This window comes from Thermobia domestica, chromosome 18 (assembly GCF_964235325.1).
Source record: "Thermobia domestica chromosome 18, izTheDome1.hap1.1, whole genome shotgun sequence".
Taxonomy (NCBI): domain Eukaryota; kingdom Metazoa; phylum Arthropoda; class Insecta; order Zygentoma; family Lepismatidae; genus Thermobia; species Thermobia domestica.
In genome coordinates, this window is record NC_137471.1 from 121,714,594 (window position 1) to 121,786,682 (window position 72,089).

Sequence of the window (72,089 nt, forward strand, 5' to 3'; positions counted from 1 at the left end):
GCGGATCCAGGGGGAGCGATCGGGGCGATTGCTTCCCTCCCAAAAGAGGAAACTTTCTTATTTTATATATAAATAAAACCCATTTCAGAGTTTGGAGTACTTAAAAGTAGCTCTAAGCAGTAGTATTACAACCTATCTCCCCCCAGAAATCCGTCCTGGATCCGCCCCTGACTAGCACAGGTTGGTTTTTGTTTTTTGCACTGTAGTTTTTATGTCCCTGACCTAATGTAAAGCAATCGAACGTAACTTAATCTAATCCAACCAAATATAACCGATCGGAGTACGTTTTGATACATTTCGATTTTCAAATTGGTTCTGCGATACAACAGTAGATCCCTAAATTTAGGTTAGGTTAGTTTGGATAATTTTTAGATTAAGTGCTCTGACTTACTGCTAGAGAAGATAGCTTGATTTTGTCTTTTTGTGAATAGTTCTTGCATAATAGAGTGAGAAAGTGCCCCGCAACCTTTTCTTATGGCAAAAATACTTAATAAAGCGAGGTGGTATACAGGCCGCACTCCTATAATGTAATCAAAGGAACGCTATTTCCAAGCAGAAATCGTACTCCAGGGGAAAAACGGCAGCGCGGTGAGTAGTACACTGAGAAAAATAATCGGTAACCAACTGGAGGTTAAAGGATAACTTGGCTGCTAGAACCAGTTAATAATTTTATCTATGCCAGGTGTGATATTTTCATGTCGCCCAGTGGAAATATTTTAGAAGCAATAAGAAGGAAATTGGTGAAATAATTAAAATTTTTTATCAATTATTCCGGGTGGTGCGCCGAAAATAAACCTGAACGAATGCAAGTTCGGATTTGTACATAAGTTTTAAGCCTAAATAACAAAAAGGAAGATAATTATCTTAGAGAAACGTGGACAATTTCTCATAATGCTTAGTGCCATGACAAGATTTGTGTTTCTTTAGTATTCTCTAGTGTTTAGTGTCTCTTTAGTAAAATAATAAGATCCACTAGATTTTATACTGTAGGACTTGTTTCACATGTGAGCGAAAACTTCCAATTAAAAAAAAAAATACAGGAGAAATGAGGTAGTGTGTACAGGTTTACTTGTGACGCAATACTAGAAAAAAATTTTGAAAAATTATAATTCTTTCACCAATTTCCTTTTTATTGTCCCCTAGAGGGTTTCCACTTGGCGGAATATATTTTACTTGGCATAAATAAAATTCAAGGGGACCTCTAGAAGTAATTGTTGAAAAATTATAATTCTTTTACGATTTGCGTATAAATAAGGCTTCCAGATGTCTAGCATAACAACAGCGCAAAAATGCACAAAACAAACTGTGCTGGGTGGCCACTAAATAGCACAAATGCTATCGAACCGAGTCAGATAGGGCGAAGTTGGTGGGCCCTCGCGGGAATGCATCCGAAGGGAGCAGGCACGTCAGCGATAGTGTGTATGCGCAGAAGTAAGGGTAGTGGAAGGAAGTGCGTTTTGAGAATGATACAAGTTTCAACAACACTTTTTGTTTCATACTAGTAACTCTCCACTTGTAAACAAAATACAGGTTCTGCACACTGTGCAGAAATATGATGCCGGTGTACACGGTGCAGAAATAAGCCGCCCGTGGAAAACAACATCTAATAGAGCCATTTTTCATATGCACTCATTTGTTTTATTCGTCATAAAGCACTTGTAACGATTTTACACTAGTATACCTAAGATACAGTTGTATTACATTGTATGTAATTAAGTTACCTGTACAAATTTGTTCCTTATAAAGATGTCTTTTCATGGAAAGTGTTGAATTTTACCTGTAAATCTTCCAAAATGTAGTGCACGAAAACTACACCTGCACCAGACTGTTATATTTTGATTTTTTGCGGGCAGCAGTGGCTCAGTGGTAGAGCGTTCACCTCTGCTGCATGGGTTTCCGGGTTAAACCCTGCTCCTGCCAAGTGAACTTGTGGTGGACAAACAACATGTGCGTGCGTTTCCTCGGGGCTCTTCCGTTTCCCCCCACTTTCTTCATTCCACCATTTCATTCATCTCTCATTTTCGCCGTCTCCTTTAGCCTAGCCAGCATAAACGTGTGAGGTGAAAGTCATAGATTTTTTTTAAATTTTGATTTTATGTAATATCTAAGAAAAAAAGTCACACCAAAATACTCCTCAAAGAGAATAAAGCAAATGTCTTCAAACAGAATGACACGAATTCCTAATTCGCCTGCCACTTCCTCATTAAAACGTAGTGATGTTCTGGCGGTATAAGTCAAAGCCTTATCCATATGGATCATCACCTGGTTCGCGTCTGTTAGATACAATAGTGGGATATCTCTCCAGTAGGTGAATATCAGAATGGATTCTTGGAAGTATTTGGCATCCACCTTCAGGTTTTCTTCGACCTTGCGTATCATCAACGTACCCTCATACCCGAATCCCATAACAACGATAAATCCATGAAGGAAACTCCCTGCACTGACGAACAAAGTTGCTGCGCCGCTTGCCGTCAATGTCATGGTCAAGAATGTTATAAAATTAAAGATCTGCCCATACAACAAAATCATGAAGCCATACGTTACAGTTTCGCCACACCTACTCTGACCGCTCCGCGCCACTAAGATAACAATGTTTCGAGTCAACAATCATGGCGGAAACGAGAGTGAAGAGTTGACTTTCATAACGATTTACGAGTAATCTAAAATACTACTAGAACTGTACTTTGTTCAAATATGCTTCAATTTATTCGGCTTAGCTTCAATAAACTTATTACAAGTATCTATTTAACTGGAAACTTAAGACTATTTCAATTCGAACAAAGACTAAAACATAAAAATAAAAATAACAAATAAAACTTCGTTTAAACTCAAGCATATGTAATAATAAAATAATTTGCTGTATATAAATTGTTTGCTGTATATTATGTTCTTTTAATAACGTAACACGGTTTATGTATTATGACTTATTCTTTAAATGTTGGAGTCTCTGCTGCCGAGTTATAGTTTTGTGATCTCGAGAGTATTTTTTAAAGGGTTTCTCAAAGTTATTTGTTCATTCGATTGAATTCTTATTACAGATGGTTTCTGTTTTAGATATGTTACTCAAATTGACTCCTAGGGAAAAATAAAACTTATTTGTTTTAAAACTTTTATCATTTTTGCCCACCTGATCGATTTTACCTGTAGTTTATTTAAGTATATGTGCATTTTATTTGTTCCACTAACAAAGTTTTCTTTTAAGGTGAAATATTTTGTATTCAGCCGAATATAAAATTCTCAATTGCCAATACAATAGTGTCGCAAAACCCTGACGCGTATCGAAGTTCTATTTCAAAGTAATATAATGCGATCTTCCCTAAATATAATATTCTATTTTAATACATCTTTTTGTCTGGTGAGAGACTTAGTGATTTATTGTTTAACTTGCAGCTTCAAAGTAATGTTTCGAAGATTCCCCAAGAAACTACGATTCCTACCATTGGATACATGGCAGGATTTCTTTTCTTTTCTGATTCTCCTTTGGGGTGGCGACCGTGCTGTTGTAATAAAGATTAAGTAAAAGTTAACTGTTTCGACTGTTAATTGAATTCTTCATCAGTGACTACAGTTTTGATTGCTCTTACAGGTTTTCTTGTACATTTTTAAATGTTGATTTGTATCAAAGTAACTTATCAGTCTATTCGGTTCTCCGTGTTCTTCGCGTTTCACTGTCATAGTAAAGCTGCTTTGTAAACATTTTTGTACTATCCATTAAAATTAGCTACTTTCAATAGCCAATATTTTTATTAGAGCATAACACTGGGAATTTAGAAGCGAATGACTGGTTCCATTTTAAGAATGAAATGAAAAATCTAGTTTAACGTCTCACGATTACGCATTGAGGCTAATGTAGGCAGTGATGATGAGAAATGAATGAAATGGTGGAATGAAGAAAGGGGGAAGGAAAGAGAAGAACTCCCAGAAAACCCTATGCGCACGGTGTTTGTTCACCACAAAACTCACTTGGTCTGGGATCAAACAGGGGTCACACGTATCACAGGTGAAGGCTCAACCACTGATATACCTCGGCCCTTTCATTTTAAGAATGAGTTCCCCATCTAATACAATTATATTTTTCGGAGTCAGTATATACAGGTACACTAATCTCAAAACAATCCGTGAGCTTCTTCGTGGCTAAACGGTTAACGTACGCGCTTTTGGCGTAGGAGACCTGGGTTAAATTCCTGGTTGGAGCTCATGTGGTTCGGATTCCACGTTAATCAATAGGTACAGTCTCATATAGCCTCGCTACTGCAAGGGACGTTAAACTGAAAATCAACTCAAAAAGGGTTACTTTAACTAATTGAATATCTTATATTAACCAAAATACTCGGTTACTGCAGTTGATGCACCCTGTTTCATTAACCGAGCAGTCGGTTATTCTAACATACTAACTAGGTTACCGGCTGCAGGCTATGATAGATAGTGGTGACTACGTGATCGGTTAGCGTACCCCTGTGAGTTATTACACTGTAACCTAGCAATATTAACCTGTAACGCAAGGTTGCTGTCACCCTCTCGTTAGCCTTGTTGACTTGGCTGCTTGGACACACGTCTCTGTTGTCCATATATTGACAAACTAACTTGGTTACTGTCCACCTTCTTCTTGTTTACTAATAACCTTTCTTTTTTATTGCGTGTAGGCCCGGTTTGAATCTCTCCGGCACCACATACCTTTTATTACAGTATTTTTATTTATAATTTTTACTTCATTAATTTTTATTTAAATCTCATTTTCCATTGGGAGTGTGACCCCTGTATTTAGAAAAAATTAGAAAATCATTTACGTTTAAAATCCTTTTTCAAATAGTTGATGGGAAAACGACAACCTGAAAAGACCGTATTCTAACGGATTGCTTTTTTTTTTTTTTTTTTTTTTTGAAGAAAGCGTTTGCAACTAGCAAATTTTGAATGCATAGAACAGTGTTGCTCCTAGTGGTCGTGATAGTGAAAAATATGCTTTCAGGGGAAAAATGTACTGACTGTTGTAACTTTTTCACATTAGGCTCGCAGACGTGTTAATTGAATTATTTTTAACGATCATTATTAGCTGCTCAGTTGTTACTTTTAGGTCGCTTTCAAGCATTTCTAAGTCATTCCCAGATACTTTCCCTCTATATAGCACTTAAATCGTACTGAGAATTGTGCAAATGTACTGCGTATGTACCGAGTGCAACATTACTGGTGGAAATCCGCCATGATTTTCATTGAATTGTTACGCACCTTTTCTGCTGTCTGCCGACTGCTCGGAAAGGCTACTTTCTACCGGTGGCGCCGGCGCATTTTATGCGCCTTTCCGGCTGATTGCCGACTGCTCGAAAGGACCTCTTTTCGATCTCAGCTTCTCAATTCTCCCACAGGCGGCATCCGACCTCTTGCCGCAGTCGAAAAGTGGCCCTTTGCCGACTGGATATCAACCCTTCAGGAAGGCAAAATTTTCACCACCTTTTACAGTAGTTTTGCCTACGTCTGTCTCCGTGTTATGATTTCTCATGAAGAGCACAATTGCTAATTCTGAAAGTATATAATACTTGCATGTCCCATTCAATTTCTTCTTTTTTGACTGAGAGTGCTGCAAGAAAGCAAAAAGGAACAAGTTTTATACTGGGACACACAAAAAAACCAAGTTTTATACTTCAAGAACTTGCAAGGGTGCTCCTTGTCGAGAAATCATAGCATGAAGGACGACTTAGGCAAGACTAATGTAAAAGATGATGAAAATTTTGCCTTCCTGAAGCGTTGGTTTCCAGTCGGCAAAGGGCCATTTTTCAACGGCGGCAAGAGGTCGGATGCCGCCTGTGGGAGAATCGGGAAGCCGACGTCGAAAAGAGGTCCTCTCCAGCAGTCGGCAAGCTGCCGGAAAGGTGCATAAAATGCGCCGGCGCCGCCGTCGAATAGTTGCCTTGCCGAGCAGTCGGCAAACAGCCGTAAAGACGCAGTAAATGCGCCGGCGCCGCCGTCGAAAAGAGGCCGGCATAAGGGGTCGGCAGATGGTCGGAAAGAGGTCTTTCCGACTGTTTTGCCGACTTTGACGGTCGGCAAAGGGCATTTTTTAAAACGATTTTCGACCGCTTGCCGCCTCGGCAAAAGGTCGGCAATTTTGAACAAGTAGATCGTCGTGCCGCCGCGGACGGGTGCCGGCTGCCTACCGGCGGCCTGCCACCGTCGACGGCGGCAATCCCTCTTGCCGACCGCGGCATCCTGATGGGGAATATAAAACACCGAACGATTTCTGTGTATGAACTCTGTCAAACTCGTAACCCAGCTGAAGTTGCCATAACGTTGGTACATTCCTTCCTTCACTCAGAAATACTCATGCGTCTACAACTTCAATTTTCATCCTAAGATAGTTTTATTTATTTGTAGTATCATTATTGTATGTTTGGATCATAGCTTCAATTGTATATCTACACTACAACTTATTCAGCGTTCCAAATTTGATTACAGCTACTAAGATATTTAGTATATAACTTCCAAAAGTATAGAAAACAATGTTTTAGTGTTTTGGATAGCCTGAGGTACGATTAAAAAAATACGCATATAACGCTTCGTTTGACTTAACCTTGATTCTGAGATGTTTTTCGTTTTTAAATTTTGCCACACATACTGCAAATTATAATTCTAAAACAATTGCTTTATTTTAGGAGTGCACTGTGGTGGCTATTAACCGAGATGATTTCAAGGTACACCGCACATAGATACTACATAGGCGGTACTAAATTTGACCGTAAGTGTGGATGAATCCCAGGAAAAAGAACAGTGTTCTGTCTCACCTAGTGTTTCGAACTGTCTTCCTATAAGTGATGAACTATCATCAGCCTGCATGCTATCATCATCTTTCGATCATTAGTTTGCGGTTTGCACACAGCTTTGACCAAAAACGTTTGGCATAGAGACATTTAGTGTGGGGAGCTCAAAATTCATAGCATCAACATAGCAGCAATTTTAAAATCTAAACTGAAGATCTAATTCTTATTGACTGTTATTTTTGTATTGGTATAGTTCGTTTAGTGTAATGCATATGGTACCCATTTAAGCTAATTTGCATGCATATTGTGCTCAGTTTTAATTTATGGCAGTTAAATCACACTTCAAATGCTAAAATAATGTTAATATACCTACTTGGTATCGTTAAATATATTCCTAGAAGAAGGTAGCAGAGAACTTTCCAAGAAATAGATTAACTTATATTGTGGGTGTGTGTTGAAGGAACGGGGAACGTAAGTAAACGCATGATTCTGCTGCTTGGTTTTCGGTGATTGGTACTGCCATCTTCTGAACTACAATGCTAGGATGTGGGGACAAGACTGAAAATGTATGTAAGCTGCAACTCCATTCGAACTGTTCTTACAAAGTAAGTGCTTTTTTAAAATGTTATATAAAACTAGTTAATATTACACTGATGATGTAATATACATTTCAAACTATTTTAGTATATGGTATGCAATTACTAGACTTAAATTATTATAGACTTTTTTTGTTTATGCATTCACATTAAATATATTGTGTACAACAAATTCATACTTGATGTAAAATTAAGAAATTATTCTCAATAAATGTACAGGATGTTATTTTATGTTTTGTCTTTCAAACCTTCGTTCCTTTATTTGGCTTTCGATTTGTTACGCAATCTAAGTAATGTAGGATGGTGGAATTTAGATAATTTTAAGGATAAACGGTTTAATTTCTCTTATTATATACGATAACTCAAGGAAATAATCGATTATATATCACATTAAATATTTACATTATATAAAATCAGTTATTTTCTCCATTTATCATATATAAATCTAGCCACCGGTGAACCCACCACAAGGCCGACATTAACCACTTACAAGTTAAGACCCAGGGTGTCTTTCTTGTGCTCTGTCATTTATTTTACGCACTACAATATCTATTTTAGTGTTGTGTAAAACACAACGAAGAGGGCAATGAAGACACCCTACCTGTGAACATCTGAGTGCTCCACGTCGTCCTTATGTTGAGAGTCATGGTGCAATAAAATGGTTTCATGGTAGTATGATTACGTTTTATAATGACTCTTTAAAAGAAAAACTCATTATATACACGTGTGTGTAAGTTTCGTATATTTTAATATTTCTGTAAGAAAATGTACTAATGTATTTTTTAGGAGTTCCGTTATAAATACTTTTCTCAAAATGCATGTGATTTGTTCCGATTGTTATTGTTCCTCCATATTTTTCAATGAATATTGTCATAGATATAGAATGTGTTGTGTCCAAGATGATTTAGTTTTTCTCCATTTAAACTGTACAGTGTTCTCTGTCTTGTCGCCTTGTAATATTAAGGGATCCCGGGTACATGACAGAATATTCGGATAATATAAGGTAGACACATCAAAAATATTTTCGAATTAGTTTTCTTGGTGTTTTGTAGCAGTAGAAACTTTTAAGAAAATATTAAACTAGTTTCAGATATGAATTTGTGCTAAGAAAGAAAATATTCACGATTCATTTCTCAAATAGCAATTTATATGTTTTTGATTTATTATTGTATGTAGTTTCAGAACGTACTTAAAATATTTTTTCTAACATTTCCTGGTTTTCGCAGAGGAATATTTTAAATTCTGAATATTGTTCGTCATTACCACGATAACACCTACACATTGAAATACATTTCTTTCTTCAACCTGTAAGTTAAAATACTAGAATTTATTTCCACAAATTTATGTGATGCTGGAAGTTTTCGTGTATCCTAAACCGGTTCCACCATACACAAACTTCTACCACCCCATGAATTTGTAATAAATGAAATCCAGATATTTTAACTCACAAGAATTGGAAAACTGTTTACTATGCATTTCCTTCAGTTTTGAAGAAAGAAATGTATTTGAAACTATAGGTGTTATTGTGGTAATGACGAAAAATATTCAGAAAGAATTTAAATTATTTCTCTGTGAGAACTAGAAAATGCTAGAAAAATATTTTAAATACGTTCTAAAACTACATACAACAATAAATCAAAAACATATCAATTGCTATTTGAAAAATGATTCGTAAATATTTTCTTTGTTATCATAAATTCATATCTGAAACTAGTTTATTATTTTCTAAACATTTTCTACTGTTACGGAACACCAAGGAAACTAATTTGAAAATGTTTTTGATATGTGTACCCTATATTCTCTGAATATTTTCTGTCATGTACAGAAAATATTCTCTAAATTTTTTGTCATATACAGAAAATATTCTCTAAATATTTTCTGTGATATACAGGAAATATTCACTAAATATTTTTTTCATGTATAGAAAATATTTTTTGTTATGTATGGGAAACATTTTAAAATTATTATTTTACAGATGATTAATCTTTGTTAAAAACGAATTAGAGATCTTCAGAAAATATCTCAACTAATGTACCCAATACATTTAAAAAATATTTAGAAAACAATTTTCTTCATTCTTGACAAATTATTTTCTCTTATTATTAAACAATTTTAAAATATTCCATGCGAAACATTTTAAAACCCATTCCGTTAACATTGTATAAAATGTTTCAAATACATTTTCAGTAGTTTGGAAATCGTACGGAAAACATTTTTTGGAAAACTTTTCTAACAGCGCATAAAATATTTCCACAACGTTTTTGAGTGTAATGCGAGAATATTTTCAGTATTAGTTGGAAAATGTTTTCAACAAAGTATGGAATATATTTCCTTAAGGGAAGTAGGATACATTGTCTCAAGGAAAATGATGGCACGTTTTAAAAACGTTTTGAAAATATTTCATTGCTGTGTGGGGTTATTGGCACCCCATGCATTCACTCGAAGGACAAACAAATTAGTTGAAAATGTACCATTGGAAAGATTAGTAGACCCAAATGATTAGTTTTAGTAGTAGCAAAAAATACTAAAACATTTTAAACAACAGGAAAGTAATTACATTTCTCTTAAGCTGATAGATATCCTTAACAAAAAGTCTAAGAAATACCTGGAAAATTGAAAAATCCAAATAGCTTCCACTGTCGACTAGAGCTTGCCTCCAACTGGTAGGTTCCCGGCAAAACAAACAAAGGGAACGCGGGCAGAGAGGATCAGAGTTGCCAGCTGTAGGAAGCTTTCACCAACACGTATACAGTTTTCCTTAGTGAAGAGAAAAAACTAAGTGCCAATAATTGTCAGAGTGCCAACGACTATATGGTTTCCCCTATATATATATATATATATATATATATATATATATATATATATATATATAATTGAAGAGTTCGGGGGAAAACAATGATAACACTCATGTGCGCTGAATTGTCGAAAGAGTTCAAGTTCAAAACAAGAGCATATTCAGTATGCTATTTTTTTTTTTATCTTGAATTGTTTCCGCAATTCAGCTCACATCAGTGCTACTGTTGTTTTTCTGTAACCAACTTACGCGGTTTTAAAATGAGAATAATCATTGTTTTCCTCTGAACTCTTCAATTAATTCTGTAAATCAGGTTTTCAGTTTAAATCAAGTGAAAAAATATTTCACTTGCTTATCCTTGGAATACCAATATCGTGTCCAAATGATCTAGACCCTCAGAAATATTGTAATATTTATTTATTTATTTTGTATATTACTGTTACGAGCATGCCTGAAATTCCATGATTGGTTCTTTCATCTTCCCAAGTTTTTCTTTCAAAGTTATAAGTTTTATTTTTTAAAGTTACATTCCTTATTTTGGAAAGAAAAATATTGATGATAATGCTTTTAGTTTTGCGTTCCCTCTGTTGTCTCTCTTTTTTACCGCGCAAGAATCAAAAATAGCCGAAAAATGAAAATAGAAGAAGTGCACCCTTTTTGACAAGACTTGTTATAAAATACAAGTAAAAAGATGTGTAGGCAGATAAGGTTGTCTCATTCCTGACAGCATCCAGTCTTGCCTTGCACAACTCTTTCTTCTTCCGAACTATATGATCAGATTGTCAACTAACATAACTTCGAAGATAGTGCATTCTCCACATTATTAGATGAAGGATCTTATCTCATTTCGTAACTTGTTTCCCTCCCCTACCTACTTTTTGAAGATCAGTGAGAAAGAATGGTGTGAATGGGACAGGAGTGATTGTATCTGCAATTCCACTCAGGACGGAAACCCTGCTGATTCTTCAATACCTGAAGAATCATATATTTTATGTATATTTTTATGTTTATTTTGTGTATATTTTAGATTATTTCCAGTTTTGTCACAATTCTTTGTAAAAAGTAATATTAATGAACTATAAAAGCTAGTTTAAAAAAAGTTAACATGTAGTATTTGGATAGGTTAACATCTGGAGAAATTTCGAACTGCATAAGACAAACAGTTTTCATAATACTTTGGAAAGAAGTTCACCATGTTATTATATAGGGATTAATGATCTCAACATGAAAATGTTAGCAATTTGTTTAGCATGAAAATGTGTGAAAATCACGTGAATATATTTGTAATCATATATCCTTCATGGCCACATGCCATGAGCTCTGTTTCGGCGCGCGTGATTGCACGTTCAAAACTTGCTGGGAGCTTAAGCCTCGGTTAAAAACCCGAGTAGTGGTTCGAAGCCCACTTTAAACGGTAGGTCCCGTCCAATTCGAGCCACGTTGCTAACAAAGTACGTTAAAATTTAATCAAGCAATCAAAATGCATTTCCATTGAAACGTCTTTATTTTCATCATTGCCCAGTTCACACTCTTTCAGCTTTCTACGTCTCACAAAATTATTACAACAGAATTTTTTCATAGTGCAAATTGTACTTTTAAAATGTTGTTCCTTGTACTGTATTTTGTACTTCATGTGATAATTTGGACATCACGCATACACAATCCAAGATTGCATATTTCATTAATTTTCAGTGGGTGTGCAAGGTATACTCTCCAGGATATAGTTCTCAAATATACCCTAAATAGAGTCTTCAGATGTACTCTGATTTCAAGGAGGGTCCAACGCAAGCAGGAGATAAGCCTTGACAACAATCGACATGCAGTGCTTCGGAGGGAAGTCGGAATTCCAGGAACTGGCAGCTCCATATTTTCTTGTGTTCCGAATAACATGTGATGCGATGTATTTCGTCACGGTATATTTCACGTTTTCTTCACTTATAAGCATGAAAAAAAAAACACCGCAGCGTGTTTTTTTTTTTCGAGTACGAGAGACCATGCTTCTGACGATCCTTAACACGTCCGTCGTATTGCCAAAGGATTCCGTATTCACTGCTGTCAAGGCTCATCGTTTGCCTAATTTGGAACAATCAAAGTCAGAGCACATCTCAAAATTCGGTTAATGGCATGTTTGGGAATTTCACCCTGTAGGAAATACAGCGTGAACACAGAAACAGTACCTGATTTTAAAGTGCCATATAATTAACATTTAGTTTAATATTTACATGAAATTATGTACAGAGCTCAGTAAACTCAAAGTATTTTCCCATCTATCTTTTCAGAATCCTATTTCTGACCAGGGTAGCTACAGGGCAGTAACATTGAAAATGGCGTTCACCCCACAGCAACAAATCTGGTGCGTTTTACAATTTTCAAAAGCAAGCAATTTTGTGAGAGTGTAGGGTGATTTCAAACGACAATTTAATGCTGATCCACCCACACACAAATCCATTGTGAAGTGGCATAGAATGTTTATTGAGACAGGGTGCATTTGTGATCAAAGAAAAGACCATTCAGGGCGACGTCCAGTCTCCGTGGAAACTGTGGAGCGCGTAAGAGCAGCCTTCTACACAGCCCACAGAAGTCTACACGTATAGCTAGCAGAGAGTTTCAGGTGCCACAAACAACAGTAAGCGAGATCCTACGCAAGCGTTTGCGGTGTTACCTGTACCGACTGCAGTTGGTTCAGTAGTTATACCCACAAGACAAGGTAAAGCGCCGTGAGTTCTGGGAGACTATGCAAAATTTCATGGAGGGCAATGGAAACTTTCTGACGAAGATCATTTTCAGCGATGAGGCGACATTTCACTTAAGTGGAAAGGTGAATAGACACAATGTAAGGATATGGGGAACCCAGAATCCTCATGCAACTGTAAATGTGGAACATGACTCACAGAAAATCAATGTTTCTTGTGCAGTATCAGAGCGTCGGGTGCACGGTCCGTTCTTCTTTCAGGAACAAACAATTACTGGTGAAAGTTACTTAGCATTGCTACGTAACTGGTTGATTCCGCAACTTAGTAATGCAGAGATAGACAACTTCGTTCTACAACAAGATGGAGCGCCGCCACACTGGCATCGTGCTGTAAGCAGGTTTCTAAACGAGAACCTCCCAAACCGATGGATAGGGCGCTCTGGAGTCAATGATTAAGTTCTTTGCAAGTGGCCTCCAAGATCACCTGACCTCACTGTTTGTGACTTCTTTCTGTGGGGATTTGTGAAGGACAAAGTGAATGCACCTCCACTACCCGCAACTCTGAACGATCTCCAAGAACGCATCAGTGATGCTGTCAACTCCATCACACCGGATATGCTTCACAACGTGTGGTTAGAGCTAGATTATCGCCTCGATATTTCCCGCGTTACAGGTGGCACGCACATCGAGTGTTTGTGATTTCAATTATTGCTACAAAAACGTTTTTAGTTAATGTATCACTGTTCAAAATTTCAGCAAAATATTCCTTCGCATATTATTTACCCTAGTTTGAAACCTTGGACTGTTTATTTGCTCACCCTGTACTTTACACATCCACTGAACATTAATGGAATATGCAATTTTGGATTGTGTATGCATGATTTCCTTTACGCTGATAAGGACCACCAGTCCATCATTTCTCAATTCGAAATAGGGCCTCTTGAAATTTGGCTTTTACATGATTTTTGGATAGTCCTAGCTCTGAAACTAGCAGTCCTAGACAGACCGAGCACTTTTTCCCACAGGTCCATAGGAACTGGTTCACTAGTTTATTAATACCCTGTATATATATCAGGTGTTCTAAAAATGGCGCCCACGGACCACAGAGAATTATCAACAAGTTAAAATAAAGCAAAAATATACATATTTGTATACCTTTCGAGTCATCGTCTGGACACAAAATTGCACTATGTGGCAACGTCGCAAATAAAGAAGCATAGATTATATGTACCAATCTATCAAATAGTTCTATCGACTCTTTCCATATGGCAACTAAAGTCGATATTGATTGATACTAGCATCACTTATTATTGTAGCAATCGATTCAACTGCTTGTTTTATTGGTAAAGTAATACTAATGGTTCCAAATTAATCTGCGACGTTCCCACATCGTGAAATTTTGGTTCCCCATAGCGGCTGAAGGAGGCCCCGGAGGCATATCATCATATAACATTTTCGCTTTATTTTGACCTGTAGAAGAGTGCCCTGTGGTCCGTGGGCGCCATCTTTAGAACACCCGATATATATATATCGTAATGATTTTGGTAGAGTCAATAATGGTCCGAGATTTATCTCCTTCACCAATTTATTATAAAATTTGTTAAATACAAATGTCTTTGATTACAAAGAGTAAAATAGTGTCTATGTTGTTATTGACCAGATGAGAGGAAATAGGACTTTGGCACGGTGCCTCTTCTCTCAAGGCAGTCTCCAAGGCACCTGCTGGTCCTGGTGAGTCTTGAAGGATAGCACCCTCAACGCAAGGCAGCTTCGCGGGGCTTGGTTGTAGTAAGGATCCCTAGTTCAGTGCGACCTTATTGCAGATGTAGGTTATTTGATCAGTTGTTCGACTGATGTTCGATCCCTCGGTGGTTGGGCTTTTATTTGTCCTCTTTGGGTCCTTCCGTGAGGTCCGTCCTCTTTCGGCGTTCCTCGGTTTCTTTCATGTCGGCTTCTCGTCTGCTATTCTGTTTACAATCAATAGCACGTGTTATGTTGACATGTGCTTTTGTCGTGATGTGGGAGTTGAGTTGATTTTAGTTTAGCGTCCCGTTCAGCAGCGAGGCTATATGAGACGTGGACCTACTGATTAACGTGGAATCCGAACCACATGAGCTCCCGCCGGGAATCGAACCCGGGTCTCCCACGCCAAAGTCGTGATGTGGGAATCCTTACAATATATATATATATATGTCTGTGTGTGTGTGTTAACTTACGAAGCTCAAAGTTGATGTCATATAGCCCTTCTGCTATTTCTAACTCGTTTCTAATATCACAAAGCAGGCTTTCTATAGTGATAAACACAGGAAGTAGAATTTATGCGCATGTAATAAAGTCATGACTATAACATCACATCTATTTGGTTCATACTCCTAGGCGGTTTCTATTTGAACAATAACCGCTCCGTATTTCAATTCTTCTGAAAGCATTAAAATCAAATATGGCATCTTCCTTCGGCACCTTCATAAGGCTAAATATGTTGTGTTGCATGTTATTATTATTATTATTATTATTATTATTATTATTATTATTATTATTATTATTATTATTATTATTATTATTATTATTATTATTATTATTATTAAGTATTCTGCCTTTCGACAGGTTCTGGGAATAATGAGGATATTTTATCTTTATTTATTTTTTACAGTTTTCAGATTTGGGCCTGGAAATGTTTTTTCTACTTTTCTCGGTCTTCAGCTTCCTCTTTTAACACCCAATATTTTCTCATATCTTTCAAATCATTGATCAGCGAGTTCTTCTTCCTTTTCCTTCCGTCCCTTCTATCTTTCCTTCTATGGCGATGTGAAGAAGACAATTTCTTCACAAGATGTGTCCAATCCAATTGGCCTTTCTACGAAGGATGGTGGCTAGAAGTGTCCTCTTCTCTCGTATCCGTTTTAAAACATCTTCATTTGTTGCTCTCATTCTGATAATAAGTATAGTATAATTCATTGTTGTAATATTGTCATCGGGCAACCCTCAGCTTATGAGTCGATTTTTTATAAATCTTCTCGATTGTGATATAAGATAAGCAAGAGAGAACAATACCGTGGCATACAACACCAAAATCGAGTCGTGCCAACTACACTTAATCATAAATGGATGTGAGACGTGAAATTATCTACCCTAAATTTAAGTATATTACTAGAAGAATTATTTACACACAGGTGGAAGGCCCATATATAGAGTGAAGCCAATATACACATGCAAGGAAAAGGCAATATAGACACGCAAAAAGCTAATATAATATGAGAAAAGCCAATATATACATGAGAAAAGACAATATCACTTGAGAAAAGTCAATATACATAATTATCTACACACAGGTGGAAGGCCCACACATAAAGTGAACGCATGCATACAACTGAAAAGCTAATATATACACAGGAGGAATCACAAAGTAAATCTATGAAGAAGAATTTCCTGAGCCAACAGAAGAAGAGGAAGTTACAGGTTATCAAGTTAATGATCCGTATTTAGAGAAAAATGTTTTCAAATATAAAGATAACCAAGGAAGTTCTGTCGCTTTTTCACCCAGCACATTCGAACATCGAAATGAACATTCGAACCTAAGACGAAAACAAACCAAAAATAGACCATCTGACCCGAAGTCAAATCATGTGGTACCCATCGACCCAATTTGTAGTGCTTCCTAAGTTGATGGAGATGCTGCCGAATGATTACTCCACCCACACCTAATTGTAATCCAAGTTCCTCAAATGTCTGGCCACTGTTCGCCTCAATTGTTCCTTAAACATCTTCATTTTGTAAAGTTGTTGTTTTTCTTGGCACGTGTTGTGTCTTCGGGTGTTTCTTCACCGTCCTTAAACTTGTTAAACCACTGCTGCACTGTCCGCGTAATCATGACACCCTCACCAAACGACTGGCATATCTTCCGCCCCGCTGCAGCGGCGTTTGACCCCAGTTTGAACTCGTATTTCATACACGCCCTTATGACTCTCGTTGTAGGTCGCATGTTCTCTTTGTCATTACTCAAGATCACGGTGTAACTGAACTACCAACAACCAGGTAGTATGTTGGATATGTCCACACCAACGACTGACCTTTACATTTTCTCCAATCACATTCAACTTACGGAACACATAATTCCATAAAAAGCGACATAACTTTCTTGGTTACGTTTATAGCTTGTTTTATTTGTCATGTATTTCTTTTCATTCTCTATTAGAACACTAATATTACTTTGCGTTAAAAACTGAAAGACATTTCACAATAGGTACCAATTCATGTATATAACAAAGTTGTATCATCTACAGCTATGTATTTCTTACGAGGAAAATCTTAATTTTTTTTTCAGTATAACAGAGTATTTTGTTTTTGAAATAAATGAGCTTCAACAAAAAGAATCGGTTTCAGAATTTAAGTGTTAAAATTATCATAAATATTTAATATAAAAAACGTTAACATTGTATAATGTATCGGTTTTTGTTTCGATTAAACAATAAAATGACTTTTAATACTTCTCACTTTGTAACTTTTGGATACGCTTTGCGATTGGTTTTAGGCTCATATAAGTACACAAATTTCAGTAAAAGTTATAAAAAGGAGAAAGAGGACAAATAATTTAAACTTTTTAAAATATATACTTTAACCTAAGATTTGTTCCAATTCCTAACATATAGTATTTAGACTTGGGAAGAAGGGGGTGTCAAAAACTTCTTTGATCTGGACACAATATTTTGTAGATCCGGCACTGTTCCTGGATATGAGAATAAGGAGGAAACAAGGAATGATATATAGAGAATTATATCAGAAAAGTTGCGCGTCCGGAAATTATTGTCACGCCAGAAGTGATGTAGATTACTCGCCCAAGAGAAATTTCATCATTAACCAGGAGAATACAATTATGCAAATAAGCAGTGAAAGAGACAAGGCAGAACAGAGTATACAGGAAATCCATAAACAGCTAGACAATAATGGATAGGATAGAAATAAGTTAAAGTACAGAAGGAGATGGGAGATCTAAAACGAAGAAAGAGAAGAAAGAAGCCGAAAAGGAGAGCAAAGTTCAGGAGGGATAGGAGAAAGAAAAATGTGGTGGAGGATAGAAAGTTTGGGGAAGAGACAAAGATTTTTAAAAGAATGCTTAAGAAGATAGAAGGTTTCTCAGCATATAGAAAAGAGAGCAAGAGGCTACTGAAAGTAATAAGGGAAAATGAAGGAAGAAGAGCAAGGGATTTTGCTCGAGAAAAAAGGAGTGACCTGTAGAATTCAGTGCAGCGAATGTTTCATGTGCTATATTGGGGAAACTGGAAAAAGATTAGGAGGATGTGAAAACGTTAGATTAGAGATGGAGAAAAATGAGATCTACAAACAAGTAGGAGCACGGGACAAGCACTTGATTGGAATGAAGTAAAAATTCTAGGTCAAGAACATTGAAGCATAGTCAAGAAAGGGAAGCAGACACGGTTTATAGAAATGTATGGCAACAAAGCAATGAACTCAAACTCAGGACTTAACATAGATCAACAGTAGAATGAGTTGTTACAAAAGCTTAAAGTATAAGATTTGAATATACATATTATTATAGTAGTTATATATTCTCCTGTATTTTATAGTGTCTGATGAAGCCAAGATGTTTAACAAACTGTCACAAGTATGCAGTCTTTTTTAATGTTAATATATTTTTGTTCAGCAAATAGTTTCCTTATGTTCAAAATTTAATGTGTATAATGAACTAGTATGGCCAGTTTTTATATACAACAATAGAACGGCAGGGGTCTTACTAAACTGGTATTCTGTATATTTTCTTGGCTCTGGGCTAGGTGTGGTTGGACAGGCCCTGAAAGGGCCTGAGGAGAAGGAAGAATTTATTACCCGATTCTTAGGAGGATTCTCGGAAGGTAGAATGACCTCCTTTTGCTGTTTGAAACATGATTCTACACGCTTCTTTAATCGAAATTTTAAAAATTATTTCTCTCTTAATAAATTACTCGAGCACTTTGTATGAGCGTACTAAAATTATGATATAAAGAATTAAAATGTGTCTCGCAAGGAAACATCTTATATTGATAGTAGCATTGCCCGTTTAAATAATGTGCAATTGATACAGGAGTGAAGAAAAGTGAGAAATCCAAAGTTTTACGGGCCGACAACCAGACACACACGACATTCAGAGGAAACAAGAATCAAGAATCATGTGAATATATCAATGCAAAAGTTTCGCTGACACAAAGAACTTCAAAATGATAAAAGTAATCAAAATTGCATTTACAAAGCAGTATAGTAAGTGAGCACTGTACACAGAGACATGCTCAATAACATCGTATGTAACGCAGTGCTGTCAACTGACAAGTAGACCTCACCACTTCGCCGTTGCGTTAGCAAAAGGAAACAACTACTATCCTAGAGTAGGGTTGAATATAAGATATTGACAAAAATTTTAGCTGCTAATGAGCACTAGAAATATGGGAAATCGAAATAGAAACATGAAATTTGGTAAAACCAAATACAATATAATTTGAGAGTTGCCTTGCAAGACCGATATTTTTTCGAAATAGATGGAGGAACAATAGTTATGACTTCAACTGTGTAAATCGAGTTAGGAGGGATGTTTTTATTGCATTCCAGATCATGGACGCCATCTTGAAATCCGCCATATTGGATCCACGTCAACTTTTTCAAATGGAAAGAGGGCCATGTGAGGTATCAAACAACAATGATTTTTTCCACCCAATCTCATACACTAATTAGTTTATCCATATCTAGAGCGGTTTACAACTTACAGTTCTTTGAATGTTGAAAAATTCGTTGTTTGTAGCATATAACAGATAATTGCAGTGACAATGGGCATAGCTCCAGAGATAGCATTTTTACTGGACAAAATTAATAGCTCCAGAGATAGCATTCTTACTGGACAAAATTACGGCAATGCAAGAAATGCAAGTCCTCAGCATTCATAAAATGGTCAAAACAGAATTATGCAGACCACCATGAGCACCTAATAGAAAAATGAAGCGTCACAAATATCGCAAAAGTTAATGCCGGGAATATTGAAAGCGTGCTTCTTCGACACTTCGAACCATTCGATCGGCTCACCAATATATACTGATTTACAAAATGCTTATTGAATCATTCCCGAGGAGACTGAAATTGATTGTACACAAGGGAATGCAGAGTGACAATAGTATCTCTTTCAATCTCCTGGCTTCGCGGGAATGATTCAATAAGCATTTTGTAAATCAGTATATATTGGTGAGCCGATCGAATGGTTCGAAATGTCGAAGAAGCACGCTTTCAATATTCCCGGCATTAACTTTTGCGATATTTGTGACGCTTCATTTTTTATTAGGTGCTCATGGTGCTCTGCATAATTCTGTTTTGACCATTTTATGAATGCTGAGGACTTGCATTTCTTGCATTGCCATAATTTTGTCCAGTAAGAATGCTATCTCTGGGGCCATGCCCATTGTCACTGCAATTATCTGTTATCTGCTACAAACAACGAATTTTTCAACATTCAAAGAACTGTAAGTTGTGAACCGCTCTAGATATGGATAAACTAATTAGTGTATGAGATTGGGTGGAGAAAATCATTGTCGTTTGATACCTCACGTGGCCCTCTTTCCATTTGAAAAAGTTGACGTGGATCCAATATGGCGGATTTCAAGATGGCGGCTATGATCTGGAATGCCACAAAAACATCCCTCCTAACTCGATTTACATAGTTGAAGTCATAACTATTGTTACTCCATCTATTTCGAAAAAATATCGGTCTTGCAACTATCAAATTATATTGTACTTGGCTTTCCCACATTCATGTTTCTATTTCGTTTTTCCCATATTTCTAGTGCTCATTAGCAGCTAAAATTGTTGTCAGTGTCTTATATTCAACCCTATATTAGGGCAGTAGTTGTTTCCTTTGGCTAACGCAACGGCGAAGTGGTGAGGTCTACTTGTGAGCACAAAGTGAATTTTTGTTCAGTGGCATGGAACACAAATTATAATAACTACAAAATCTAACTAGGAGTAGAACCATAAATGTGAAGTCGTGATGTACAGTGTTGCCAACGTTTGAAGATAGGCCTATATGAATCTCGAATTAGAAGAGTACATACAGTACATGATTCGAACTAGTAGAAATCAAAATATAAGACCACAAACAAGAATATAATCACTGAAGTACAAAACTAACGGACGAAGCAGTGTCGAAGCATTGTTGCCAAAGAAAAATGTCAGAATATACCAAAACACAGCACAAGCTAAAATGATCCATGCCCTTGGATGACCAAGTTGTCGGCAGGCTGCCTGCTGGTGCACATGTCCGATTTCCGATTGGAACGTTCTGCAACATAGTAGTACTTTGAATCCTACATTAAGGTAGATGCAGGGCTCGATCTGGGGGCTCATTTCCTGGCATTTGTCCAAGGTGAAGTTAGTTGAGAGTATGTAGGGGGAGACATTTAGATGCAAAATTAGGAGGGAAAGCGAAAGCAATTTTCAAAGGTTGCCAACACTGTACATCAAGACCATAGGTATGGTTCTACTTCTAATTAGATTTTCTGTTATAATTTGTGTTCAGTGCCATCTAACAAAATTTCAGTTGGCAACGCTGCATTTCATGTATGATGTTATTCAGCATGTCTGTGGTACAATGTTTGCTTACTACACTGTTGTGTTAATGTCATTTGATTACTTTAGTCATTTTGTTCTTTCTATGTGAGTGTATCTTTTGCATTTCTATCCTCACATGAATCTAGATCCTTCTTTCCTCTATATATCCTGTTTCTGGATGTCGACCCGTAAAACTACAGATTTCTCACTTATCTTCACTCCTCTATCGGCGGCACTTTGTTTGATTGTGTAATTTTACTGTCAATCTAAAATGTCCCCTTGTCAGACCACCAGAACCGTCTCCTTAATTTAAACGATAATCATTTTTTAATTGTGATTCTACTAAAAAAGCTCGAAATAAATTCCACAGGAAACTCAGCTTATGTTGTAGTTTGTATGCCAGAACATGCTCGTTGTAAAAAAAAATATGATTAAATTAAAAATAATTAATATGATTACACCATCCAAGGATCTTTCTGAAACATTGCCTTTCAAATTCCCGCATTATCCATTGATCTCCTATGTTTACCAAAGATTTTAATGAAATCTTTCTATAGTAACTTATTTAATATTTTTCGTTTCCTTTAGAAACTCATAAGAAGAGATATGCTGTGATCCTATAAATAAATCGTTTGTTACACAAACTCGATGTTAAAATGTTGTGAACTTATAAAAACATCCTTTGAAAGTCGAATAGCGAACATTAAAAAATGTGTGAACAAGAATAAGATGTTCAGGAAAGGAAGGAAGGAAGGAATATTTATTTTTCATCTTTTCTCTGCGAGCCGTGAAAGAAGTTCGTTTTGCAGAAACATAGATACAGCCATCTTTCCACTACGTGCGCTCTCTTGAACTGAGACCCAAGAGCAAATGATCACTCGCACACAGTAAACTTGCTAGTCACACCTCCATCAGGCGGTATACAGAACGATTCATCTATGCACTTGTCAATCACTTCCTTTAGTTGTGGGTGAACGGAAGATTACATTTTCCCCTTCCTCTTTTCTTACTTGGTGACCACAATTACCGTGTTGCGAATGGATGATTGCATTATCTCTCTTTTCCAGTGATTGAGCACCTTTCTGTCTTCGAACAACTCTTTCTCCGAGTTGAGTTCTTCCGCCATTATTTCGGCCATGAACAGGGCTGAATGCGTTTCCTCCTGCTTTTCTTTCCTTGTAAGCGTTCTGACCATAAGTCTTTTTCTTCTTATTCTGCCCGGGTAATGTTATCATTGTCTTAGCTGATGTTTTTGTGTTGCACTCCTCTTTTTGTTCTTTGCCAATTGCTAGTTATTAAACAATATGTGGGACAGATTAATCTTTTGCTGAATGGGTTTACATGGCCATGGGTTATTGCTCCCTTCTCTTTTGGCAGAAATACAAGATGTTTTGATTCCCCACAATAAATTTAAATCAGTGTAAAAACTAACAACGGCTTTCATATTCCTTCTCTCAAATGTATGGTTTATTAAAATTTATAAGCAATAAAATGCTTTGACGAATATCGGAACATCGGAAACAATGGTTTTCGTTTCTGGGTTTCAGTGAAAATTGGAACTAGCTCCCCGCCTTTACGTTGTTCTTATTTGACAGAACAAGCTGTAAATGAATTTCCCTAGTCCTTTGTAGATTTCACATTGAATGTGTCGCGGAGCGGCATGTGTGATTAGCAGCGACAAATTGTGTTTGGATAACGTAGCGCCTCACGATTTTTATTATTATTATTATTATTATTATTATTATTATTATTATTATTATTATTATTATTATTATTATTATTATTATAAAATTTTAAACTTGTCCTGAAATTTGGCAAAACTTACTTAAAAGTAGAGATTTCGGGGAAAGGGTTCCGTACCTTCAAGACACACCGCTGCAACTACCAACTTTTTAAATTAGAGCGTTCCATTGAAATTTCATGTAGGAAGTATTCTACTGTATGTTTTAAGAAAAATAACTGTAATCAATATAACTGAATATCAGGAAACAGTAAGGCATATAATAAACTAATTTTTAGGATATGCAAAGGTAAATATAAAAGCTTTGCTACAAAATACCTACACAGAGCATAATTCAATGAGTTTTTATATATAATGTAACGAAATAGCCTATGAGATTCAGTCTACAGAGCAATTGTTACTTAAAGAATGGACATACACTATTTCGAGAGTCGAGACAAGACGAAAAATGTTTGCGATACTTTTCGTCTCGTCTCGATTCTCATCTCCAAGAAGAGACGAAAATTTTGAGTTAGCCTTGACCTGTCTTGAATGTAAAATGTTAATTCTCATGTTATTTTATTTGTTTTAGAAACGAGATGTGAAACTCCTCTTCTCGTGAGCAACGTTAAACCAAACCGAAATATTCTTTCCAAATGTCACGTTTCTGCTTGTAATGGTATGACCTGAGCGATAATTAGCTCCTAGCTTTTAATCTTATACGAGATAATAATAAAAAATATTAGTTTATTATTATTCCTGAAGATTTGATAGTTCAAGTATTGAAACATCCGAGTATTCAAATATCTGAACATAATAAAACGTATGTTATTGCTGATCAATCGCCATCAAAAATCCTAAAGTAAAAAAAAAATGCAACGTGCATTCTCAAAAGCACCTTGACCACTGAACCGCGATCGTTACGCGGTAAACGATTCGTTTTTAGTCTGGTTACGTTAGGTTTCTTTGTCTCCACTTGCAAACTTATATGTTATATTTCTTCGATTCAAAATGTCTTTCGTATTTCTTTTAAGATGTCGGCAAAGTTTACATTAATAACTTGAGTTTTTCTTAAACCGTTGGGTCACAAGTTTGTTTTTCTCCACACGAAACTACAAATATGACACATTGAATTCTCATATTGTCTATTTCTTTGAAAGCAATCGCCATTGCCTGGTCAAAGACTTATTTCCGCCACGTTTTATATTAACGAAAATAAATTCATTTTTCGGAAGCGGAACTTTCACTTTCTGGATTTCGGAAAATTATGGAATTCAGTTAAACTCCCTAATTCAGAAGAATTCCGGAACTCGGGAAGAATCCATAATTTACAAAATTACGGAATTGAGAACAACTCCGGATTTCGAAAAAAAATCCGGATTTTTGCGAATTCCGGAATGTTAAGGAAATCAGTAACTTCTAAATTCCGGATTTTTCCGAATTTCGGAATTATTCCAAAATCGGAATTTTCTGAATTCCGGAAATTTGTGCGGTTTTACTTTCGGGAGTCCGAAAAGTAATAATTCCGGAGTTGGTTATCCCTAGTTTATACACAACCTTTCAGAACCTAAGGTAGTAGCTGTCTACAAACAAACAAGTAATGCGAAGCATTTTGTATCCTGCAATACGTCATGTATTAAAATCCGACAGCAGTTTCAGTATCTAACCAGAAATTGCATGTATCTAGCTACTGGAAGCTGAAGTATGAAGAATTGTATTGTGTCTTATCATTTTGTGTCTTTTACAACCCTGCAAACCACTGTATATCTAAACGGTTTTCGTTAAATCCAAGTTGTATTACTCACAGTTACATCCATTTGTTTCTATATGATCGTATAAGTAAAGTTTACTATATAATAGAGTTAGTAAGTCTTTCTCTGCTCTCCCGTAATTTGTGAAACGAACTACTACAGAATTAAGAACCAATTATGAATTTAACCAAGTTGTTGTATTACTACACATCTGCTTCCACCTCTGTCAACTCTGGTCGATCACGCTGACGCGACATATTTGCTTTTTTATACCCCTTTCTTCGTTTACTGAACTAAACATAAACTATTCTGAAATATACTACTGCTCATGCCTCGTAGATAAATATTTTTGATGCCAATAGTTTCCGTTTTGTCCAAGGAATGTTCTTTTTCTTATTCCCAGCATAACCCTTTTATTACATTATATGAAGAGCATGTAGGTCTAAATACCTCATGTATTACATAGAATTTAGGTTTGACTCTTCGAGCAAAGAAGAAACATGTGATCATAGTATACAACCCACAGAAGTGATAGCTGGCAATACAGTGGTCGTATACCCTAATGACACAGAGAGTGAGCGGTGCCCTCCCCGCTGGTCTAGTGGCTAGCACCTGCGTCTTTGGTGTATGGTGTCCCGGGTTCGATTCCCATCGAGACAGCATCTATGATTTTTAACTGTTCTCGATGTTTCTGTGTTCGTGTCCCTGTCGTTATAAGTTAATAGAAAAAGCAAGTTACACGAGTGAAGCAAGTAAAATTAGCAATAAGTAAGTTACTGAAACACGTTCGGTGAGTCAGTTAAAAAACAAATTGTACAATGAACTGGCTTTTCGCGCAATCCATGCGAGTTCGAATCTATCTCGGCTTGATTTTTTATCCATGTGAGAGAAAGTATTATTTCTTTTCGCTACAGGTAGTCACTGTTTTCGTATTTTTCGCCGTCGTTCACAGTTAAAGTAACTGGCTATTCATATTCTTTCTACGAATGATGGATCTTGTCTTTGGTTTCATGTCAAACATGCTCACGTAATGAAAAGACGCTGTCGATAATAATAATAATAATAATAATTATTATTATTATTATTATTATCATTATTATTATTATTATTATTATTATTATTATTAGCTAACTCATTTGTGTATTTCGACAATATAATTTTATCTTATGTGGAAATAAGTAAGGCTGGCTGGCGTTCCCCCCCCCCGCTAATTTTTTCGATGCGCCTTATGAGTCCACATTGTTCAACGTTGGTCCCATCCCACTATCATCTCCTGTTCTCTCGATATAAGTTATCGACATTTTGCCTAAAGAGGGCTCAGCCGTGGCACCATGACTAACCATGACAAAGACTCTTCGTTCATTTTGCATTGAAATCGCTTATTTTTCTGAGTATTATGAGTGCATACTGTCCTGCGTTGCTCCCATCACTCAACAGTTTCCCATTCTCTCGATATAAATTGCTAATATTTTGTTTGCAAGGGAGATATGGCGTTACAGTCATTACGTTTGAGGAAGAATTGAGAAAGATATTGCCTTGCCACAAACAACAATAATAATAATAATAATAATTATTATTATTATTATTATTATTATTATTATTATTATTATTGTTTTAGTTACCACTAATGTTGCCTACCATTATTTGCAATGCAATGTGTTGCTAAAAAGCAAATCAAATAACAGTCCTCGCCATTCACGCTCCCGAACTAGAAATACATGATTTACAGTTCTATGTGTTAGAGGAAAGAATATTTATTATATTATTCTTTCAAATAACACGTTTCACAAGTTACTTGACTTTCAATGTGTAATTCCATATCATCACTAATAATCATCTTGTTCCGATAGGAAAATATCCCCTCTCCTACAAAAGAAAAAAGCCTGACCGTAGCGAAAGGGCGTGAACCTTCTTTAGGCGATTAATCGGGTCCAATTTTTCAATAAGTCCCTTCATACAAATATTTCAGTAAAAGAGGAAAAGTTATTCAAACTTTCTGAATACCTATTTATGGGCGAAATTTGGTTCCCTTGGATATTTTTAAGAGTTTGAAGGGCCGCCAATTTGAACATTTTCATCTGATTATTCTGGTAAACGAACTCATCAAATTATTTCAATAATTAATGTTTGTGCCAAGTTTCGTCTCAATCCGCTGAAAATTAGGGTGGTTATGGCATTCACAAATAGCGTTATATATGTACAGATAGATAGATAAATAGACACATAGAGGGAGAGAGAAAGTGTTTTGCTCCCTTCTCGCACCTGTGGTGCGTCAGAGCTAAACCGGGTTCCTTTGGGAAACGTATTGACCAGCCTAACCTAAACACAAGCCTCTTACTTGCTAACGTAGAAACGTGGTCGGGAGGTGTAAGGCATGTAGAAATTGCATCTTTAATAACCATGAGTATGGTCCACTCCCATGTATTTCTTTTACTTTTTGAAGCTACATCGGAACGTTTAATTTGTATTCTTCGCTAATTGCAAATGGCGTTTACATTCAAAATATGAGGAATTTTGGTGGCATTTGTTCGGATATTCGTCTCTTTCGAAATGAAGCCAAGAATAAAAGCAATACGCAAAGACAAAAAGTATTATCACTACTAAACATTACCAATGATAATTGCTACGAAAAACTCTTTTACCATCTGTCATGAGATATATCTGTTATTAACAAAAATTTTTAAAAGTGTCCTTGCCGAGGATTCGAACTGGCGACCTTTGCATTTGTAAGCCAGTACCTTAACCACTATACCAAGATCATGGCGTGGTGAACGTTTGGCTGTCGGTGTATTTGATGTATATATGTTTTATGTTCCCACTTCGACCATTTTTACTCTTTTTTCTAAGTTTAACAGCTGTTTCTGGCTTTCTCTTTGGGTGTCGTCCTTTATTTACACTATGCACTATCCGTATTCACACCTTGTGGCCCTCTGCAATGTTTTATTCAGATTAAATTTTTCTTTTTGCCCCTCAGTAAACATTTGATTGATTTAATTCTCATACCCTCCACGGATGGAGCGCAGGAATGCCAGACTCGAAAAATAGGTGTACATTTACTTTCCTGACAGATAATACCTGAAATGTATAGGAGTAAACGTATATAAAATATGCGAATGTTCTTCGGACAATAAGGTAAAACGGATAAAGATGTACAAAAGTTTATTCAAGAACGCTATACAAATCTTTCTGATTTTCTTCTTCCCAAGAATTGTTACAACGTTCGCCGCACGCAGGTCTTTCGTTCCTACGTCAATTCTGCGAGTGATGAGCGAATCACGTATGCCGATGTAAGAAGTTTGTACCCATACTAGAAGGCACGTAAACCTATGCAGGTTAGATCACCTAAGATACATACTGGGCCAGAGTTTCCAGATATGGTAAGTATTTATAGTGAGTGAAATGTACCATATTGCCTCCGAAAGACCTCTATTTCCTGATCTTGCCATACGCTGCGGGAGGTCGATTACTCTTCGGTCTTTGCAGCACGTCCGTGGAAGAAGAAAACACTAACGATTGTATTCATAATGATGCTAAGTGCGCTCTCACAGGAACATTTTGTACTACAGAGTTACACCTTGTTCTTCGAAAAGGTTACAAAAATACATGATATACATGAAATATAGGAATTTGAACTCTTCGATCATGAAGAGAGGAATTCAGATGGTCTGTTCGCGACTTATGTAAATTTAATCATTCAGATGAAGCAGGAAGCGGTTTTCCCGGTTATTGTGAAACGGAAGGAGACAAACAAATATATCGAAGAATATTATGCTCATAAAGGTATAAGATTAAATTATGATAACATTAGGATGAACCCGGGATTGAAGCAATCTACGAAATTTTACCTCAAATCATTTTATGCTAAATGGCGGCAACGCACAGACATGTCAGAAAGTGTAATCTTTAGTAATGAGGTAACACTTATTAGGTATTTAACCACGGTAAGTATGAAATTCAAAGTATGGTCCCAATTAATCATGACCATCTCATTGTCACTTACAGAGACATTGAAATTGAAAACGTACCGTTAGAGATTTCTAATGTTATACTAGCCGGATTTATTACTTCGTAGGCTAGACTTAGACTGTACGAATTATTGACTCCTGTACGACCAGACCGAGCAATCTACTGTGACACTGACTGCATCATGTACCTACATAAAAAGATGAGAAAGATGAGGAACTTTTGTTACCGCTCGGAAACTCTTTGGGTGATCTGACAAATGAACTAACAGAAGTTTGTGAGTTTAGAAATTTTATCGGTTTAGTCGCCAAAAATTATTCTATGAGGCTAACATATGCTCAAGGTGATGTTCGGCATATATTCAAAATTAGGGAGATAACACTAAATGATAGGACCTCTCAGAAAATTAACTTTGAGAGTTTCTATAAATTGGTGTACGGACACCGTAATAGAAAATCAAACTAGCACCGTGCGTAGACCAGGGTTCCATATCTTTGGCTTTACAGAGATAAAGACACACCGTAAGGTCAACAAGAAACGTAAACGTATTGACGAGCATGTCGTGACTGACGACCAACCTATACGAAAACGTGCGAGTGTACCTAACGAACGAGTGAATGTGACTTGTGTGGATGTCTCTTTTTTCCTTTTGACGAATCGCTTCCCATAAAAACTCGAAAGAACAAGCGTAGATTGTGAACATCCTAAATTTTATTATTCTTCATTTATTCCCAATTTATTCTTCTTAATTTCTTTTTTTATTACTCGCATCTTGTAGGACCTTATAAATACACTGTATGACTGTATGATTATTTTAACTCGAAAGCTTTAATATTCTTATAACCGAGTGACTTTTTAACCTTTTCGTTTACTGTGTAAACTCCGAACAATCGTAGATTGTGAAAATATTAAAATTCCTATGGAAGCTCGTTGTTAAATGTGTGAATCTGTGTATATAATCCAAGTGCTCTGTTAGTCTGGCAGCTAGTGCGTAAGATTTGAAGAGTACCTTGCATTTTGGGGTGACCAAGGTCTTTTGATGTTTTCTGATAGATTTTGATGTGATGAATCCAAAACTGTCGGGTGCAACGCTTGCACTCTTGAGCATTTCCCACAAAACTCACTAACGATTTCCCATCCCCCTTTTTATTAAAAAATCGTCCACTTTGGGGAATTATCTGTAAATTCTACAGTAGTTAACGTAGAATAACATTTCAAACCTTGTTCCGCTTCTAGTGAAACAGTCTTTCCAACTATGTTAATCATTTGAGCTGCGACGAAGTAAAAGGGAAATTCTGGAAAATTCCCTCCCAAAGCATTTTTAAGCTCTTACTATCCAAGAGCCGTACCTTGAATCTCCATCCAGAAAGATGTTTTTATATTTTCATGAACTTTCGATACTAGAAAACAATATTAGAAAGGGTACCGCCCTGGCACCCTTGAACATTTCCCATAAAACTCACAATTTCCCATGATTTGTATTTTACCAAAAAATATTGACTTGTGGGAAATTATCTGTAGCTTCTACAGTAATTAACGTAGAGCAACGGTTCAGACGTTGTTATGCTTCTATTGGGATAGTCTTACCAACAATGTTAATCACTTGGGGTTGCAATAAACAGGAAACTAAAATAAAATGGGAAATTCTGGAAAATTCCCTCCCAAATCATCTTTCAGCTCTTAAAGTACAAAAGGAGTGAGATGTATCTCCTTCCGAAAAATATTTTTTATATTGTCATGAAATTTCAACATTTGAAAATAAATCGCAACCGTGCGACACACACTTGAATAATTACAATTTAAAAGAAATTTATATTTATAGAATTGATAAGTAGCACAATAGATGGTTGAATTATCTTCCTCATATAATTTGGGCAGTAGAATATATTTAATACTCGTATTCGCTTTTGTTTTTAACAATTTAAGTTCAGTGTACGATTCCTTGCTAAAAGTTTATTGATTTTAATGTTTAAGTTTCCTTGATCTTTTTATGGTTACTAATTGCAACGTTCCTCCCTGTATTAATTCAACCTTTTTATATATCTACAGGTAGAAGCCATCACATACACATAAAAATTTTTAGTTAACATATGGATGACATTACAATTTATTTACAATTAACTAGTGCCAAGTGAATAAACTGTTACTGTTTTAAGTGTGTTAACACGTTTCAAAGTAGTGTTTCATAGTGTACTTTTAAAAAACATGGCGGAAGAAAAGAAGTGCATTTTCACCTGTCAGAAAACAACAGCTTATAACTGGAGGACCAGCTCCAGTTCGATCAATTATGTTGGCAATCAGTCTTAGACGTTACGGACGGTGTATTTCTCTTGAGGAAAATGTGCCAGTATACTTTCATAAGGACTGTGTTGCAACATATACTTCGTAGTGGCATATCAAGAGAGGCAAAGTGCAGTCAACTTCAACCTTCTCTGAACCACAGGTGAAACGGATTAGAAGATCAGACGCAAAACCTTTCAATTTTCGTACTTACTGTCTATTCTGTGGAGAGATCTGTTCCGATTCTGATCCAAAAATCCGAGTCGATGGCGCAGATATCACCTTCTTAGAACGGTCGATCGTCCAGAGCAACCGGCTATTCAAGAAGCTATCCTCAAAATGTGTGATGTAAGAAATTATTATCCGAAACTGTTCGAGTGCGTTTAAATGGAGCTGTTGGAGACCTACATGCGGCAGACGCTCGTTAGCCCAAGGACTGCTACAATCAATTCTTGCACAGTAAAGCAGCTAAAATTTGTTCACTGAAACGCAGCATAAATAAGGGAAGTGACGAAGATGCAATCAACGCAGTCACCACAGCTTTAAAAGAGGAAACCTCTCGTATTTGGAACTCCATCGAAGTTTATCATCTTTATCAACAGAACGGTGGATCTAGAACTGATCATCGTGCAATTATAAGAGATGTTCAGGAAAGAATAGGTAAAGACCTTATAGTATTGTCCTTTCGTTGTGTATCTAGCATTCTTGCCTTAGAAATCAAGCTCATCTTGCCATGAATATTACCGAAGATGATGACGATGATGGAGAAACAATAAAAGAACTAAGTACAAAGATAATGAATGAAATGAAGAAGTCTGATGATTGATTGATAAGTTACGAAACAACCCTCTCTGAAAATAATATTTAAAATAATGTTAGTGAAACTTTACTTTTCCTATCAGAAATGCTTAGAATTACTGAGCTATCTGCAATACTCATTGGATATATGGTAACTGCAGCATTGACACAGCATTCAACTACTCTCAAGATTGCTCTTGCTATGCTTCTGAACAGCAAACGTCTCATTGACGAATTCTATAAGTTTGGAATCACTTGTAGTTACAGTGAGACCCTAAGATTTAAAGCGACAGCTGCAACAGAAGCCAGCAAAGCACCAGCTCTGCAAGGACTTAATTCCTCAACAGACGGATTTGTGCAAGCTGTTGGTGATAACTTCAACACGACTATTTCATCTCAAGATAGCTAAGTGAAACTCACTGTATGGCTTAGCTGATAACTCAAGTGGAGAAGTCAGAGAGTTGCAACAGTAACAAAATTTGTTGCATTACAAAGGAATGTGTGACTAGTGAAGTTCCTGTACACCGGAACACAGCTCCAAAGAAAGCCACCAATGCCCCAACCTTTCTCAGTAAAACAATTGCCAACTCTACCATTACTTGCATCTCAGGTTTATTCAGTCTACACAGCACAGATAATAGATTTTGAGCTTCTAAAGTCGATCATTAGGAGTCTTGTAGTCACTCCTGAATATGGGGCTATAATACAAGAAAGGAAAGATTAAGCTACCCTCCATCACGACCGAAGACAAAACCTATTTACACACCTCTTATTGACATGACTCCATGTGATCCTGATACAGTCCTGACATCAATGTATGAGGTGCAGAAAAAAACACAATCCACTGGACAGAAATACACGTTCTATACAACAGGTCAGTAGCTATGCAAAATTGTGGTTGGAGTGCAATGGGCTTATCCATCCGAATTTCAGTCATTCGTACCTCGTCTGGGAGGGATGGATATGCTAATGTCTTTTATTGGAAGTTTGGCATTTTAATGGCGGAATCCGGACTTTCAGAAGTAATGCAGACTGTATTTCGGGGTGTTAATCGTATGCTTCAAGGAAAGAAATTTCCCCAAAACATGCGAGCTCTCAGATTAGTAGCAGAGGAAATTTTGCGTGAGATATTAGAAGATGATGCAGTTGCTTCTCACGATGAGCTAATGTCCCTGTTAGAGGAAAGATCTGAGCACACTAGAAAAGTTCGTCTGTGGGTAGACTGCCTTCTTAAACCTGTTTTTATAATGATGATTTTTGTATACTCAGAAAGGGAAGGAGACTGGCCGTTACACCTATGGCCAGCTGAAGCTATGCTTAAATACTTCTACTGTGCTGGTCACTGGAATTATCCTCAGTAGTCTTGTCTAGAAAAGTGGTCGTGACATCATCATTCTAAACTTATTTTCAAGGTCATAAAACGGAAGTGAATGGAAATGACATTATTATTTTGTTTGAGGGTCACTCCGTTGCCCCGATAGGTTACTAGGTCAAGTAAGAGTTATTATTGACCGTTAGATGGTTAGACTAGTTTTCGGAAAGGGTAGATTGTTAGGAGGGATGCCCTAGTTTGTAGAAAAAAGGTTGAATGACATATATATTTTTAGTTTTATAATTTATTTGATGTACAATTAAAGATTGTGATTATTTTATTTGTTCGTGTTATTTATAATAACACTCGAGTTAAAATTAGAAGCTCATAAAGAGAGACTACGTTTTTTTAGTTGGTACGCTTCTTGTAGAAGCTATTGAAGTAGTAAGACTCAAACCCGAAATATTTTAATTAATTATTCGAACACTACGTGTAAGCCTATTAAAATAATTATTAATTATTCGAACACTACGTGTGAACCTACTAAAATAATTTATTTGTTTTTTCGTATTTTTTTCATTTTCGCTTCATTAGAAGCTCCTTGTTAAAATAACGTGCTTGAATACTATGTGCAATTTTAGTTGGTTCGTATTTTGTTTTATTCTTTGGCTTCATCAGAAGCTCATATTTTACGGATCGTTTGTTAATTATTTGTTTGTTCCTGTTATTTATAATAACACCCGTTGTTAAAATTGGATTGTATGCGTAGCATACTCGTTGGTAAATTTGATTGTGATCATTTTAAATGGCGGAGGGAATAATCTTTATTCATGCAGGACTTTTAATTTTTTGCTTTATTAGATGGTAATAATTTGAAAGGCGTTGTATACGGAGTACATATACTGTTGAATATACAGAGTATGGTTGTTGGACGTCTTTTCCTGTTGAACGAACTGAAGTTTTGGAAACAGATTGGGTAGAAGTGAAAGTTGGTGTTGCAAACACATATTGAAAATAAAATAAACACATAAGAAAAGAAAAGTGATACCGTGTAGGGTAGACATTACAGAATACGGACAGAGTAATAAAAATAAGTTTGGCGTCGTTATGATTAAAAATAAGACATTGTTTGCGAAAAGTACAAACAAAATTGAGGACGCACTAAGTAAACAGGTTGAAACTTTCTCCTATGCTAATTGACAATAGGAAAGAGAAAGTATAGCGCCGCTGTGATTAAATATAAGACATTGTCAGCGAAAAATAAAAATAAAATTGAGGACGCGTTAATTGACAATAGGAAAAGAAATAGGGCGTTGCGAATGTTGAACACGTGATTACTTTACATGTATGAAAATACTTTAAATACGAAGTAACGCCGGGAAATATATATATATAGAAAACATATGCAGTCGTATGAGAAGAAGGATCACTGCGATAGCAATATTGAAGCATCGTCCTCTGACGATGAATTAGAAACATATGTATCATCGGCAGATGAAGAATATGATTTTGATTCGATAGAATCACCAGAACTATCGGTTTCACCAACACCACCATCATCTCCAGTTGTATTATCAAGAACAATACGATTTTGGGGTTTAGATTGTTGTTGTAATAATCAAAAGGTTGATCGTGAGTGTATAAAGCAAGCTATTGAAAAATGGGATTTTAATGATACATTAATATGCGACGGATGTAGAGAAGGATCTCTTCATGATTTTGAGCATGATTGTAGGAATGTGCACCCAAAGTCATTGAAAACCCGAGCTTGGAGTATTATAGGAAGTCCTAGTGTTGAAGAAGATGTGTTTACTTGTATGGAAACAAGCATATTATTGGAATATTAACAAGGGAAAAATTTCATAATGCGTATGTGGATTTATTAGGTGATACAGACTATCTTTCGGAACTATTGGACATTTTTATAAGAAAAGATAGACGGAAATCGGATATTTCCGAGTAAAAAAATGTATTCAAATAGATTTAGTGTTTTATGTGTGTTATGTAGTAATGAAAACATTAATGTGAATTGTGTATTAAAAATATAAAAGTATACTTACGTAACAATAATCCAGTTGAATGTATGGAATGCAAAGTAAATCTTCATGATTGTACACATCTTCATAATATTGGAACATTTGCAGCGAAGTACTTATCTTTTGATGAAACTCATAGTGAACTTTTTGAAGTTTTTGAACAGCAACAAAGTGAAATCTCCTTTATATGTTTTATGCAGAAAATTTGTCATCTTTTAAATAATACAGAATTTGTTGGGCAGATTATTCCGTTTTTCATTTATCACACAAATGAAATTTCACCATGTGTAAATCATATATTATTGATATTCAAGATTTTAAAATGTATGATAACGAATTTATTATTCGTGAGTTTTGTTTAACTGGATGTGATGATACAGCAAAGTTTAATTGCTTGGTAAAATCACCAATAGATTATAACTTATTATCACTAGGTTGTCTAAAACAAATTGATTGGTTACCATTAAATTTACACGGTTTGAAATGGAATAGCAAGACTTTATATACCGTATCATACATAGGAAACCTTGTATATCTATTATGTTTATAAATTCAACCTTTTATTGTAAAGGTTTAGAGAAATCTCTTTGGATTAAAAGAATATTTGCATTAGATAATGTTATTGATTTAGAAACAAAAATTGTCCGTCATTAAATGAATTATGTGGAAACACATTTAATGAATACTGTAATTCTCACACAAATGTAAATAAATCAGGATGTGTATCGTAATGCACAACAGTTGAATTATTGGTGGAAATATGAAAGATCCACAGCATTAACTAATGCATTATCAAGATTGTAATAATAAATTGTAAATAAAATGCATGAATGTAACTTTAAAAAGTTATTGAAAAATAAAATATATATATATAAGAAAAAAATAAAAATTAAAAACATTATTTGTGTTTTTTTTAATTGTTTACATGTTTATAAACGATATCAATATTATTTTTTTAAATTTTTCTTATTAAACATTTTAAAACACTTTTGAAATGAATGAGTGCGAATAATATGATGCAAGAAAAATAATATAAAATATCCGCACAACACAGATTCATCATGTTGATATTGATCATTTTTCGTAAAGTACATTTTAGTGTTTTTGATAAAAGGTCTTTTTATTTCCTTGGGAATGTTCATAGCAATACTGTCAAAGTAATTGCCATGTTTGTCTTATCGATGTACACTGCAACCCTATGGGAACCAGCAGAAGCAGATGTATCAAGATTAATCACAAGCGCAGCAGGAGGTTCTACCGTTATAGGAAGTCTGTCAATAGGATAAATCCCAGTAACACTTGCACCAGTTACTTTATCAATTAGTAGCACTTTTAACAATTCATCATTATACATGATTATTATTAATATTTTTGATCGTAGTAGGTATGTAATTATCATTGTTATTCACATGTAACACATAGTCATACACCTTTACATATTCACCATACAGTAATGCTTCATGAACACTGCACCTATATTGTCCAAATCGATGCTTATTATGTACACACCAATGAACGTGAAAACTTAATGCAGTATATTTTGGACAGTTTATTTCTTCTAAATTTGTAACTTCTCTTTGAAGAATTTCTTGAAGAAAACACTTTCTAGTTATTCCATATGTGTATATGGTTGTAGTATTTGAACAATATGTTTGAAGTATTTCCTTAAGATGTGAATATTCTACATCGCCTTCGAGCCAGGTAATGCCATACACATTCTCATTTAGATATTTGTTTGTACTTATGATTGGCTCAGCTAACTTATTTAAATGAAATGGTGGTTTAAAAATCCAATTTTGTAAAAAGGGAACGTCAGGATTTACAATGGCTAGCTCTTTTATAATAAACTCATCATCTTCGTTATCGTGATACGCCGAGAAGTGCACAACGATCCTCATCGTACGCAAATGATTAAATTAGAAGGTGTTATCAGTATAAATATTTCTTCTTTGTCTACTTCTGCTAATGAATCGAATTGTGCATACACAATACACGTAACAGGTTCAGTTAAAGTTTCTGAAAATGATACTTTTAAATTTACAGAGGAATAGCGTACTACATCCCACGTGTTGTCGTCTAAAGTTGCTGTTGGAGATAGATAAAAAGCATATCCGTTTGGATATTCATCAAGAGGAACAGTATGTGAATAATATTGATAATATATACCAGTACCTGAAATCAAAGTATAGTAACATAGAAGGTATAAATCCTTTTAAAATAAGGAGAGAGGGGGTTACGAGGAAATTATTTGGAGCCATCCTTGTAGTTGCAGTTTGTTAACGTTAAAGTTTTGAAATTCAAAGGGATTAAAATGTGATTTTCCATTCAAGGCTGTATTGGAGATGAAACACATAACCAGGCCTTTAGGAACATTACCCAAGAAAAGATTATCAATGTTGTAAGACTTTACTTTTGCCGGTATAGTATAAGATCTTGTCTCCACTCTCGTTAGAGGTAACTTGGCCGTTTCCAAACCCATTTGTGTATTTAATTGCATAGCTAAATCTGCAGCTACATCAATACGTCGTAGATGAAGAATAGCTTCCTCAAGTGCAACTTTATAACTTTTATTTTCAGGAAACATTAAGCAAAAACTATCTTTACTAACGTACTAACTACACGTAAACTTACTTTGTTAGGGAGCATACGATCTAAACTTAAAAAACCAGTATGAAGACGACCATACATTTCAAAAGATTTACTATTTTTCACCTTATTAGCACGTTTTTGATAACCAGCATTTGTATTATCTAATTTATTAAATTGTTTTGCAGTATCTTTATGCCACATGGCACATGCTAAATGTGTTTGAAAAGCATTATAAGAATAATTTAATAATGTTTCAATGTATGCACGATAAGGATAAGATCCTGATGAAGAACTAATTAATTTATCATTTAATGAAATATCAATTTGACTAAATAAAGAATATAAGAAATTATTTACTGGTGCAACAATATCATCTTGACTTAAAGTTGTACCATCGGGTTTTGTAATTTTACAGCGTACATAAAGATATAGATATGCAGGATGAATAAACTGTCCTGTTTCTCTCGGAATAACAAATTCAATAAGTCCTTCTGAGGTTAATGTAGAAATAGAACGATTTTCAGCATTTGTAGTTCCTTCAATAGCTGTCTGTGTCATTGGTATAGAAGAGAAATCAAATTCATTGGTACAACATTCAAAACTATTTGAATTTAGTAGTTCCATTATGAAAAGATGTCGTGTATATGTTTACGTTTTCTTGGTGGTCCAAACTTTACGTTTGCAGGAGCTTTTCTCTTGCGTGACCGTCTCTTGCCGTTAGCAGTTAATAACTGTCCGACTTTATTAATTGCTTTTGTCTTTAAACTATCACCAGCTTCTTTTACAAGCGCACGAACAGATTCTTTAAATTGCCGATTTTCTAATACATCACCCGCAACTTGCATACCGATTTGTAACGCTTGACGTTCTACAGTTTTTGCACCTTGTTTAAGAAATGGTAAAGCAAAACGAAATAATTCTTTAAAGAAATTACCTATACCATGTCCCCTTTGATATACAGGTCCTTAAAAAATATGGTATTCCACGACCACGGTGATAAGTAACAAGTCTCGCTCTCATCGTTTACTATTTTTTTATTATTTAGCTAATGTGGAAGAGCGTTTAAAATGTAGTGTTACGGTCATTGTTCTAGAACCTAATGGCAAATTTCGCCCTGCATGATCTTTTAATAGTACTTCAATTGTGTTAAAACAAAATTTTGCAAGTGGTATATAATGAATATCTTCAAAGGTATTTGTTTGAACTTTTCCGTATTTAATATCAGAGATTGTTGCTATACGTAATAATGGTGCTTTTGTATCAGCTAAAAATTGATATTGTATAATATCTGTATAAATAATATTTGATGAGGATATCCAATATCTACATATGATTGTTTGAATCCACGAGATTCTTTATCAAGATCTGATTTTTCAAAAAAACCTAATTGTAAAGCTAATGTAGGAGATAGTTTATTGATTCTACACTTTCATCACATTTAACATGTACAACTTTTGAGAAAATAAAACTTATAAATGTGGATACTGGATTTAATTCCTCTAATATATGATGAATGGATGGATAATATCCAACAAGAATTTTACTTTTCATAGGTTCTGCATTTTTAAATTTGTACCATACAACATTTTCACCTTCGGTAACATTATGACATGTTAATGGAATATGTACTTCACTTAATCCTACATACCAATCGGATTCTGATAAACGAATATTATTTTTTAGTTGATTAATAAAATGTGTTGGATTATTTGTAGGATATACATTAGCACTAGCATTTGAAACTAATGTAATATAAAAACTAGCATCAATACTTTTAGAAATCATTGTCGTTTAAAATGAAGTGTTAGGTTTGAAGTTCCAAATCGAAATGATAATTTGAAGCCGTGTTCATCTTTTAAGTTTACTTCTATCGTATCAAAATATATCTTTTCAACTTTAACATAATGCGGTATGTGAAACACAAAAGATTTTACATGACCGTGTTGTACATTATATACACTAAGTTTTCGAACTAATGGTACTATATTTTGTTGTTGTTTTACAATATCAACGCACACATTAATTATATTGGGAATATTTTAATCTAAATGACATGGAAATTTTCCACGGGCTAATATTAAATCAACATTTCTAACTTTTGTATATATAACATTTTTAAAATCAGTTGTATTAATAAATCCAAACATATGTTGTAATCCCGGTTGAAGACCAATCATACATTGATCTTCTAATTTCAAAGAATGTTTAATAACAATTTGATTTTTATTTTGTAAATATTGTAACATACGAACATTTTAGGAATCAACTGTAGAATAGATTCAACTGATGAATAATATCCCGGTGTTATTTGAACATGACAACGTTCAACTTTGTCATCGATAACAGTAGTAATTATAATTTCTTCATTTTTACCAACATTGTAAAACCTCCACGGAATATTAATTTGTGTTAATGCAACACCCAATTCTCCATCACTTAAATCAATAGGTTGTGCCAATTTAACTCGGAATGATGATGTAGTATTATTAAAAAGATTGCTACTTGCATTTGAATTAAGAGTAACCTAAAAGTCGTGTGTAAAGTTCGAATTCAGTTTGCAGACTGGATAGAATCTGATCTAATCCACGAATTCATACTTGATGGATATCCCAACAATTTTACAAATATCCACCCATTTTTACGTTTTAATACTTTTTCAATGAGATATGTTTTCTTTGAATTTATAATTACTTTTTGTAATTCTTGTGCATAAAATATTCCTTTAATTTCTTCACCATTCAAATCTTTTAATTATAAGTGATCGGATCTGAGTTAATACATTTATCAACAATAAATATTTCTTGTGACCATTTAGGTAAATATCTTTTTTCTAATTTATGTTTATACTTACAAACACGAACATAATCATTCGAACTAAATTTACAAGTAATATTTTTCTTATTTTTTTTTATTTCCGTATAATGTTTCCCACACTCGATTCACATTGGAATCATTTACTTGTACATGTGCCATTTTAATACTCTATTGGTATGAATGATTATAATTATTTAATATTTGATCTAATACATTTATATAACGATAAGTATTCTTTGCACTAAAATAACGATACATTTTTTTAATGTACGTATAAACCGTTCCGCTAAAACACATTTAATTTTGGAATGAACGCTATAAGGATTAATTTCATATTTTTTAAACATTTGTTTTACGTATCGATTATAAAATTCACCGCCTAAATCTGTTTGTACGTTAAACACAGGTAACTTGAAATTTACCATTTCAAGAACTTTTTTGTTTTTAACGGTACACAATATGCATAACGTGAAAAAATGTCAATACAACATAAAATATATTTATAATTATCATTATATGTTGCATATCTGCTAAATCCATTTGTAATGTCTCATTTGGTGCACAAACATAATACTTTTTCTGTTTAAAAATTTTACGAGCTGGTGCGTGTAATGTATATGCATCTTGAGAAGCTAACCGATTGTTAATTTTCTTTTTAGATAACTTTGTTTTACGTTGTAATGTTTGTATACTTGATAAACAATTAGAATTTGAATAATCATGTTATATTTTTGATAATTTTGTCATTTTACATACTATATACTTTCCAGTGTTTAAATAAATTAGCTGCTACTGTAGTACTAGCAGATTTTTTTAGTTTACGAATACGATGTTTACTACTACTACTACCACTATTACTACTGTTCACTTTTGATGCTGGTGTGCTAATAGGTGTACCAATAAATTATTAGGAATATTAAGATCTTCTGATAAATTTTTAAATTCATAATTACTTATAGGATTTCTTGAATATTTTCCTGTACGAACAACATCATTTATTAAATCTATAATATTTGAACCTGATATTGTTTTTCCATGAATACGTACTATGCCAGACTTATCCCACTGAATTTTATCAGAACTTGTCAACTGTTTTAATAATAGATCTCTTTTCCTATGAAGTGTTTTCGGTACTGATTGTAAAATTTCTGATAAAAAATGGTAAAATAGAAGTATTGCTATCAGGTTTGGAAGTTGACGATGATTTTCTTTTTCTTTTTCTTCTTCTTCTTGAATGACAGGTAAAGTAATAGGTTTATGTGAAGAAGATGTATACTGTAAATAACGATGCAGAGCTTGTTGATATAATTTCCACTTTTGTTGTACACTAAGATCATGATGTTTTAAGATGTTATTCATTTCCCCCTCTAAACGTGACTGATGTGAATCTATGGATTTAAGATTTGATTTAATTTCATGTACAGCATTTTCAGGAACTAAAATCATTTTACGTAATTCTGACATGCTTAACGACTAAAACTACTGCTTCCCACTGCTGCAAGAAGTGGTCCCAAAATTAATGGTAAAAGCGCACCATCTTTTTCTAATAACAACTTTTTCTTTTTCTTTAATGCCGTACGTTGCTGAGATAGAGCACGTAAGAACTTTTTATGTCTACGTAAACGTTGTTTCTGACGAGAATTTACAGGATGTTTCCTTTTATTGTGTTTTTAGCTACTTGAGAAATTGTTTTCATTAAATCCTCTGAAGCATTTTGTAAAATATGTTTTCGTTTTGTATTTTTGCATTCGTACAGCGCACGAAGCGTGTTGTAGTGTTGTTTCACCTTCAGCATCTTGATGCAGACTAAACAAAAATTTCTGTATGCATGTAAGTCTTGTCTAGGAAAGTGGTCGTGATATCATCATTCTAAGCTTATTTTCGATGTTATACAACGGAAGTGAAAGGAAATTACATTATTATTTTGTTTGTGGGTCACCCCGCCGCCCTTACAGGTTAGTAGGACATGTTAAATTTATTTTGGGATGACATAACGGATTGAGAACATATAGAAGTAAATATTGACCTCCTTTTGTTGAAAACATGATTCTACACGTTTGTTTAATTGAAGTTATAATTAAAAATATGTTTTCGATTGAATGAAGCATGATTTCTAGTCCACATAAGCTTTTTCCCTAATAATAGTGATTGTGATACGTTAAATTATATTTTAAATTTATTGAAACATGATTTGTAGCTCCTAGATACTTTTTTCCCTATTAATGAACAATGAATTAGTACGCAATTGCATAAAAATAGTAATATTAGTCGGTTGCAGAAATATGAAGGAATTACATTTGAAAAAAATGTAAAAGAATAACATATTTGGGTATATGCCCATCCAGCGCCGCGCCACTGTGTAGTATTTTTAATGGAGTGAAAAAGATGTGAAGATGAGTTGAGTTGAATTTTAAGTTTAGCAGCGAGGCTATGTGAGGCGTCAACCTAGTGATTAACGTGAGAATTGAACCCGGACCTTACTGTACCGCCACACTGTGTAGTATTTTTAACAGAAGACGTATTATTTGTAATGGAGTGAAAAAAAGATGTGAAGATGAGTTGAGTTGAATTTTAAGTTTAACAGCGCGGGTATGTGAGACGTGAACCTATTGATTAACGTGGATTTTAATCTGGACCTTACCGCACCGCGCCACTGTGTAGTATTTTAATAGAAGACGTATTGTTTGTAATGGAGTGAAAAAAGATGTGAAGATGGGTTGAGTTGAAATTAAGTTTAGCTGCGCAGCTATGTAAGACGTGAATCTAGTGATTAACGTGGGAATTGAACTCGTGCCTTTTGTGTGAAATGTATGTACGTACGCTAACCGCTTAAAGGGATGGGATGAGGGGTTATTTATTTATTTAGTTGATGAATTGGTTGAGGGAGGAATGATTATTTATTTATTTAGTTGGTGTATATTTCATTTTATTTTATAGTTGCGAGATGTGAAAATCTTTGTTTACAGAAACGCTGACAATATGTATAGTCTGATGTGGTTGAAACGTTTCTTTCAATTGCGCGAGAGAAAGTTTGCCAGCTATACTGCTGAATTTTCAGTGATGTAATTATTTAGTTGAACGCTATTGGTTGTTCTTAACATAGTTCTTGTTCTACAGATAGCAGGACGCATTTTCTACCCTCCCACTTAGCTGGAAGCTATATTGCTGACAATCGCTTTCCTTGTTTTTAAGAATAACACATTGAATGCATCTTCTTCTCTCCTCCCCTCTGGTTGGAAGACGCCTGGCTGGCAACCATTTTCCTTGCTTTTAAGAAGAACACATTGAATGCGTGTCAGTGAACGTTTGCAGAATGTATTTTCTCCCCTCCTCCCAACTGGTTGGAAGGTGCCTCGTTGATTCTCCCTCCTGCTTGGAAAGTGGATGGTTGACATCCTCTTTCCTTGTACGATGAATGGAACTCACTGAACATTTATCTGATGCTGATTAAATTCTTTGTTAAATGTTTTTACGGTACAATATCCATTTTTGGTGTTATTGTTTACCAAGAATAAAATTTAACACGAGGCAATGTTTATGATGCTTTGAAAATTACTGTTTGGTGTTCTTATTTTGCTGAGAATATAAGATGAAAATAAAGTTGTATCCTCATGACACGTTTTCCCAGAAAATAACTGAAGACAATCTAGTATAACCCGCTAACATTGTTTATAGAACTGAAGTATTTGGTTCATGAAAAACGATAAAAGTATTGATTATTTTTTCAGGACATGATACGGTTTTGTCCATTGGAAAATGGTAATTTCCGTAATAGGAAGAAAATGAAGGGTGATTGAATGAACCATGTTATAAATATATGAATGACCACATTTTTTGATTATTTTTATTCGTGCCCTTGACGAAATAGAAGTTTGTTTATGTAATTTTAAAGTGTTATCCAAAACTGTTTTATTGATTAATGTAAGAAATTTATATATATATATATATATATATATATATATATATATATATATATATATATATATATATATATATCTACGATTAAGTTACGATAATGATTGTTGGTTACGCGGTGGCTCAGTGGTAGAGCGTTTACTTTCAATGCTTGGGGACCTTGGTTTGATTTTAGTTTGAACCAAGTGAACGTTGTGATGAACAAACACCGTGTGTATGAGTTTTATTTCAAGTTTAGTTGACATAATTGTGGGACGTAAAACTTAAAGATTTTTGTATGTGTTTATGAAACGTGGACCTTTATGTTCACACAGGAGGTGGACAATATAAGTTTTTTTTTTTTAGAAATTAAATTTTCGGCCCGGGCCCGGAACCACTGCCCGTATTAAATGTGACCGTGATGCGTTAGTTTTACCGCCTTGTGCGTAAGCGTGACGCGCGGATGTTGTCGGTTACGGGTGCGGGTACCGAACGCGTACGGCATGCGTTTTTTTATTTTATTTTAAAGGGATATACGCTAATTGCCTAGTTACGAATGAGTTGGTTAAGGATAATGATGCCAACCGGAATTGAAGTGGGGACCCCTGATTTATTTATGGAGTATTATTCCTAAGAAATTTACACAAATATATTATGAAAATAATTAACGTAAGTTACATTTGACATTAGAGATGTTTACGTTTCTCCTAGGACACATATATTATATTTGTGCATTAGAAACTTACTTGTTGAAGGGAGGACTCTATAATTATTATTAGACTGCGTGAAGGCTATTTTTGTGAAAGATTAATTTAGTTACGTTATAACTGATGATAACCTTTTTTCATAAAATATTGCTAGAGCTAAATAAAACTATCCCATTTTATTTTGAATAGGAAACATGTGGTCCCTCACGAACCGTCACTGATTTTTTCTCTTATTGCAGAATCATAACTAAATAATAATAATATTGGTTTAAGTTTGGTAAAAATGTGCTCGGTACACATATGGGACACTTGATATATGTTTGAAAGACATGTGTAATAAATATTTATGTGTTTACTGCACTATGCTCTATTAGAAAACTTATTCTTTGTCTTGCGTTGCATGAACAGTTTGATCGAGTAGAAAAAGTCAGTTACTAATATGTATTCAGGAAGTGTTTTGGCAGGCGCGCTTTTTTTAGATAGATTGAAAGAAAACAATTTTTAGTTTATTACCTGATATACAAGAAATAATGAACATAAAAATGTCCTGCGTAGTCTCCCCATCAGGATTAGCGTTACCCATTATAAATCTTGTGTAAGACTTGTTTTAAAATATAGACAATTGAAAATTATTGTTATGGACAATTACTGGTGGGAATTTTCTTTGTAAATTAAACGGTACCTTTTGCAATGAGAAGTGAGCATGCAGAACTATTTTGCAATTGAAAGGTGGAGTTTTGTCCCTTATATTTTTAGTTAGTTTTTTTCCACACTTTTGTATAACTGAAGACTATTTAGTATGTGTTTTGATAATAATACGTGAGGGGCGCTTTAACTGATAGGCTAGTTTATTGAGAGGGTTGAACCTAGATTATTTATTTCATTTTTTTTGGTAATAGTGCCACAGGGGAATATGCCCCCGGCAAATGAAAGAAATTAGATTTTTAGGCTCTTGGCATTTAAGGACATTTAACATGTTATGCTTTGAGGGTTAACATAATACGGGGGAAAGGAAAGGAAAGAAAGAAAGAAAGGATTTTTAAAAAGCGGTTTGAAATATATTAGTAAGGTATTAATTTGCTATTTTCCTATTGTAAATAATGAAAACGTAGGATGAATAGCCTGAAAAAAAGAAGAGTTGTTACTTTATAATTTACTACATTGGGATTTGAACTCAACATTGCTTGGTTGAAAGGCAAGAGCGTTAAGGACTAGGGAAAAATAAACGGTGTTGTTTTTTTTTCAGGCTATTCATCCTACATTTTTATTATTATTCTTATGCAATTACGTACTAATTAATTGTTCAATTGTTCATTAATAGGGGAAAAAGCTTCTAGGAGCTACAAATCATGTTTCAATCAATTTGAAACATATTTTTAATTATAATTTCAATTAAACAAACGTGTAGGATCATGTTTTCAACAAAAGGAGGTCAATATTTACTTCTATATCGTTCTCAATCCGTTTTGTCATCCCAAAATAAATTTAGCATGTCCTACTAACCTGTAGGGGCGGCGAGGTGACCCACAAACAAAATAATAATGTAATTTCCTTTCACTTCCGTTGTATAACATCGAAAATAAGCTTAGAATGATGATATCACGACCACTTTTCTAGACAAGACTACTACCTTCGTTCTGGTGTAGTGTACGTTCAACATATGTACCGTTTGAAAAAGGATTTTTTACACATGTTAATGAAGAAAAGGAATCATGTAACTAGACACCAGATAGGGGTGTGGAATGGAATGTGATCGGATATGTTCATTAAAACAACATTTATGCGATATGGGAAAGGTTCTGGTGGACTCGTTGGGTTAACACTTCAGCCTAAAACAGTTGATACATGGGCACTAAGTCTCCATATTGCCAATTCATTAGTCAGAGACCTGTGTTACTTGAAAGAGAGGCAAGGAAGAGATAGCACAGTTCTTTCTCATAAAGAAGAACGTCATTCTAGGATGCAGAGCGACCGAGCAGATAGAGAAAAGATACGAGATATGTTGAGATCCTGCATACAACCTCTGAATCCACATGAACACCCATTAGACGACCCATGTGCTATTCTCTGGATTGTTCAGTGGCCAGTAAGTGGAAGAGTCTGATTGTGCAAAGAATATTTACAATTTTGTTTGAAAATTCTTTCGTTACTTCGACTACAGCATTAAGTTATCCACGAGGAGATTACGGTGTAAAGGTGTCAGCAGAAAGTATGTGTTGCAGCTGTCCACACCATTGCCTTCTGTTAATGTTATATTACAGAACACACACAATAATCAACAGCTGATTAATCTAATATGTGCTGAAATTGTTCATCTTGTCGAAGAAAATTGTGTTGAACACAAACTGGCAATAACCTCTGGTGACTCTGTGCCTCAAGAAGTGTAAAATGGACGCATTTCATGTAGGGTCGATTTAGCGACAGCACACGAGGAAGCCGATGTTATAATCACTCAGCAAGTCATTCACCTTATAACACAAAACTTTTGTAAGCATGTTATCATATGACACCGATGTATTCCTTCTCTTTTGTTACTATTATGATCATTTCAACATTACTTGCAGTTCAGATTTCAACAAGACGAGAGAGAACAGTCATAGATATCGGCGCAACAGTTGAACAACATGGACATGTAATGCATCAGATTATTCATGCACATGCTCTCACTGGTTGTAATACAGTGCCCTACATATATGGTATTGGAAAATCAACAACCATTAAACAAGTGTTAAAAGGAATTAGCTTGAAAAAATTGGTGTCTCAGGAAGAGATAACCAGTGATACAGAACAAGAAGCAACTGACTTTGTAGCTGCGTGCTATGGTGTAGCAAGTGTGAAGTCCAGGACAGAAGTTCGTATTATTTGGAAGAAAAAACTGCACTTCTCACACAAGAGCCCACTACCTTGCTCTCTTCCACCCACGTCGGAAGCTTTTAAACTAAATGTAAAGCGTGCACATCTACAAATGCTAATTTGGCTGAGTGCAGACAGGACAGACCCACCAAATCTTGATCCAACTTCTTATGGATTGACACGTGATGAAACAACTAAATCGTTAAGGACAGTTATGCTTCCTCCAAATGTTGAGCCAGCTCCTGCCGATGTACTTCACCTCATCAAATATTCCTCTTCGTCAGAAAAACCTTGTTCAACAAGAAGATGTAGTTGTGTAGGTAAAACTTCCTTGTACAATTTTTTGTAAATGCTTTCATGGTAGATGCTACAACAAACTAAACACGTACTCACATTACGACGCTGACGGGAGTGAAGAAAGTGGTGAGGAATAATATTACAAATAAGCATTACATACTTAAGTCATTATGTATGTTTCTCTTGAATAACCATTTTTACATATAAGTTTAGCTTTTAGAATACCATTAGAACATTCATTTTCTAAGTGTGCGAAACCTCTCAAATTATAGGTGCTACATTTTAATCAAAATGATAAAATCGAAGAAAGTTATAAGAATATTTATTTTTTTAAATATACCATTTATTAATACACTTTACTGAAACAAAAAATTTTGGAACAGTCTAAATACATTACATTAATGCTTAATAAAAATGTCTCGAAATTGCAAATATTGCCCTAACGGCTGATATCGTTGGAAAGATTGTTCGAATAGAAGCAGAAAGCGATGAAGCATTATTCTTCGTTAATTTGAATAAAATTTCAAGGTACATTTCCTGCAATGAACTATTTTTAATATAGATGATGGGAAATCATGAGTTTAATGGGAAATGGTCAAGGTGTCATCCTTTCAATGGGGTCCATGAAATTATAAAAATATTTTTTTCGGAAGGAGATATACCCCATCCCTTTTGTACTTTAACATCTTAAAGATGCTTTGGGAGGGAGTTTTCCAGAATTTCCCATTTTATTTTACCTTTTCTGTTCGTCGCAGCCCAAGTGATTAACACAGTTGGAAAGACTGTTTCAGTAGAAGCAGAACAAGGTTTGAATTTTTATTCCACGTTAACTACTGTTGAAGTTACTCCTTGCAGCACTCCACTCCTTGCAGCAGTAGGCAGTAGTATTTTTAATCGATATGTTAGTCAGAATTACGTAAAATGATTTTAGTTCCTGAAAATGCTGTACATGGAATTCAAATCAATCTTAAATCCAGAGATTCACATCAGTCACGTTTAGATGAAGAAATGAATAACATTTTAAAACGTCGCGATCTTAGTGTACAACAAAAGTGGAAATTATATCAAGCTTTGCATCGTTGTTTACAGTATACTTCATCTTCACATAAACCTATTACTTTACCTGTCATTCAAGAAGAAGAAGAAGACGAAAAATCCTCATCACCAACTTTCAGACATGATAACAATACTTCTGTTTTATCATTTGTATCAGACATTTTAGAATCAGTACCGAAGACACTTCATAGGAAAACAGATCTATTACTAAAACAGTCCACAAGTTCTGATAAAATTCTGTAGAAAAAGTCTGGTATAGTACGTATTCATGGAAAAACAATACCACGTTCAAAAATTATAGATTTTGTAAATGATATTCGTACAAGAAAATATTCAAGAAATTCTGTGTGTGTTCATGAATTTGAAAATTTATTAGAAGATCTTAATGTTCCTAAAGAATTTATATGTACACCTATTAGCACACCAGCATCAAAAATGAATAATAATAGTAGTAGACAACGTACTCGTAAAGTAAGAAAATCACCTAGTCCTGCAGTAGTAACTAATTTATTTAAACATTGCAAAGATTATATGTTAAAAATGACAAAATTATCAACAATATATTAAGATTATTCAAATCCTTATTCTTTAACAAGTATACACACGTAACAAAGTTATCTAAAAAGAAAACTGAGTAATGACTAGCTTCTCAAGATGTTGATATATTACATGCATAAGCTCGTGAAGTTTTTGAACGGTAAAAGTATTATGTTAGTGCACCAAATGAAACATTAAAAATGGATTTAGCAGATATGCAAAATATTGCGAAGTATAATAATAATTTTAAATATATATTATGTTGTATTGATATTTTTCACGTTATAAATATCGTGTTCCGTTAAAAACAAAGAAAGGTCCTGAAATGGTAAAAGCAATAACAAACAATTTTAAAAATTTCAAGTTGTCCGTGTTTAAGGGGACAGACTAATAAATATTTTACTACTAGTATATTTATAAATACTACTTCTTAAATAATATTTGTATTTATTTTGTAATAAAGAGTACAAAATAAATAATTTTTATTAAAAAGTAAAATTAAAATTCAAATATTATTTAAAAAGAAATAACCAAGGAAGACAGCATGATAAGTCGTCAGTCGGAGTTCATTTTTTTAGTTGCTGCAATAACCTAGATTTTTGGGTAATTCAAATTCTGGTCACACTGTAATTTCTATGGATGGCAACACTGAAAATTCTTCCAATTCATATTTTCGGGTGTAGAATAACATTATCTATTATTGAGGTAAGTTACATTTCGTTATCTCTTTTCGTTTACGAAAAACTGTTAAAAGAAAAATTGTTAGCTTCTGAAAAATATTTAGTAGACTGGCCTCTTAACGTACACAACAGATTTAGGCAGTGAATTTTATAATTGTCGTGTAAAACAATTGTTTAAAGAATATGAAATTAATCATTATAGTGTTCATTCCAGAAATAAACGTGCTTTAGCAGAACGGTCCTTACGTACATTAAAAGAAAAATTGTATAGTTATTTTACTGCAAAGAATTCTTATCGTTATATTAATGTATTAGATCAATTTGTAAATAATTATAACCATTCATATTATTCAACTATTAAAATGGCACCTGCACAAGTAAATGATTCTAAAGTGAATCAAGTGTAGAAACATTATACGGAAATATAATGAATAAAAAGAATATAACTTGTAACTTTAATCCGGGTGATTATGTTCGTGTTAGTAAGTATTAATATATACTAGAAAAACTATATTTACCTAAATGGTTATAATAAATATTTATTGTTGATAAATGTATTAAATCGGATCCTGTCACTTATAAATTAAGATTAGAATGTTGAAGAAATTAAAAGAATATTTCATGCACAAGAATTACAAAAAGTAATAATATATTCAAAGAAAACTTATGTAATTGAAAAAGTATTGAAATATAGAAACGGGTTGATGTATGTAAAATTGTTGGAATATCCATCAAGTATGAATTCTTGGATTAGATCAGATTCTATCCAGTCTGCAAACTGAATTGAACTTTACACACGACTTTTACGTTACTCTTCCTTCAAATGCATGTAGCAAAATTTTTGATAATAATACTACAGCATCATTTCGAGTTAAATTACCACAACATATTGATTTATGTGATGGGGAATGGGGTGTTGCATTAACACAAATTAATATTCCGTGGAGTTCTTATAATGTTGGTGAAAATGAAGAAATTATAATTACTATTGTTATCGATGAGGAAGTTGAACGTCATCATATTCAAGTCATACCAGGATTCATCGATTGGATCCATTCTACAGTTGATTCCTGAAAATTTTCGTATTACAAAATCAAAATCAAATTGTTATTAAACATTCCTTAAAACTAGATCAATCTATGAGTTGTTTAAACTAGGATTAAAACATATTTTTTATTTATTAATGAAAGTACACTTGATATTAAAAATGTTGTATACACAAAAGTTATAAATGTTGATTCAATATTAACACGTGGAAAATTTCCATGTGATTTAGATTATAATATTCCCAATACAATTAATGTATGCGTTGATATTTTCAAACAACAATAAAGCACCATTAGTTCGAAAACTTAGTATATATAATGTACAACATAGTCATGTAAGATCATTTGCGTTTCAAACACCGCATTATGGTAAAGATAAAAAATATTTTAATACGACAGAAGTAAACTTAAAAGATGGACACGGTTTAAAATTACAATTTCGTTTTGGAACTTCCATCCTGAAACTTCACTTTAAACGAAAAAGATTTCTGAAAGTATTGATGATAGTTTTACATTACATTAGTTTGAAACGCTAGTACAGATGTGTATCCTACAAATAATCCAACACATTTTATTACTCAATTAAAAATAATATTCATTTATCAGGATCTGATTGTCTTGTAGGATGAGTGAAGCAAAGCACATGCTCCATTAATATGTTATAATGTTACCGAAGGTGAAAATGTTATATAGTACAAATTCAAAAATGCAAATCCTATGAAAAGTAAAATTATTGTTGGATATTATTCATCCATTCATCATTTACTAGAAGCATTAAACGCAATATGAAATTTTGTGATTTACTTTTTCAAATATTGTACATTTTGAATGTGATGAACGTGTAGAATCAGTTACATTGTCTGTTGTACAGAAAATGTAACAAACTAAAGTAAACGAGACAAAGTAAAGAGACTAAAGACGAATCATTTACCGCCCAGTGATCGTGGTTCAATGGTCAAGGCGCTGGATCAGTAATCTCGAGTTTCGTGGTTCGAATCCACATCGGACATTTTTTAGTTTAGGATTTTTGATGGCGCTTTATCGATGATGACACACGTTTTACTATATTCAGATATTTGAATACTCGGATGTTTCAAGATTTGAACCATCAAATCTTCGTAAATAATAATAGTAATAATTATAAATTAATAATAATTATTATTATCTCGTAGAAGATTAAAAGCTAGGAGCTAATTATAGCTTAGTTGATACCATTACAAGCAGAAACGTGACACTTGGAAAGAATATTTTGGTTTTGTTTAATGTTGCCCACGAGAAGAGGAAATTTTCATCCTTTTTCTATAACAAACAAGTAGATGAGAATTAACATTTTACATTCGAGACGGGACAACGCTAACTCAAATTATCGTCTCACTTTGGAGATGAGAATCGAGTCGAGACTAAAAGTATCGTAAACATTTTTCGTCTTGTCTCGATTCTCGAAATACTGTATGTCCATTATTTAAGTAACAATTACTCTGTAGACTGAATATTATAGGTTTTTTGTTACTTTGTATTTGGGAGCTCAGTGAATTGTGGTCTGTGTATATATTTTTGTAGGAAGTCTTTTATAATTACCTCTGCATATCCTAAAAATTAGTTTGTTATATGCCTTACTGTTGAGTGATATTCAGTTATTTTTATTAGTTATTTCAATTAAAGCATACAGTAGAATACTTTCTACATGAAACTTTAGTGGAAAGCTTTTGTTTAAAATGTGGGTAGTTGCAGAAGCGTGTTTTACAGGTGTGGAACCCCCTCTCCGAAATCCCTACTTTTAAGTAAGTTTTGCCAAATTTTAGGACAACTTTAAAAGTTTTAATACCATTATTATTATTTTTATTATTATTATTATTATTATTATTATTATTATTATTATTATTATTATTATTGTTACTTAAGTGTTATTAATTTAATGGTTCACCCTGCTCCACCCAGCTCCCGCCTAGTGGGCATTGTGCTGAACAAACACCCTGTGTGTAGGTTTTCTCCGGGTTCAACTTCCTCCCACTTTCTTGTTCCAATATTTCTTTCATTTTCATCATCGACGTCTTCTGTAACTTAACCGGCATAACCATTACTTAAAACAAAATTTTCTTATGACTCTTGTACGGTCTGTATCCCTATTCTACATGAAATTTACCTCGAAACTTTCCGTTATAACATTTAGCTAGTTGTAGAAGGTATTCCCTATCTTCAATCATAGTCTTTCTGAACTTAACAGGCATAATCGTTGGACATTAAACGTAAAGATTTTATATTGAAGCTCAGTAGCGTACCCAGGAATTTATTTCGGGGGGGTCCAAACTAAATATGAAGGTATTTTATATTAAAATTCCTAAAATTAGGCTAAATTTTAAAAAGTCGAAATTTCGGGGGGTCCGGACCCCCGTGTCCCCCCTGCGTACGTCCCTGTTGAAGCTGTTAACCCAAACCAATTAGAATCGAAAAACAGTTGTATTTTCTATTGCTCATTAACGTGTTTTCACAAACTATATATATAGAAAAAGCATCGGGAATCGTAATTCCATTCAAAAGTGAAACAGCAGACTCATAATACTTTAACTTAAAACGAAAACATTAAATTTTTTGGTACTTTTCCAAAATATATGCGGATATTCTGAAAAGTTTCAATATAGTGTCTGTTTTCAAACAAAACTGATCCAAATTAGGGTTCGTTTTCTGAAATAAACCTGTTTCAAGTTTTAACCGAACCCAAACCAGTTAACCCAGAGATTGCGTGGGTCAATGAAACCTCGACATACAACCCACTGACTCAGCACCCACCGTAACAGTCTGATCCATAACTCACCGTGACCCACTATGGCCCACCTTCCACAATGACCCACTCTGACCCACCATCCACCATGAAGCACTGACTCTCCAAAACACATCATCAACTCTGACACATGTTGCACGGCCTCTTTACCTCCTCAAGAGTTTACACTTGTAATACATTCAGGTTGTGAAATTCTAACTAATCCGAGTTTGAATTTCTACCGTCAATCGCTCAACCACCACTCTTACAATGACGATGGATCTGACCTTTACGATATAAAACGGTAAAATGTTTGTCATGGGTAAAATTACGAAGAATTTTAATTAAATTATCATGGTCTAATTATTTCCTTGTTGAATTATCGATACTTTTAAGTGGGAAAACGGATGAAATTGTTAGTTCCCAATTCAATGTCAGTAAACCAACGTACAAATGCTTATATTACAAATTTTATGTATATTTTTGTCATAATAATAATAATAATAATAATAATAATAATAATAATAATAATAATAATAATAATAATAATAAACTGTGTGACAATACTTTCGCTTTTTTTATTAAATTCAAAAATAGGGTTAAGGCCGAAAATTAGAATTAAAAAGAAAAGAAAATACGCCAACAAAGCAATGCACACGTTATCGTAGTCGAGTTCGACTCTTCTGGGACAGTATACAGTTAATATGAAAATAAATTGAATCACAAGAGGACAAGAACAATCTCTATTCTAGAGGTTACTGTTTAATGGATGTTATATGCAGAGAGGTTAAGGCAGAACGAATACGAAGACTGCAGATACTGCTACCTTACCCATGACAGGATAAGTTCATTTAAGAACTATATTTTGAAGCTCAACGGAACTAGTATCTTGCTGTTTACGAGAAACAAGAACATCCGACTTTGTTACGCATCAATTTCACTTCGCATCCACTGCTCTAAACATTTTAGACAATTCCTACATAATACACTACACACTTTTTGATGTAAAATTTAAGAAGTGTAATATTACTGTTTTCAACATTCACATTAATGTTTTCCCATTCTATTTCGTTCATTGATAGATGTACATCACTAACAGAATTACTAAAGGATATATCAACACAGTGTTCTCGAGAGAAAATAAATGAATTGTAACACCGACATCTCTTTCGCTTTAGCTTTGCAAAGCCTTCTTGTTTGGTTTAATCTTTTCTGCAGTTGCAGTTAGTATTCTTGTTCGACCACTACTCTTTTTCCCACGGTTGGTTTTATTAAGAGGGGTATGCAGCCTTCGGATAAGGTATTACGGTACAGCTACGCGCAGCCCGGTACGCATAATCTTTAGACGATTACCGTAGAGAACTCACAACTCTTTACCTCCAAATAATATAGCTTTGCACTATATTACTTGTAGGTTCAGAAAGCTTGTCCCTTCGACAATCGTCTAATAGTCCAGGAAGGCACGATTTACCTTACCGTAACGGTCCAGATTCGGACGGAATCACCTGAGAGGAGACCTAAGGCGTGATAAAGAAATTAGGTGAGAGCATCACCTACTTTCTCAGATCGATTACAAGTAATTCAACAACCACGTTTTCACCTTGTCATGCAGCCTGAAAAAGGAACAAACAAACCTAGATATTTTCAGTTCCATTTATTATAAAAAATTGAACATACCTGTAACATAATATTGTTTTACAATCTACCATGCCCCAATTTCGTAGTTGGTTCGTAGATACGCTTTGAAATTTCTCACAAGAACAGTCTTACTCCGTGAAAGCGCACTACCGTTTGTGATCACTAATCGAAAGTCTGTCCATTAGAAATCTAATGATTCTTCTACCAATAATCGTCCATTATTTCACTTTTAAGGATTTACTGAGCTGGCTAGCCTGGTTAAAGTGATGACAGCATTATATTGTGGGTTCAGTTGAAGAAATTGGCTTAATCAATAATCCTTCATGTTAATCGGTGTTTAGACGTTCGTTCTCTTAAGGTACACCTTGCCGAGTCCTTTGTTCGACTCACTGTCTCGTTTACAACCCCCTTTTGTTATAAAGTACTACAAGGGGTAGGTTATTTTAGTAAAAACTTACGAAATATCCGTAAAAAAAACACTAATTTCTGCATTACTGTTTTTACAGATTATTTAAGGAATTTTGGGAACAATTCTAATTTTTCTAAAATATAGCGAAGTTCAAATCCTTTTAAAATGAATCTGGAGTTGAGGTATTAAGATGTTCAGCAAAACTTGAAGAATCATTATACACATACACACACTTACACATTTTTCAGTTTATACGTTTGGAGTTCTCTTTACTTTCTTCTTCTTCCTTTTCTTCTACCAGCTTTCTTTCAGTACCACCAGGCGGCAGCACAATTAACGGAAGGCATTCACCATACGAATTGTAAAAATCAAAATGAACGTCACAAAATACACTAACGCAGAATTTGCGTTGAAGCGAAAAAATATATCAAGCAGAAATTTGGAGCAGTTACAAAGGACGGATTTTCTGAGTGGTTACTAACGTAGTGGAAGATATTGCTCCAAAACATAACAAATGTAGCATAACAAATGTAATATATATATATATATATATATATATATATATATATATATATATATATATATATATATATATATATATATATATATATATATATATATATATATATATATAAAGTTTCATTCAGGGATTTAAATTTTCTAATGTACAATGAAAAGGGCAATGTACCTGATTGTTCTTTATATTACAGTACATTTTATACGCTGTATACACTGTCAGTGGCGGCTCGTGATTCTTTCAAACAATACTTGAATTGTAGTACGGTAACATTAGAAATTTATAAATAGAAATGCGCTGTCTTTGTTAGGAATAAATTCTGTCACACATTGTATTTTGATCACACCTGACAGTCCTTGCAGAGCGGTTTGCTGGTGCAGTGCGCTTTGCAGGCAAGCATGTGACAGATTACATACTTTTGAGGAGTAAAGAATCACGTGGCTTGCGGAATGGTTCATGCAGGAATACCTAAATCATTAGCCCACTATCTCTCTTTGATATTGTAGCATTTCTTTATAAAACATCATCTGGGCCAAATTGACCCAGTCTTGGTATTCGAAGGGTTAAATTCATTTTCAGTAAAAGGAGGATAGGTCGCTGACATTGTATGAGTTTAGTAAGTTTAGTAGCGATCTACATTCCAGAGGATCTAGAATGTAGATGAAAACACTGTGGGCGAGAGATCATGTGATCACTATGTCAGGAGTAGTGTTAGATCAGGAACGGATTGGTTTTGGTAATGGGTGAATGAAGCCTGTAGTGAAGGCAGTGATAAAATTGTTGAAAGCAACTTCTCTCGGTCTGAGCGGCTATGGATGTTAATATTGGAAGAGATCAGGTAATGTCGGAAATTATTAGAAATATATTGGAATGGGAGGCGAATAGGACGACCTGGTAGAACATACATGAATGTCATTGTGATACATAAAGATTTGTAATAAATACACTCGTGCTCATAAATTAAGGATAATGAGGATACATGGTGAAGCAACGCTTTGGTGGGCGGTTTTTGGTTGCAAATCACCTCGGGGTATGACCATGCGGTGCATTTGACCATTCAATGCGGTGCATGCGCTGCGGTCGTCGTACGGTGGCGCTGGCAGCATTCCAAATACGCAGAGGTGTGTTGGTGCATGTCAGAGTACGGTGCAGCGTGTAAGTGTGCAGGTGTTGTGAGACGTGGTAATGGTGACTGTGTGTTGAAAATGGCTCAAAGAACACATATTGATGACGTTATGAGGGGTAGAATAATAGGGCGACTGGAGACTGGTCATACACAGCAGGTTGTAGCAAGGGTCCTCAGTGTACCACAAAGTGTGATTCAAGATTATGGCAACGATTCCAGCAGACAGGAAACGTGTCCAGGCGCTTCAGTACGGGACGTCCACAGTGTACAACACCACAAGAAGACCAATATCTCACCATCAGTGCCCGCAGACGGCCACGGAGTACAGCAGGTAGCCTTGCTCGGGAACTTGCCACAGCCACTGGAACAGTTGTCTCCCAACAACAGTTTACAGACGTCTGAGCAGACATGGTTTATTCGCCCGGAGACCTACAAGGTGCATTCCACTGACCCCTGTTCACAGGAGAACCCGTAAAGCCTGGTGTCAAGAACACAGTACATGATCAATGGAACAGTGGTCCCAGGTTATGTTCAGGGACGAGTCCAGGTATAGTCTGAACAGTGATTCTGCCGGGTTATCATCTGGCATGAACCAGGAACCAGATACCAACCCCATAATGTCCTTGAAAGGGACCTGTATGGAGGTAGTGGTTTGATGATGTGGGGTGGGATTATGATTGGTTCACGTACACCCCTGCATGTCTTTGACAGAGGAACTGTAACAGGTCAGGTGTATCGGGACGTCATTTTGCATCAGTATGTTGACCTTTTCAGGCGTGCAGTGGGTCCCACCTTCCTTCTGATGGATGATAACGCACGGCCCCACCGAGCTGTCATCGTGGAGGAGTACCGTGAAACAGAAGATATCAGGCGAATGGAGTGGCCTACCTGTTCTCCAGACCTAAACTCCATCGAGCATGTCTGGGGTGCTCTCGGTCGACGTATCGCTGCACGCCTTCAAACCCCTAGGACACTTCAGGAACTCCGACAGGCACTGGTGCAAGAATGGGAGGCTATACCCCAGCAGCTGCTCGGCCACCTGATCCAGAGTATGCCAACCCGTTTTGCGGCCTGTATACGTGTGCATGCTGATCATATCCCATATTGATGTCGGGGTACATGCGCAGGAAACAGTGGCGTTGTGTACCACATGTGTTTCTCAACTTATCACCAGTACCGTGGATACCGTGGATATCACCAATACCGTGGCACCGATATGTTTCGTTTGTTCGTATGTTGTGTTCACTATGTGCCTATGCTGTTAGCGCCAGTTTTGTGTTGTGCCACGGTGTGTAGTACCACAATCTGTAATTATCCTTAATTTTTGAGCATGAGTGTAGTTATGATTAGATGTTCTGGAATATTAGATGGAGAGTCAATACCATACCATGTGTAAGGATAAAATATAATTCTCACGCCGCTAGTGGCGCATCGAGCCGGAAGCTTCTTATCGTGTGGAATGAGTTGATAGCCGGTAAATTTGCAATTAGGTTGGGGAGTGAGATGCGTTTTACTGATAAGTACGGTAATGTATGAAATTGTTCCTCGTGTAATAGTTTTTCAAATATGAGTTTATGAGGTAAGTACAAGAGAATGTTGAGAAATAGAAATAAAAGTCATAGTGAAATAACTAAGTACATGATCACTATGAAGTTAAATAGTTGTTTCGGGTGGCAATACATGAAAGTGCACGTACGAACCATTGTAAGTGACATGAAAATCGAGGTGAAGAATGTTGCGAGCTGCATGTTGAACGTGTTTTAATATTAATGGTTGTGCAAAAGCTTAACGTTTTGAAGAGTGTGGGTGACAAATGCTAATAGTTTATGAATATAAAGAAATTGATTAGTCTCTCGTGAAGTTTCCCCTTTTCGACTTTGAATATAATGAGTCAATAGTGGTACTACAAATTTCGGCTTGAATTCTTCTGGAGGAAGCCGAGACTTACACTTCTAGTTGTATGTCGGAGGCGGGAATTGATACCAAGTGTTGTAGATAGGAACTTGTTGCAGATTCGGACAGTTTTCATAAAAAGAGGAAAATTGTTCACCTCTTTGTAGGATAACAGGTTCATAGTATGTACCTGTTTGTAGGATGTTCTTTGTATTCTTCATAGCATTTACCTTGGAGAGGAATTGGTCGTAATGAGCAGGATTGTTCAAATCGGCGTGTCTTCTTGAAAATTAAGATTTGTTTATGCAAAAGGTCGTTGATAGTATCCTGTGATGTTCTCAGAATTCGAACTATGTACGTTGGTTCCTGATTGTTCCGAATACGGATGCATTTTTAAAGGGGTATCCCACCTCAGGAAGGTCAGCTTATATATCGTCAAAGTGTAGATGGAGGGACCCCTCGTACTACTATTGACATGGTATGTGGCTGAGGTTGCTAGTGTCGGATGTTGTTGAGAGAAGTTAAAGTTGCAGTTGTCCTGAACGTTTCAAAACTGGATTGTCACGAATTATTTTGCGAAGTTAGCGAATGTGATTTATTGTTGAATCAATTTTTTTATTTCTACCATTTGCGAAATATCTTTGCGTTGCCGATACTGGAGAAGTTGAAGAAGTAAAACCTTCGAACTAAAGTACTTTGGATTGTAGTTTTGCAGTAGCAAGCTGTAGATACGCTGCAGAGGAGGATAAGCCGGTTGGAGCCAGAGTCGGAGCTCGGGATGCTATGTGCATTTGTATGCTTCTTAAATGGTGGTGAACTAGTTGGTGATGCTTGGTGGTTGCCACTGATTGGAGAACGAGAACTCTGGGAACTTGGTTCAGTGTATGCTCTGTCTCTTCGATTTCTCCGCATCTCGTTTATCTCCAAACGAATAAATGAAATGAAATTTTGAGTTTTACGTCCCACGAATATTCCGGCTAGGCAAAGGGAGACAGTGATGATGAGCAATGAATGAAATTGTGGAATGAGGAAAGTGGGAGATAAGTGGAGAACTCCGAGGAAACCCAAGCACACGATGTTTGTCCACCACAAAGTTAACTTGGGGGGAGCATAGTTTGGCCCGAGACCCCATGCCTCGGAGGTGAACGCTTTACAACTGAGTCACCCCGGCAATTTTATCTTCAAAAGATGTATGAAAGACTTTCCATCGTCAATTATGATATGCGGTAAAATAACTGAACTGATACAGTATCCTAAACTATGAGATGAGAACGGGATAAGAGTGAAAATGATTATAATGATGATCAAAAATTATACTACTTGTGTACTCCAGCCAACTTACGCTCGTGAAAACTCTCAATTTCTTGCAATCTGTCGCCTGTTAATGAATTAGCATCACTATGCGCCACACGAGTGCAATACACAGACCCTAGACTTGGCAGCTACGCCTCACTACATGTGCGCCAGCTGAGAAAGTATGTGATTGCACTACGTTTTACCGGTAAACAAAAATGGCTAAAAACCTATGAGAAGGTTACGCCCTCTGTAACGTGAGTGGTGGAAAATAATTTATTTACAAAGTGTAAGTGGTGGTCTGTGCTCTATCGAAATTTTACAATTATACGGTATAACCATTAACAAAAAATCAAAAAGAAAAAGAAAAATGGGCGTATGGAACTTTGATCCTTAGCATTATAAAGTAAGTAAACATATTGATGCATCATTAGTCATCGCAAAGTAATATTTTTTATATTTGTTCTTCCACATTCAACAAAATCCATACCAGAAAATGTATGACTATACTGTTAAAGAACTCAAGGAAGGCTTAAGGTTGGTCGATACCTTGACTTATCTAATCCTTGTACATTGTATACAAATAGAGTTCGATATGTACGTTTTCTTTGTTTACATATATCAGCTGACTGTAAATTGCGGAATACGCCATCTTGGGAAGGGATATCTCGAATCGAACGCTACAATCGAGAGTTCGCTCGAATCAACACTGCGACATAGGGAAGGGCACCTCTAGGTCTATATATTATCTCAATGGAATATGAATATTTCAAATCATCTTCTTCCTCTTATTCTTCGGAATTGTTTGTTTGTTTGTAATAAGCATCTTAAAAGTTTTGCATAGTATCATTATCACTGTATTGAACAATAATATCGGCAATTTAGAAAGGTAATTAAACGTGTAAGATGTAAAAATTAGAATAGTTGAAAAATGATAAAAAGTAACAAGATGTGTACAAAGTCATAAAAGATAGAAAGTATATCCTGACCAGCGAACGAGTGCGGGCGGCCGGTTTTGGAACTAAAATACAAACAACAGTGTTTCTAACCGGATTACTTGTAATTAATCTATCACAGTTGTTTTTGCCCTGTTCATAATAAACCACTTCACGCATATCTTCAAGTTAAGACAAACACAATTTCAAAAGTTATGTAAGTTATTTTCAGAACATTTTAAGGGACTGCAAAAAAAAATTACATACACCCTCCATATTAATTTGGCAATAACTTGCAAATAAACAACCTCAGTGATGTGCAAAGGAACACTGAGAACTTCGTAGCATTAGAGTGTAAGGAATTCCTACTTCATTTGTTAACAAAACCTCGAAGTTCATCTTTGTGAATCATAGTTATACTTTGGCAACTGCGCTTTCATTGTTTAAAGCAAGTTTTATTGTCTAGTTTTGAGATAAGGCGTCTTCGAAATTGCTACCAATTTGGACCATGTGATCGATCGATTGACAGTACCTTCGGTAACAAATTTGCATTGAGATCATTTTCGGATGTGCTGCAAAAGACTGGTGACAGAGAAACTGTTAATCTAACCGCCTCCGAAGGAGATTTGGATCCGCCCCTAATTAAGATGGTAGATAAAGATAACTTCCTCTGATATCTAACCTGTCATTATTTAGCATGGTTTGGTAATTTAAAAATCCAGTATTTCTACCATATTTTGAAAAATTTATTTAAAAGAAATAAACCCAATGTTACATTGGGGGTGGTAGGGGAGCGATTAAAATTTAAAATGGGGAGCCTGACAATTGATTTCTTATAGCTCCAGTGAAATTCAGAAAAAATGAATTTCATATTTTAAAAAAATACAAAATACATTTTCATGGTAACTCTTACATTCATTATGTTATTATAAAGTTAATGGTACTTTTGAAATTGATTACAGTGAATAGATATATATTTAAGTAACAAAACCACTTGCGTAAGTTTTTCAAAATATCAAGTTAGAAGAACGAACATTGTCTTCCACTGCCATCTGATTGCTCAAATATACCGGCGATGAAACAATTGGCCGGAAATCGTGCGGCCGCTTCTTACATCAAATCATGAAGAAGAAGATGAGTGCCAATGTTAGGTACGTAAGTTCAGTTTCTTTTTTTTCTTTTTTCTTTTTTTTTTAAGGATCCCCTCTTGGAACTATACGTAGCACATTTTAGTACTTACACTTGAAATAAAAATACAGCTGTTTAAAGACGATTGATTGCCTTTGTCTTTGAATTTATATGTGCACACAGGATTTGTTAAACAAGACCGCACATCTGATATGTTTGAACTATATGCAACTTACGCTCACGGGCTAAACTCAGTCTTCTAAAGTCAATCGACAAATGATTATGTATTATAGACACAAAGACAACACTAGGCTCCCAAGTTTCAAAATTATATTGTGTATGAAAACAGTTGTAGAATTAATTCTTTGTCACAAGAGACCTAGGGTCTGAAAGAAATTCCGAGGGAATTCAAAGGGAATTTCTATACACATAAATAAAAGTTGTGAATTTATTGTGTATTGAACCAATGATATTTATGTTTACATTATCCATACACTGATGTTTTATCGATATTTTTATTGCACATTTACCAAAAGGCTGGATTACGATAATAATCCTAAAAGAAAGATGCATTGTAATCAGGTTTTACAAGGCAATTCCGAAAGAAAAGCTATCCAATCCCGTAACCCTTTAAAAAAAATTAAGGAAAATTTCTTCTTCACTTCCTTTTACCCCAAAGGGTTCACATTCATCGAAAAAATGAAATGAAATTTCTTTAGTTTAACGCCCCATGATTATGCTCTTTATGCTAGAGGAAACAGATGACAAATGAAAGTGGAAGATTGTAAAATTAATTGTTGGGCTCTCACAGAACCACGTACAACCAAGACATATGCGCTAGTCAGTAGACCAACGAAGAGAACTTCCACAGTTCTCGAGTGGAAACGTATCGGAATTGTTTCTTGGCTACAACTCAAGAAAATAATTTTGTTGTCAATCAATAGACCTACATTAAAACAAATACAAGCATCGCGAGCCTTAACTTGATTTAAACTTACAGTTACAAAATATTGCGCAAGTATCTAAGCTACCAACCCATAATTAATCTTTTAGTCATTAACATCTTATTACTGACTTTTACAGGTTTCTACTGTTTTATAATGAAATCAAATAAAACGTAATCATTTTTTATATATAATCTGCTTAATACACGGTAGAAATTCACTTGTGTGCTATCTTGTTCTTAAATTGTTAATTTCCATGCATATGCCATTATCCACAATACATCTGCATTACTGCAGGAATAACCATTACTGCATTCAATAACAACTATATAATTTATGGAGTTCTTTATTAAGCGAAACAGATTAGGCTACTTATAACATGTAAACTGCAACTTTTGAAAATCGTTGGATACACTGCAGAGTGACGCTCTCCGTTCCCCTGTCCCACCGCGCTTACCAAGAAACTGATGTAAACACAACACTAGCGTCCTCCACAAAAACCGCACTAATATCCTGGTCAGGTAATACTAAGTATGATAAAGCGAAAATACATGAAAAAAAGAAGTGTCGCAATCGGGAAAAAGTCAAATTTCAGTTTCTAGTTCAGGTTCAAGGTATTTTTCTTCCTTCTCTTCAGAAGGTAGGTTCTTGAAAAAAGAAAAAGGAGCGAAAGTAAGTACTGCTCTTTTTTCATTTAAAGTTTTCCATTTTCTTTTTCCACCAAAATTCAAGAAGTTCTTTTTTTTTCTATTTCTTTCTCACTTAGTTCACTTCCATTTACATTAAAGCCTAGCCTCCAAGCTAATTTAACCAAATTTCCTTCCTTTTTCATTTCATCGATCCATTTCCATTTTTCCTGATTTTTAGGTTTTCTTCACATTTTAACAATAAGTCTTCTTATGTTTCATCTTCTTTAAAACATAATTGACATTTTTCATTCACTTTTTTAAATTTTTTCAATCTTGCCCCTGTTACAAGGCTCCCTGACCTGGTTTGAAAAGTAAAAAGCTTCGTAAATCATTGTTCATATAATTTATTTTCTCATAAGGCCTTTTATATGTGTATATTCCTTTCAAACTGCTCTTCTTGACAACTTCTTCATAACAGTTTTCCTGCGCTTTCTCTTTAATTGTTTCTTCTGTGTTTTTTTGGAGAGAACTATGGTACAATAGGAAAAGGTTAGAATAAGGAGAGAATTTCGAACGGATAAAGGGGGCTGAAGGCCAAGTTCAACAGAACAAGAGGTAGAGAAAATTGAGGAGTGTAAAATGATTGGGGAAAAGTGTAGAAAAAAGAAAAGAATGTATGAACGTGTAAAAAGAAATAAAAGTGTGTAAGTGTAGTAAATATGTATAGAAACCCCACACAACTCTCGTCATCACAGGACACACAAAGCACGATGCACTCGCCATAATGGCCACTCTACGAGATATTTCAAGGATACTCTCCCGGAAATTATAGATGGTACTTGCAATCAAATATACGATCAGGTTTTAATTTGATACAAAATAATTTCTTATTGAAAAAATTAATTATTCTTCTTCTTTACAAATATAAAGCTCCACCTAACAAAGACCATTGGAAATTAATAATGTGTTTAAAGCCACTATTGTATACTTGTTGAAGGCATGAGCTACCACTGACTTTATATTATTAATAATAATAATAATAATAATAATAATAATAATAATAATAATAATATGCGTACGTAGTAATATAGTAATATAGTAATAATGAACGTAATAATGAACGAAAAGTGGTTGGTGTGTTTTCTTTGTACTTTTGTTTTGATATCATTATTGTCTTCCACCGCAAATTAAATTGCACTAGTTATTTTTTTCGTTTATTGTATTCGTAAAATGTTAACTTTTACCAATGTCAACTCACTCAAGAGTAGTGATAGGCAGTGGGAATATTTCCGGTGGAAAGGAAAATAAAAAAACGGGAATATTCCCGGGTTGATCTCTTACATATCAATTTCCGGGAAGGAATTTATTTCCATTTCTTTATTTTATTTTCCAAATTATAAGAAAATATGACAAATTACTTTATTTTCATTTATTATGATATACTTCTAGGTTTTAAATAATTTGGAAGTTAAAAATATTAAAATTCGTTCACTGTTCTTTATATAACTAGTCATATGATTTTTTTTCTAACAATGGACATGTTTCGGTTATACTGGCGGTGATAGGCATAAAACTTGGTATACATATACAGGACTAAGTACTGAACACTGTGTGATAAGTCATTCCCGTGTAAAACTCGTTTTCCGCTGACCTATCCTTCGAAACACTAACAGTTAAATTCATCGTTATAGGTGCTTAGTGATGATCAGTCTGGCGGGTCAGTGTGTCGTAGTAAGCTCGAATTAGTTAGTGTTAGGTGTGTAGTCAGTGTGGAAAAAATGGGGCGGGCTGCTGCCATTCACCTCCTTCATGTAAATGATCTGTTAAAAGACAAACTAAGGCACAGATTTAAGAATCAAATATCAGTTGGAGCAGAAGATGAGTCATTTGCGACACTTTGATGCAACTTAATTATCAATGAGTACGAAATAGAAGTAGAAATCATCATACACATATCGACACTCGTCAGAGATGATAAAGAAAACTGGGCCATATGCAGAGTTCTTCTGGCGTGTGATTAGTACCATACTAAAGCGTTCGACTTATGCTTCTTACAGAAGTCAGGCGTTTAGCATGACGCTAATCATTTCTCAAAACGACTATGCATAAGACGGATTAAATTACTAAATGTAATAAACAAATTAGGTTGGGTAACTGCCGAACATAGATACCCCACCATTTTTTTTTAACATTTGCGCTTAAATATGTATGTTCACAATATTTGCATGTCTCCTGTTTTTTTTTTTTTTTTGTTTTTTTTTATTTTGCATGTAACATTGCCACACACGACTTTTCTTCCTTCTTATTTCTCGAAATTCCATGCGTGAATTCACATGTAAAAGAAGTTCGAGTACCTCTCCAGAAACTCGAGTCAGAGAGAGGAGACAGACTGACGTCTATTAAAAACGGTGGTTCAGGGTATATTAACAGTACTTCATTTCTATTTGTACATAACTATATTAATGTACATTTCTACATTACTTTACAAAATTGTTTCTTTCCATCATTTGTAAGTTAGTACTTTGCTACTTTTGGCGATTGTTTAGCGTTGACGGGTCAGATTTTGCATCTACTTTTTTGCGATATTGTATTCCGAAGTTATTGTTTTATGGTTTCATACGTTAAAATACGTTACAAACATTAAATTTAGAGAGCGAAGGCGGATTAGAGCCCCGCAGGGCACCTTGTTTTCTATCTTCGTTACCAATAATTCAATTTCTTTTCACATAAATCACTTCCACTTACCTTTACGGTTTATAGAAATCCCCTACTTCCCTAAAACTTGTGCTCGATACTTTCTTGATTACTTGAGCACCAGTATCAACTCATGTTTTCCTTAAATCATCCTACTTTTTGCTAGTTTTCGTGAGAATTCGTAAGGACCAGGCGCGTTAGCGTCAGTGGTATACATATAAACGAGGCTGGTGGAGAAACACTTTATATGTCATAAACTGCATGGCATAGGTGTCGAATAGCGTTGAGGGGATACTAATCACCATCCCAAGCGTACAAAAATGTACTAAATTAGGTTAGATTACATTAGGTTTCCTTAGATGTTCTTATTCCTTTCAGAAGTTTCATTTCCACACTTACAATAAAGTGTCCGCCTGTTTATTAGACCATGCCTTTCACACAATTTCAACAGCTGACACTCCTTATTTTTGTACAACTCGATAAAACGCAAACACGATGTGTGACAATCTTGCGATTTACGCACCATTTCCACACTGCCCTTTCCGTATCTCATAACAAGTATACCTCTTCGCCAAATATTTCCTTTCGCCTTCACATATAGTACCGCCTACAACATCAATACAACTAACAAATATTATTTTAACTTCAACTATTTGCGTTCACCTGAGTATCATTTACTTTTCTTCACAACCCAAACTAAATCCTCCAATTCATCTGGTAAATTTTCTAAAATTGGTCCGCCGATACAACAGTTAACCCATAGCTATAAACACATTTTCTTGGTAAAATTTGATGCAAATATCTTACAATTAATATATATATATATATATATATATATATATATATATATATATATATATATATATATATATATATATATATATATATTTCACTAGGGTGCTATTCACCAACTCGTGTGTGTCCATAGAGAAGAGGCACGTTAGCTGTGGTGGTTATACGCGTGCAAGATGTCGAAAAATACTAATTTGTTAAAGGTGGCCACTACAAGCTAGTTTTGATTACAATTGAAAGCAGTGAACCGTTTCTATGGTTACAAGTGACCTATATAATTTCTCTTAATATTGCTGTTCCTTTCTGGCTTGACACGTTTCAGGTTGTAAGCCTGTAACAGCACCTCCGAAAAGAATGTAAAGCACTTCATCCTTGACAGTCCACAATTGCTCCTTCTGTGAAGATTACTTTGTACATAGTGTTCGTATTTGCTGTGTTAGTTCTTCACTATTACTTTTCAGCTATGTCGCCTGTGTGAAGTAACTATTCTGCATACTCTTTTGTTCTGACGTGACTGGTTTCACCTTGAAATTACCAAATATTGGTCCCCTTCTTCATTTTAAGAATGCGTTAAAATATTAAATAATACATTAATGTTATTCTTCAAATACTTTCAATACTTCGTGGATACTTTCAAATATCTAGGATCAATATTAACAAACAAAAGTCATATTCACGAAGAAATTAAACGCCGACTAAAAGCAGAGAATTCGTGTTATTATTCAGTTCAAAATATCTTGTCGTCGCGAATTCTGTCGGGGAATTTGAAGCTTAAAATATATAAAACTATAATCATGCCTGTCGTTCTGTATGGTTTCGAAACATGGTCGCTTACGCTGAGGGAAGAACATAGACTGAAAGTATTTGAGAACAAGATCCTGAGACGAATATTCGGAGCCAAGAGGAACGGGAATGGTTAATGGCGGAAACTTCATAACGAGGAACTACATAATTGATACGGATTACCAAACATTGTTAGGATCATCAAGTCTAGGAGGCTTAGGTGGGCAGGTCATGTAGCTAGGATGGAAGAAAGTAGGAACGCTTTCAAAGTCTTGATTGGAAGACCAATCGAAAAAAAAACATAAGGGAGACCAATGCGCAGATGAAAGGACAATATTAAGATGGATCTCGAAGAAATAGGAATACAAAGTAGAAACTTTTGTGAGCGCGGCATTGAACCTCCTTGTTCCATAGGCCATAGAGTTAGTTAGCTTACGAAGCATGAGTAGATGTCTAGGCTGATACAACAAATAGATGAAATACGCATTTACTAAAAAGATGGGTTCTATTGACATAGGTAGGTCTATATACTCTTCGATGCTAGGGCATAGGGGAGAGGAGGAGATAAGATTTCACATCAGGTTACGTCATTCAGAGTGGCACACCTTCATTTTCATTAAAAATGGAAAAGCAAAGAGTAACCAATTTCATCTTACTTTCCTTTGTGGCAGTCGGGCACAAATAATCACACTTATCTGCAAAAAGCATTTTTCAAATCGGATTATTGGGAGAGCCTCCAATTCCAATGTTTGAGGGAGATGCCGCCCCATTTCCCCGAATTTGTGCCCGTACCTACAGCTGAGACAACTTTCCAGCATGAGGAGAGGTGCATGTCCTCTTCTGGCATTTATTGCTATTTGTGCCCAAGTAGCGGTAGTGAAAATAATACATATTGATGAGACTACTAAACGCACTACAGCACGAAGTTCAGTTTGAAATACTACAGAATACGATTCTTTTTTAAAAAATGGAAAAACCAAGAGAAACGAAGTTTATCTTACTTTCCTTTGTGGCAATAGAACAAATTATCACTTTTATCCCAAAAAGCACTTTTCACATCAGATTATTGGGGAAATAGTCCCCCAGGTGCAAAATGGGGGGACATGTGCCCCTCGCCCCCCGGGATTTTTGCCAGTCCCCCCACAACCTTGAAATCATTAGTTAATGTAAGAAAGCAGGTTAAATCTTTTGTGCTCCATTTGTTCTAATTTGCTTTATGGCACAAGGCAATGTAGTAGTAGTGGCCGCACTATTTCGAGCCAAGTCAGCAAAAATTTTCTCGATTCTGATTGACTGAAAGATGTCACGTGACTTTAGGCCCCTCCCACGCGGGAAATTCAAATTTCCAAGTCACGTGGTATGACGTCATGAGTCACCCCGCGGGGAAATAACTCATTCTCTTTTATGACCGGGATTTTTGAAATTCGTTCCCTTTTACGGTACTACATCAAAACATTTGTTAGTGTAGGGCCGAAAAATTACAGTTTAGAAATATATAATCCAGACACCAACGTCACCAGTTACATATGTAAAATTAGAGGATTTACATTAAACTACAGTGCAGGACAACAATCAAATTTCAACACGGTAAAAGAAATGATTACAAATTAGTGCCGTGGACAAGTCACTACTACCATCCCCCATAAAATATGCAGTACGAAAGACCATACCATCGTCACTCGTAAAGAAGAAAAAATGTACAGGATCCAGCACACTAAATGTCGCTTTAAAGAACTCAATTCTTATGATACGGTTCCGTACGGGTACGTTAAAAAGCGGAAGTTAGAACTGGAAAAAGAAGATGAAGAAAAACTGTAAATACCGGATGAGGTCATCCTTGTAAGGGAGTTCTTAAGTTGACATAACCACAGCAACAGGACATGACGTCAATTAATGTCGTCACTACCCTGCAGCACTTAATGCGCAGTGTATCCATAAACAAGGCAACTCTGTTGATAGTATTACTGCCGAGAAAATGTGCCAAGGTGGATTATAATTTAAGACATACCTGGAATTTGTTCGTGTACTGGTGGACAATAAAAAACACATTATGTTGTTACAGCGGTTGTGTGAGTTGCGTTTTACATTCAACAAACGAACAAGATTATACACTAACAATGCACTGAATAATGCGTAGGCCTAAATAATTGCGGCTTGTCCCATCAAAGGCGGGAAGAACGCCGGGATTTTTTTTTTAAATCTCATTTCGTGCTGCGCACTGATACGTGTATCAAGATTGAAATGTCAGTTTTCCTCAGTTATGTTCTATTTTTTAAGTGTACTTACATTCATGATATATCAATTTATTTTAGCACCAAATGAACTCTTGTAGGTTTAGAAAGTGTTTTGTAGTGGCAGAAATGGGATTAGGAATACGTGGACATTTTTAAAATTACAATTTACAGGTAAAAGGTGTTAATTCAGAACAAAAGACAAATGTTTAGGGAATGTATTTATGAAGGCGCAGAATATGTAAGTCATATATGAACATAGATACAGCAATAAGATGTTGCTTTAATTCTATGAAACTCTCCATAAGGGCGTTATTCCAGGGCTGCAAACTAATGTACAAGGGACTTGAAATATGACTATTTCGCTGCCTGAACCTACCCTTACCTAACCCGATCTACTGCTACTATACTACTACTACTACTGCAACTAGCCTATTATTATACTATCATTACTACTACCAGGGCCGAAACCAGCTACAAAGGTTTGGAAGGACCGTGAATATGTTACGGGGGGCCAAGTCTTTAAAATTATCTTATAAATATCTAAATTGTGATTTTTGTATTAATAATAAAATTTT